The sequence below is a fragment of the Squalius cephalus genome (genome assembly GCF_949319135.1).
Source record: "Squalius cephalus genome assembly, chromosome: 12".
NCBI lineage: Eukaryota > Metazoa > Chordata > Actinopteri > Cypriniformes > Leuciscidae > Squalius > Squalius cephalus.
In genome coordinates this window covers 38,004,004-38,073,821 of record NC_137133.1, presented here as the reverse complement: position 1 = coordinate 38,073,821, position 69,818 = coordinate 38,004,004, and the positions used below count along the sequence as shown (strand labels likewise).

General features: G+C 40.2%; 3 protein-coding genes and 1 long non-coding RNA gene across 6 annotated transcripts in view; 3 read left to right on the top strand and 1 right to left on the bottom strand.

Moving 5' to 3' along the window:
• Positions 1–10,012, top strand: part of LOC307169027 (E3 ubiquitin-protein ligase pellino homolog 2) — a 14,922-nt gene extending 4,910 nt beyond the window's left edge. The window contains exons 2-6 of one of the 2 annotated variants that reach the window (XM_079889419.1): positions 1,607–1,736; positions 1,809–1,910; positions 2,236–2,433; positions 3,750–3,935; positions 8,773–10,012. In XM_079889419.1, the coding sequence (XP_079745545.1) occupies positions 1,607–1,736; positions 1,809–1,910; positions 2,236–2,433; positions 3,750–3,935; positions 8,773–9,360 (1,204 nt within the window). In that variant the 3' untranslated portion in view covers positions 9,361–10,012. Of the gene's footprint in view, positions 1–1,606; positions 1,911–2,235; positions 2,434–3,749; positions 3,936–8,772 lie in introns of both variants that reach the window. The other variant, XM_079889418.1, reaches the window with a different exon arrangement.
• Positions 10,013–29,853: 19,841 nt separating this feature from the next.
• Positions 29,854–42,443, bottom strand: armh4 (armadillo like helical domain containing 4). Of its 2 annotated transcripts, none has more exons than XM_079889422.1 (10): positions 42,298–42,443; positions 40,057–40,560; positions 38,188–38,448; positions 36,624–36,695; positions 36,409–36,552; positions 36,297–36,328; positions 34,169–34,303; positions 32,625–32,920; positions 31,836–32,426; positions 29,854–30,602 (listed from the first exon to the last, which is right to left on the bottom strand). In XM_079889422.1, the coding sequence occupies exons 2-8, from the start codon at positions 40,481–40,483 to the stop codon at positions 32,849–32,851; spliced, it is 1,143 nt and encodes a 380-aa protein (XP_079745548.1). In that variant the 5' UTR covers positions 40,484–40,560; positions 42,298–42,443; the 3' UTR covers positions 29,854–30,602; positions 31,836–32,426; positions 32,625–32,848. The 2 variants fall into 2 exon arrangements, with proteins under 2 accessions (XP_079745548.1, XP_079745547.1); XM_079889421.1 differs by having other exon boundaries at positions 40,057–40,599; positions 42,298–42,414.
• Positions 42,444–45,305: 2,862 nt separating this feature from the next.
• actr10 (actin related protein 10) lies at positions 45,306–61,617 on the top strand. Its single transcript, XM_079889420.1, has 13 exons — positions 45,306–45,492; positions 45,744–45,816; positions 46,241–46,323; positions 49,101–49,209; positions 50,260–50,367; positions 51,214–51,281; positions 51,397–51,473; positions 52,918–52,953; positions 53,112–53,191; positions 54,478–54,551; positions 54,751–54,832; positions 56,662–56,863; positions 60,151–61,617. Exons 1-13 carry the CDS (start codon positions 45,416–45,418, stop codon positions 60,330–60,332), a joined length of 1,251 nt encoding a protein of 416 aa, XP_079745546.1. The 5' UTR covers positions 45,306–45,415; the 3' UTR covers positions 60,333–61,617.
• Positions 61,618–68,355: 6,738 nt separating this feature from the next.
• On the top strand, positions 68,356–68,844 carry LOC307168753. The gene is made up of 3 exons (XR_013822969.1): positions 68,356–68,491; positions 68,579–68,651; positions 68,737–68,844. It is a non-coding gene; the product is annotated as an uncharacterized lncRNA (long non-coding RNA).
• The last annotated feature ends 974 nt before the right edge of the window (positions 68,845–69,818 follow it).

Genomic DNA, 69,818 nt, shown 5'->3' with positions numbered 1-69,818 from the left:
ATGTTATGAACATTATTTACCATCCTTAAATTAAATAATGTGATGTTACATATAGCCTACTGACTTTATATCAGCTGATATCAAAAAGCCCATATCGGTTGATCAATAAAAAATAGACATTTAAAGGAGTAGTTCACTTCAGTATTAAAATCTCCTGATAATTTACTCTTCCAAGATGTTCATGTCTTTCTCTCTTCAGTGGAAAAGAAATGAAGGTTTTTGAGGAAAACACTCCAGGATGTTCCTCCATATAGTGTCTTCAATGGGGTCCAACGGGTCGAAGGTCCAGATGTGAGTTTCAGTGCAGCTTCAAAGTCTCGACACGATCCAGCCGAGGAATAAGAGTCTCATCTAGACAAACCAGCGGACATTTTAGAACAAAATACACATTTATATACTTTTAACCAAAAATGCTCCTCTTGCACTCGCTGTGACGCGACACACATTACATAATAGCGTTGAAAGGTCAAGCGTGACCTAGGCGTAAGAACCGACCCAGTGTTTACAAAGAGAACGTGCAAAGACTGAGTCAAACGCCATTTACAAAAAAATAAAAAAATAAAAGGTAAACCACCGATGTTGGACGATTTTGAAGTTGGTGGAGAAAATCAGATGGAGTTATTCGCCCTACTCTACATTTCTGAACCGGAACACGCGTGACCTTTCAACCTTTCAACGAGCATATATGAATGTTTATTTTTTTTTAGGGCTGTCAAACGATTAATCGCATCCAAAATAAAAGTTTGTGTTTACATAATATATGTGTGTGTACGGTGTATAATTATTTTCTATATATAAATACACACACATGCATATATATTTAAGAAAAATGTGTTATTTATATATAAAATATTTATATATAATATAAATTATATATAATATAAAAATATATATATACACAGTATATACATGCAAATATTTCTTAAATATATACATGCATGTGTGTGCATTTATATATAGAAAATAATTATACACCGTACACACACATATATTATGTAAAAACAAACTTTTATTTTGGATGCGATTAATCGCGATTAATCGTTTGACAGCCCTATTTTTTTTATAAAAATACCGCTGGTTTGTCTAGATGAGACTCTTATTCTTCGGCTGGGATCGTGTAATCGTGCACTGAAACTGAAATGAATCCAATCCTGGAATGTTTTCCTAAAAAACCTTCATTTCTTTTACGGCTGAAGAAAGAAAGACATCTTGGATGACGAGGGGGAGAGTGAACTATCAGGAAATTCTGAAGTGAACTAATCCTTAAAATTCACATTAGAATGACTTGTGTTGACTTTACCAGTAAAATATCTTTTGATATAAGCAGTTATTGTAACCGTTACTCAGAATGTGATATAAGATTCAATTCACATTTATTTGTATAGCGCTTTTCACAATCCACATCATTGCGTAATGATGAGTCCACATTACAATCTACAGTGATCTGTTATCAGAGGAAACTGTCTAAGTTATGCATTTCAGAAATGTACATATACAAAATCACAGTTAGCGAAAAAGATATTAATTTAAACAATGTAATAATTGAATGCAGTAACAATGAGCTCACTGAAGTAATGAAGATGCTGAAGAACATGTGTTTCTGTAGGTATAATGGCTCTCTGCCAGGAGGAGACCGGGGTCGTAAGAGGAGCCGCTTTGCTCTTTACAGGCGAGCGAAGGCTAACGGCGTCAAGCCGAGCGCGGTGCACGTCCTCAGCAACCCTCACGACAGCAAGGTGCGTTTCATTCAGCACATCGCAGCAGCAGTGCATTGTGGGATAGTGAGAGTGCGTGACCTTTGTTTGCAGGCGGTGAACAGCAGGGGGCAGCACAGCATCTCCTTCACCCTCTCCAGGAGCCAGACCGTGGTGGTGGAGTACTGCCACGATAATGACACCGACATGTTCCAGGTGAGAACCTTTACTGAGTGTTTACTTGTCTTTATAAATGCTTGAAATGTATATTAGTTCGGCTAGTTGTTTTTCTATGGTATTTTTAAACCACAGGCAAACGTTCCTTGTGTAAGTGTTCTTTAGCTTGTTGAGTGTTCAGCTACAATTGAATGTTTTGCAATAAGACTAAATGTAAATGATATCTTTTTTAGTTTTTTAGTTTTTCACCTTATTTGAATCGATAAGAATCGTTAAAATTCAGACGATCCCCAACCCTAGTTGCGTCCTCGTTCTTGCTTGTGTTGGACTCTGAGACTGATGTGTCCCATAATGCCGTGTGCAGATCGGCCGCTCGACGGAGAGCCCTATTGACTTCGTGGTGACGGATACGCCGGGAGGGTCCAAGGAGAGCGAGGACTCGTCTTCGGCTCCCAGCACCATCTCACGCTTCGCCTGCAGGATCGTCTGCGACCGCAACCCGCCGTTCACCGCGCGCATCTACGCCGCCGGCTTCGACTCCTCCAAGAACATCTTCCTCGGGGTGGGTGCTTATCCTGGGAAACATTGCAGAATAACACTGTACAGGATCATCATTTTTAGTAGGAAATAAAATTTTTGGCCGATACCGATAACCGATAATTCTTTATAATCGAAAGCCGATAACCGATATATTGGCCGATTAATCTAAATCCCGATTTTTATGTAATTTTTGAGAGCCTGATTACAAAAACAAGTCTCACCATTAAAAGACATGCCTTAAGCACACAATTATAATGCTTTATTGTAATTTTATGATAGACTTACATGTTGCACTTTTTTAAAGTGATTTAAATCATATTTTAAGCAATTCAAAACCATCATGTTGAACAGTCGCATCTGAAGTTTCTCAGCTGAAGAAAATAATCCATTATTTATCGGCTTTAATATATCGGCCAAATCTTCTTATCGGGCCGATAACGATAACATTAAAAATGAAAATATATCAGCCGATACCAATATATTAGCTGATAAATCTAAATCCAAATTTTTATATAATTTTTGCCTGATTACAAAAACAAAAGTCTCAGCATTAAAAGCCACGTCCCAGACACACAATTACAATGTTTTTATTATAATTTTATGTAGCTTATATGACAGACTTGCCCTGCACATGTTGCACTGAACTGTATTTTCCTTTTTTTCAATCATATTTCAAACAATTCAAAACCATCCTGTTGAACAGTCGCATCTGAAGTGTCTCAGCTGAAGGAAATAATCTATTATTTATCGGCTTTAATATATCGGACAAATTTTCTTATCAGGCCGATAATGATAACATTAACATATATCGGTGGATTCAGATATCGTAACGATATAAATCGTTCATCCCTAGTCGCTACTTAAGTTTCATTGCGACTTTAAAAAAGTATTTTTAATATTAAATATTAGTGGCTACCATCCAACCCCTAAAAATTAGGGATGCACGATATATCGGCCACCATATCGGTATCAATGTTTTTCTACATTCATGCATTAGGCAGTGGCGCATTATGCTTTAATCCGTTTTTGCATTGCAAAGGTGGCACAGAAGCACTTTAAAAGTGGCATTTAAGTTAACCACTTTATTAATCCCACAAGAGGTTATTATATTAGGGCAGTGGCATCACATCTCAAACATACATTAAAAACAATCATATTCCACATACACTTCTACAAATTACAACATTCCAGTGTTGCATGGTGGCATGAATGCATGTACACTTTTACAGTTGTATACTTTGATTCCAGGGTCTGAGGCCTTAACTCAGCTGTGTAATGACGCAAAATTAATTTATCATTTCACATATCATTCCTAGTGTAAATGCATCTCTCATGCAGGAGAAAGCAACTAAATGGAAGAATCCGGATGGTCACATGGACGGCCTGACGACCAATGGCGTGCTGGTGATGCATCCGCTGGGTTTCCCAGAAGAGCCGAAGCAGGGCGCGTGGAGAGAGATCTCGGTGTGTGGAGACGTGTACGCCCTCAGAGAGACCCGATCCGGACCCATACGCGGACCTCTGGTGAATATCACACACATCCAGATTAGGATTGCTACGATAGTCAGTGTTGCTGGTCTTAGCAGTGTTCAGAATCAACACCGGTTACATCACTTGCCCACCGTGGCACCGCCCCCCACCGTCAATTTTAATTTTAATTTTTGTAATAAAGTCATTTGGTTCAATTAGAGAACAGACACTACAATTAAAAACTGAACGTGTGTGCTTAATGAATCGTGAGCTGAACGAGTCGCAGCACAGACCAGCAGCAGGAGTCCGATTTCATTAATCACGAGAGCGAGGAGCTGACTGACAAGATGGAGGAATATTTGGTGTCAAAGCACCTATTTAAGCAAATTTGTCATTGTACTGTATTGTTGTTGTGTTTTTCATTAAGAATAATAGGCTAATGAACTTACGATTCAAGCAGTCCGCCCCCCAATTGATGCTAATTTGAAAGCGAAACTAAAATGCGCACGGGCATTCATAATGGTGCGCGTCTACGGGCGCGGAGAGCCACCATTATGAATGCCTGTGCGCATTTTAGTTTCGCTTTCAAATTAGCGTCAATACTACCATACCTACCATAGAAATGAACTGAAAACGCTTGCTCTGCTCCACACCATTATGAATGCCTGTGTGGACGTGACGTGCATATTTTAGTTTCACTTTCAAATTAGCGATTTAAAAGCCCCGCCGGTGATACCAGTATTACAGAAAATATCCTCATCGTCACATCCCTAATCCAGATACAGGGGACATAATATGCTGTTTGCATCTTTAACTCTGTTGCTCTTCATGTGTCAGTCAAAAATTACCTTTTTATTTAAATGAAATTATAACTTAATAATAAAGTACTATATTTTAGTTCAATAATCATTTTTATTTCATATTTTGTATTTTTAGGGTATTTACGCTGTATTTATAATCCATTTATTCACTTTTTGAGCATAGACCTGAAAATAAAATTTCCAACTTAAACTGAGGTAAATCTTGAACGCTTTAGAGCGACAGACTGAAGTTTGATCTCTGTTCAAAGACGACACTTGGCAGATTATTGCTGAAGTGAAGAAAGTTTAAAAAAGTAAACTTAAAAAAAGTTACAGAATTTTACGTTTATTGTTATGAAAAATTAGCAAAAATACTATTTCAATTTTTATATGAAATATATATTTTCAGAAACATGTTTAACTCTAAAAACTGCAAGAAAATCAAAGCCATCAATCTAAACAAGTTGTGTTTCAAATTTGAGCTTGATATCTCAATGATCTTTCAGTGAGATGTTGTTCAGTCAGTCTAGCTTCCACTAGAGGAAATTCGTGTCCCATTAATTTCCAATGCGCTCATCAGTATTTCTTGATTTGTTTTTTAAGTCATATTTTCATTTAGTAGTAATAATAATAACTGTGTTGCCATATTGATATATAATCACTCATTTTGACACAAACAAGCAGAACAAACCTGTAGTGTTCTCCAGTGCGCACGCACACACTCACTCACTCTCACTCTCACACTCACGTACACACTCTCACTCACACTCACTCTCACTCTCACTCTCACACTCACACTCACACTCACACTCACTCACACTCACGTACACACTCTCACTCACACTCACTCTCACTCTCACACTCACACGCACACGCACACGCACACGCACACACACTCACTCTCACACTCTCACACTCACATGTACACACTCACTCACTCACTCTCACTCTCACACTCACACTCACACGCACACTCACACGCACACGCACACACACTCACTCTCACACTCTCACACTCACATGTACACACTCACTCACTCACTCTCACTCTCACACTCACACTCACTCACACACTCTCACACTCACACGCACACGCACACACACTCACTCACACTCACATGTACACACTCACTCACTCACTCTCACTCTCACACTCACACTCACTCTCACACTCTCACACTCACATGTACACACTCACTCACACACTCTCACTCTCACTCTCTCACTCTCACTCTCACACTCACACTCACACTCACACTCACTCACACTCACACACTCTCACTCACACTCACTCTCACTCTCACTCTCACACTCACTCTCACACTCACACGCACACGCACACACACTCACTCTCACACTCTCACACTCACATGTACACACTCACTCACTCACTCACACTCACACGCACACACACTCACTCTCACACTCTCACTCTCACTCTCACACTCACACTCACTCACACTCACACACTCTCACTCACACTCACACTCACACGCACACGCACACACACTCACTCTCACACTCTCACACTCACATGCACACACTCACTCACTCACTCTCACTCTCACACTCACACTCACTCTCACACTCTCACACTCACATGTACACACACTCACTCTCACACTCACACGCACACACACTCACTCTCACACTCTCACTCTCACTCTCACACTCACACTCACTCACACTCACACACTCTCACTCACACTCACACTCACACGCACACGCACACACTCACTCTCACACTCTCACACTCACATGCACACACTCACTCACTCACTCTCACTCTCACACTCACACTCACTCTCACACTCTCACACTCACACGCACACACACTCACTCTCACACTCTCACTCTCACTCTCACACTCACACTCACTCACACTCACACACTCTCACTCACACTCACACGCACACGCACACACACTCACTCTCACACTCTCACACTCACATGCACACACTCACTCACACACTCTCACTCTCACACTCACACTCACACTCACTCACACTCACACACTCTCACTCACACTCACTCTCACACTCACACTCACACGCACACGCACACACACTCACTCTCACACTCTCACACTCACATGTACACACTCACTCACTCTCACACTCTCACACTCACATGTACACACTCACTCACTCTCACTCACACTCACACTCACACGCACACACACTCACACTCACACTCACACTCACTCTCACTCACACACACACTCACTCTCACACTCACACTCACTCTCACTCTCACACTCACACTCACACGCACACGCACACACACTCACTCTCACACTCTCACACTCACATGTACACACTCACTCACTCTCACTCTCACACTCACACTCACATGTACACACTCACTCACTCTCACTCTCACTCTCACACTCTCACACGCACACGCACACGCACACGCACACGCACACGCACACTCACTCTCACTCACTCTCACTCACACTCACACTCACTCACACACTCTCACACTCACACTCACTCTCACACTCACTCTCACACTCACACTCACACTCACACGCACACGCACACACACTCACTCTCACACTCTCACACTCACATGTACACACTCACTCACTCACTCTCACACTCACACTCACTCTCACACTCTCACACTCACATGTACACACTCACTCACACACTCTCACTCTCACACTCACACTCACACTCACACTCACTCACACACTCTCACTCACACTCACTCTCACTCTCACACTCACACTCACACTCACACGCACACGCACACGCACACACACTCACTCACTCACTCTCACTCTCACTCTCACTCACACACACACTCACACTCACACTCACACTCACACTCACACGCACACACACTCACACTCACACTCACACTCACTCTCACTCTCACTCACACACACACTCACTCTCACACTCACACTCACTCTCACACTCACACTCACACGCACACACACTCACTCTCACACTCTCACACTCACATGTACACACTCACTCACTCTCACTCTCACACTCTCACACTCACATGTACACACTCACTCACTCTCACTCTCACACTCTCACACGCACACGCACACGCACACGCACACTCACTCTCACTCACTCTCACTCACACTCACACTCACTCACACACTCACTCACACACTCTCACACTCACACTCACTCTCACACTCACTCTCACACTCACACTCACACTCACACTCACACTCACACGCACACGCACACACACTCACTCTCACACTCTCACACTCACATGTACACACTCACTCACTCACTCTCACACTCACACTCACTCTCACACTCTCACACTCACATGTACACACTCACTCACACACTCTCACTCTCACACTCACACTCACACTCACACTCACTCACACACTCTCACTCACACTCACTCTCACTCTCACACTCACACTCACACTCACACTCACACGCACATGCACACACAATCACTCTCACACTCTCACACTCACATGTACACACTCACTCACTCACTCTCACTCTCACACTCACACTCACTCACACACACACTCACTCTCTCTCACACTCACACTCACTCTCTCACACTCTCTCTCTCTCTCTCACACTCTCACACTCTCACTCACTCACTCACTCACTCACTCACACTCACACACTCACTCACACTCACTCACACTCACTCACACTCACACACACACACACACACTCACTCTCTCTCACACTCACACTCACACTCACTCTCTCTCACACTCTCTCTCTCTCTCTCTCTCTCTCTCACACTCACTCTCACACTCTCACTCACTCTCACACTCTCTCTCTCTCTCTCTCACACTCACTCACTCACTCACACACACACACACACACACACTCACTCACTCACTCACTCACACACTCACTCACTCACACACTCACTCACTCACACACTCACTCTCTCTCACACACTCACTCTCTCTCACACTCTCACTCTCTCACTCACTCACTCACTCTCTCTCTCACACACTCACACTCTCACACACACTCTCTCTCACACACTCACACACTCTCTCTCACACTCACTCACTCTCACTCTCTCTCACACACACTCTCTCTCTCTCTCACTCTCTCTCTGTGTGTGTGCAGGCAGTGGGCGAGAGCAGTGCTCTACAGGACGGGTCTCTGGTGGATCTGTGCGGAGCGACTCTCCTGTGGCGTACGGCTGACGGCCTCCTCAAGTCTCCGTCTCTCCGGCACCTCGACACACTCCGCCTGGAGCTGAACGCGGGTCGCCCGCAGTGTCCCGTGGGCTTGAGCACGCTAGCGTTCCCGAGCCTCCCGCGCTCACACAGCCTGGAGGAGCGCCAGCCGTGGGCGTACCTCGCGTGTGGACACGTGCACGGCCGGCACGACTGGGGCCGGCGCCCCGAACGCCACCGCGAGGAGAGTGTGTGTGCTGGGAGCCACGGGGAGTGTCCCCTGTGCCGGACCGTCGGCCCGTACGTGCCGCTGTGGCTCGGGTGTGAACCGGGTTTATATGTGGACGCCGGCGCCCCGACGCACGCGTTCGTTCCCTGTGGACACGTGTGCTCGGAGAAGACGGGCCGGTACTGGGCCGAGACGCCTCTGCCTCACGGGACTCACGCCTTCAGACCCACGTGCCCGTTCTGCTCCGCCCCGCTCGCGCACACACACACACACACACGCCTCATCTTCCAGGGGCCCGTCGATTGATGAAGGGGCCGAATGGGGGACGAAACGGGTCGGGAGTCTCAACAACAGGTCGAATAAGTTTGAAAGTCTCTTCTGCTCACTAAGATGCGTTTATTTGATCAGAAAACAGTCAAAACCGTGTAAAACAGCTCAAACCGGTCGAATAATCGTGTTTTTAGAGTCTCTTCTCCTCACTAAGGCTGAAATATTTGATCGAAAATAATGCATTTGTGGATAAAAGTATATAAATGTTAATTTTGTTCTAAAATGTCCGCTGGTTTGTCTAGATGAGACTCTTATTCCTCGGCTGGATCGTGTCGAGACTTTGAAGCTGCACTGAAACTCACATCTGGACCCCATTGAAGACACTATATGGAGGAACATCCTGGAGTGTTTTCCTCAAAAACCTTAATATGAACTTTAACTACCGCGTAACCGCTTAGCTCTAATGCTTGCTTTTCCGATAAAAAGCTAATTTTGCCATAAAAGACGCAACAAAACGCACAAAAAAATCAGTCATTGTGATCAAAAATCACTGAAACTTCGTACATGAGCAGTTGAAGGCAGCACTGATTTCTTTAAACTAAATCCGAAGAGATTCCCGACCCTTTCCGACCCTCGACGGCCGAAACTCTCTCAGTACATCGACCGAACCTCAACATCACACACACACACACACCAGAAACAACAGAAACCTTTATTAAAACGCTTGTTTTCAGCAATAAGCTCAACTAGTAGATCCACCGTAGAGATGCAAGCGGTTTGATCCGTGTTTCCCTAAACCTCGAAGGGCTTTCCTCGTCTAGCCCTCACGTTTTCTTCTTCTTTTCCTTTATTTCTTCTTCTTTTCCTTTATTTTTAGGATGTTTTAGCATTAAATGACAGTTGTAGCTGCAGTGTACGCTGTAGTCGTTTGAAATTGTCAAGATGTCATATTTTTCTACATGACTGTGTTACTAAGCTTGTTTAGTAACTTGTTTTATATACAAGTGTTTCACATATAGCAGTATATAGATTATATATATATATAAATATGAATATATTATCTTCTGTGTATGATTTGAGTCCAGGAGAGTGTGTTGAAGAAGGAACGCCTCACTGTGCCGACGACACGCGTCCCGTATGATGAATGTAGGACTCCGGCGCTTCGTTACCGTCTACGATCTCCTGGTGCTAACGATGATTCTAACGATGATTCTAACGATGATTCTAACGATGATTCTAACGATGATTCTAACGATGATTCTAACGATGATTCTAACGAATGATTTCTTTCTTTCACGCTGAACTTCACTGATTGTTTCTCTTCAGAAAGGCGGCATCGCTTTATGATAACTTTCATCAATGTGTCATGAACAAACAGATAATTATAATCTAATTATATTAGTGGTTGTCAGTATCATTATGAACACTATTTTATATATTTTAAGATTTGTCAGTGGAAGTTGTGTTTTTAAAACGGCTCAAACTTGCATTTTAGTCTGAGAGTAGATTAAGCCTCGTCTGTGGAACCGGGGGCAAGAGTACAAAACACACACTATCACACACACACACACACACACTCACATATGCACTTACACACGCAATCACACATACAGACTCTCAAACACACACACACAAACTCTTAGACACACTATTATACACACACACACACACACACACACAAACACACACACACACTCATACACTATTATACACATACACACACACACACTCACACACGCACTCACATATGCACTTACACACGCAATCACACATACAGACTCTCAAACACACACACAAACTCTTAGACACACTATTATACACACACAAACACACACACACACTCTCATACACTATTATACACATACACACTCACACACACACAAACACACACACACACACACACACACACACACACACTCTCATACACTATTATACACATACACACACACACACACACTCACATATGCACTTACACACGCAATCACACATACAGACTCTCAAACACACACACAAACTCTTAGACACACTATTATACACACACACTCACACACACAAACACACACACACACACTCTCATACACTATTATACACATACACACACACACACACTCACACACGCACTCACATATGCACTTACACACGCAATCACACATACAGACTCTCAAACACACACACAAACTCTTAGACACACTATTATACACACACACACACACAAACACACACACACACACACACACACTCATACATTATTATACACACACACACTCACACACACACAAACACACACACACACACACACACACTCTCATACACTATTATACACATACACACACACACACACACACACTCACATATGCACTTACACACGCAATCACACATACAGACTCTCAAACACACACACAAACTCTTAGACACACTATTATACACACACACTCACACACACACACACACACACACACTCTCATACATTATTATACACACACACAAACACACACACACACACACACACACACACACACTCTCATACACTATTATACACATACACACACACACACACACACACTCACATATGCACTTACACACACAATCACACATACAGACTCTCAAACACACACACATACAGACTCTCAAACACACACACAAACTCTTAGACACACTATTATACACACACACTCACACACACACAAACACACACACACACACACACACACTCTCATACATTATTATACACATACTCACACACACACTCACATACGCACTTATCCTCGCAATCACACATACAGACACTCAAACACACACACACACACACTCTCATACACTATTATACACACACTCACACACACATATACACACACACACACTCACATACGCACTTACTCAATCACACATACAGACTCTCAAACACACACACACACTCTCATACACATACTCTCACAGACACACACACACACACACACAAACAAATGAACTAGTGTGGCTGTAACTATGGCCAGAATCGAGCCAGAAGACTAAAATAAGAGGCTGAAATCCAGAAGATTAATCTCGGATAAAGCATTCCTTTATTTTCTGTTACGTTTTTGTTGAATTTTGATATTATGTGTAACAAAATGTCTTTGTGTTCAGGTTTGACTAGTAAAATTAATGCAAAAACTGACACGTCAAATCAACATAAATATTGACAAACGTAGTCTTTGAGAATGTCTAAATTTTATCCAAAGCGACTTGCATTGCATTCAAGCTAGACATGTTTTTAAATTAGTAACTGCATTTTTACATGAGTTATTAGAGTGTGCCAAGATAACACACTAGACGCATGACATCTAATGCGTAAAATGTTATTGATGAAAGTTATTTTTATAAAGTGTTCCCAACAGTCGTCACACACATGCCTGCACACTCACACTGTGCATCTGAGCATTATAAGCTAAGCACTTGATAAAGCTTCGTACTGCAGGGTTTAGAGATTAAACTGCTCTACTTTACCTCACAAACTATAGAACAGACCTCAGTTTACGACCGACTTTAGTTTTTTAACCCTGCCGATAAAGCCGAATTCTCTAAAGCTCGTTTCCACCACACAATAAACATTTTTAAAAGATAATTGCGACTTTTTGTCTCCCAATTGTGAGTTTACATCTCGCAATTCTGACTTTATTTCTTAGTCTTGTGAGATATAAAGTCAGAATTGCATGATATAAAGTCGAAATTCAGACTTTATCTCGCAATTATGACTTTATATCACGCAATTGTGAGATAAAAAGTCGGAATTATCTTTGTTATTTTTCATTCTGTGGCGGAAACAAGCTTCCAGAATTGACCTAGATCGTGTCCCCTTGATATTATGAGATGGTTAAGCATGAATCAGGTTTATTTCTAGGACACTAGAATCGCTGCATATTAATGCAATAGTCGTTTGCTCAATCTGAACCTGTATGCACTTAGTTTTTCAGTGGAACAAAAATAAAAGGACACGTTTTGAAGAAACGCATCTTCTTGATGCAGCTCTTTTTTTTTTTTTTTTTTTTTTTTTTTAAATCCATATGCACAATAAAAGTTATATATGATGCTTTATGCACTGATTCATGTTAATATTAAAAATGCTGCATTGGTGCGTTGCACCACGTTTAACATCCTGAACACTAAAATGCTGCTGATTCTCAATGTCACGTGCAGAAAAGAGCTTCGTCAAGATGATTTAACCTTCATCCTTCTCTCACACTTTCTAACACATCTTTCCCTCGCGGGTTATAATGACCCGAAGCCCTAAAATTATACTTAACTTTTTTTTCTTTTTTTTTTTTTTTTGGTCCAGAAAGCTTATTTTATGTAATTTTGATATTTTTTCTATTTTTTAAAAATGCAAAAAAAAAATTTTTTACCTTTTAAATTACTAGATTTGATCAATAAATAATAAACACATAGTAATTTAATCACATTCCTCTCATTCTTTCAACTTAAATTCAAAATAACTAACAATTTCATGCATAACCCTTTTAACTCAGTTCTAAACATCTTACATTGAGTGTCTTTGTCGACCTCTTGTGGAAAATAAATAATATAAGATGATATTTCTTGACTCTAGATGGCCTTATAGCTCTAGATGGAGCAAATGAGCTGTTCCTCTGGGTCCTAAAGTCATTTCTCTTCAGTTTGCATTCAGAAACACATTTATAAAATATTTTTTTTTGTATTTTAAGTTTGTAAGATTTTCTATTTACTGAAGCATTCCATTCATTCCTAAAGGGGTCAAATTGACCCGCGAGGGAAGGATTTGTTACTTTTTAAAACTTTTTTGTGTGTGTGTGTGAGTGCATTCGTGGTTCAACTGCGACAAAAGTCCTGGGGTCTTGGACCCCTCTGATGAACACTCAATAAAAAAGAGTTTCGGGTCAAAATGACCCGAGGGAAGGATGATACGGGTTTGGATGGACATCACATTTTCTCTGGACTGTGTCTGTAATCTGGACATGTTTCTCCCCTGAGACTGAGGAACGAGTCTCCGTCATTAGACATCAGAATCTCTGCTGATCTCGTAGCTGTCAATCACCTGCGTTTCCACGTCTTCCGAACGACCTTCCACTCACATCCAGCTCAGGTTTACACTAGTCCAAGTTTACAAACGTTGGTTAGCAGGGTTAGGACTGTCGATCGTGTGCCTGCATCGGGTTTCCGTCTCAGAGGTCGACGGGAATGACATCTCCAGTGTTTGTTCAGTTCAGTGTGAGAAACGACAGACAGGATCGCTTGTGTTCGTTCCTTTTTGTATGACGTTCCTGAAGAACTCGTGATTGATCAACAGTGTTTTTGAGTGTTGTCTGTTTTGTTGCTTTCGAGTGAGATGTGAAGATACTGCACCTTGTGTTTGACCCACTGAATAAAAGCTCTATCTCAGACACGAATCCTGACCTTTGACCTTTTACACTGCCACAATGCGCTTAAACTTGTACGTACCAAACTGATGCTTAAACCCAAGGTGCACTGACAATCACAAATCATCATCACGTGAATAAAAGTGATCTTTTCAAAATGCATACAGGCTTTTTATGTTCAATTCTTTACATTTATAGTAGTTTCACTTATAAATGTGCATTTCTAGATTGAAGCAATTTAACCTGTTAACTGCCACCCCTTTATTCCCCGCATTGACTTATAAATGCACTATCCAAACTTAGATGTTTGTAATTCCAATGCTTTGGAATATAGACGTAAGGCTGGTCTTGTTTTAAAGAAGACACTTATTATTGTAGAAGTGAAATAAATTATGAAAATGAAAGGCACATTTTTTTATGAAAATGTCAAATGGAAGAATATAATATTTATATAAAATATATACCTATTTTACAAAACATGTTTTACTCTAAAACTGCAAGAAAATCAAAGCCATAAATCTGAACAAGTAGCGTTCCAAATTTGAGGTTGTTATCTTTATTTTGAAAATTCATCACCAAATATTAAATTGTACGCTTTCAAATGATATATAGTTTGTCAAGATTAGTTTAGGTTTAGTATAGAATATTGCAGTTTTAAATAGGCTATGCAATGGCTGTGGGCCCCAAAATGACATGCATTGAAGACTACCTTTAAAATATTTAGATTTTTGTATTGTGATCCTCCAGAGCTCTATAGGTTTGTGTTATGACAGACATCATAGACATATTTCTGCTGTAATATGGTGTTCACATAAACAATCAGCAAGTCTGGATAATAGGTGAGATTGCACGTGTCGACCAGTAGAGGCCGCTGTCGCTCTTCTAATCACGACGTGATGACGTCACGACGGCCGTTGGCTTCAGACTGTCGCCTCAGAACACAGGTGAGCAGTTTTAACTCTCTCAGGGCCTCAAAAGTTAGACTTTTGTGAATTATCCTATACAGTTAAAGTCCCCCGTGGTGAAAATCCAGCTTTTAATGTGTATATGTCTATGTGGTGTTTTTAATATGCTTTAAGACAAACCATGTGTAAATTCATAAGTCGACAGCATTGCTGAGTATTTCCTCCTTAAAACTGCAGTGAACCAAAGACAGAAATTGAAATCGCTGGTGTTTCTGACGTCCAAACTACCTTGTATCCAATCAGATCAACGTGTGATCGTCAACCAGTGGATCTCTGAGCTGAGTGAGTGAGTGGAGGCGGGGCTCATTTGCATATTCATAGAACCGCGCATACTAAATGAGGCAAGAGTGTTGAGTTACATTCAAGATATTTTAAGGCATTTTTCAAGGAAAAAACTTTAAATATGTCATTTTGGTGATCAGAGATGAGTTTTAAGGGATACAATTATTGACTACAGCAGGGGTACTTTAAATATTTAATTTAGTCAGAGAATTTATTTATTATTTTATTTTACCAGCCAACTGGTAAAATAATACAATACTGTTGGTGTCGAATTACTGTAAAATAGTTTTTTATTACGCTTAACTGATTAATTCTTGACTTGTGATAGATATTTTTGTCATTTGTCTAGCTGGAAATAATTTACACACAATAATGCAATAATGTCGAGTGACGGGCGTATTTTCTCTTGCCAGAAAATCGCAACTGTCTATTCCCGGTTTGTATGAATCAGTCGGTTCTTTTCCATGTATTGGTCAAATGAGTTCGCGCAGGTTTTTCCAAACTGGTGAAAAAGCTAATAAACTATTTTAATAATTAAAACCGTAAAATTAATAATAAATTAACAATTTTAAAATAATATTACAAATCTCAGGAGACCTTCAAGTAAATGTTTTAGTAAATGTATACGACCAGAGATACTGCTTTACGGCAATCCTTCAGTCACTTTGGTGCTTTCGCGCTCTGCACTTTCTTTTCTCTCGAGGCATCGACAACACAGCTGACACAGGCAAACACACAACACAGCTGACACAGGCAAACACACAACACAGCTGACACAGGCAAACACACAACACAGCTGACACAGGCAAACACACAACACAGCTGACACAGGCAAACACACAACACAGCTGACACAGGGAAACACACAACACAGCTGACACAGCTGACACACAACACAGCTGACACAGGCAAACACACAACACAGCTGACACAGGCAAACACACAACACAGCTGACACAGGCAAACACACGACACAGCTGACACAGGTAAACACACGACACAGCTGACACAGGTAAACACAACACAGCTGACACAGGTAAACACACGACACAGCTGACACAGGTAAACACAACACAGCTGACACAGGTAAACACACAACACAGCTGACACAGGGAAACACACAACACAGCTGACACAGGTAAACACACGACACAGCTGACACAGGTAAACACAACACAGCTGACACAGGTAAACACACAACACAGCTGACACAGGCAAACACACAACACAGCTGACACAGGCAAACACACAACACAGCTGACACAGGTAAACACACAACACAGCTGACACAGGTAAACACACGACACAGCTGACACAGGTAAACACAACACAGCTGACACAGGTAAACACACAACACAGCTGACACAGGCAAACACACAACACAGCTGACACAGGCAAACACACAACACAGCTGACACAGGTAAACACAACACAGCTGACACAGGTAAACACACAACACAGCTGACACAGGTAAACACACAACACAGCTGACACAGGCAAACACACAACACAGCTGACACAGGCAAACACACAACACAGCTGACACAGGTAAACACAACACAGCTGACACAGGTAAACACACAACACAGCTGACACAGGTAAACACACAACACAGCTGACACAGGCAAACACACAACACAGCTGACACAGGTAAACACACAACACAGCTGACACAGGTAAACACACGACACAGCTGACACAGGTAAACACAACACAGCTGACACAGGTAAACACACAACACAGCTGACACAGGCAAACACACAACACAGCTGACACAGGCAAACACACAACACAGCTGACACAGGTAAACACAACACAGCTGACACAGGTAAACACACAACACAGCTGACACAGGTAAACACACAACACAGCTGACACAGGCAAACACACAACACAGCTGACACAGGCAAACACACAACACAGCTGACACAGGTAAACACAACACAGCTGACACAGGTAAACACACAACACAGCTGACACAGGTAAACACAACACAGCTGACACAGGTAAACACACAACACAGCTGACACAGGCAAACACACAACACAGCTGACACAGGCAAACACACAACACAGCTGACACAGGCAAACACACAACACAGCTGACACAGGTAAACACACAACACAGCTGACACAGGCAAACACACAACACAGCTGACACAGGTAAACACACAACACAGCTGACACAGGCAAACACACGACACAGCTGACACAGGCAAACACACGACACAGCTGACACAGGCAAACACACAACACAGCTGACACAGGCAAACACACAACACAGCTGACACAGGTAAACACACAACACAGCTGACACAGGTAAACACACAACACAGCTGACACAGGTAAACACACAACACAGCTGACACAGGTAAACACACAACACAGCTGACACAGGTAAACACACGACACAGCCGACACAGGTAAACACACGACACAGCTGACACAGGTAAACACACGACACAGCTGACACAGGTAAACACACAACACAGCTGACACAGGCAAACACACAACACAGCTGACACAGGCAAACACACAACACAGCTGACACAGGGAAACACACAACACAGCTGACACAGGCAAACACACAACACAGCTGACACAGGCAAACACACAACACAGCTGACACAGGGAAACACACAACACAGCTGACACAGGTAAACACACAACACAGCTGACACAGGTAAACACACAACACAGCTGACACAGGTAAACACAACACAGCTGACACAGGTAAACACGCAACACAGCTGACACAGGCAAACACACAACACAGCTGACACAGGTAAACACACAACACAGCTGACACAGGCAAACACACAACACAGCCGACACAGGCAAACACACAACACACAACACAGCTGACACAGGCAAACACACAACACAGCTGACACAGGTAAACACAACACAGCTGACACAGGTAAACACGCAACACAGCTGACACAGGTAAACACACAACACAGTTGACACAGGTAAACACACGACACAGCTGACACAGGTAAACACACGACACAGCTGACACAGGTAAACACACAACACAGCTGACACAGGTAAACACACAACACAGCTGACACAGGCAAACACACAACACAGCTGACACAGGGAAACACACAACACAGCTGACACAGGTAAACACACAACACAGCTGACACAGGTAAACACAACACAGCTGACACAGGTAAACACGCAACACAGCTGACACAGGCAAACACACAACACAGCTGACACAGGTAAACACACAACACAGCTGACACAGGCAAACACACAACACAGCCGACACAGGCAAACACACAACACACAACACAGCTGACACAGGCAAACACACAACACAGCTGACACAGGTAAACACAACACAGCTGACACAGGTAAACACGCAACACAGCCGACGCAGTGAAACACACAACACAGCTGACACAGGTAAACACACAACACAGCTGACACAGGCAAACACACAACACAGCCGACACAGGCAAACACACAACACAGCTGACACAGGGAAACAGCCGACACAGGTAAACACGCAACACAGCTGACACAGGCAAACACACAACACAGCTGACACAGGCAAACACACAACACAGCTGACACAGGCAAACACACAACACAGCTGACACAGGTAAACACACAACACAGCTGACACAGGGAAACACACAACACAGCTGACACAGGCAAACACACAACACAGCTGACACGCGCAAACACACAACAGCGCTCGCAAAATCGCCTGCCCGACGTCCCGGGGCGTTGTGTTTTCCAGTCGGGCTACCAAAATGCATAACCGGCCTGCCCGACGGGCTATCTGAAATAGTGTTCGCTTCAGTCTTGTTATAATCAGATTCAGCGCGTTCTTCATCTTCAATCCGCAGCGGCGCGCACGTCAGAAAGAGAGAGAACAGGGTGTGTGTGTGTTCATCTGAGTCTCATTGGTCTGTCACTCATTGGTCGGTGGTGCTCGTCAATGTCAGAATATTTGAGATGACCAATCAAATCAAAGTAGGCGGGCTTTATGTTCACAAGAAGCTGCTGAGCGCGAATTTGAGCAGAGCGACTCGCTTCAGTTTACGGTCAAGTGCGAGATAAGATGTAAGTAGCTAAACTAAACAGTTCATATTTAACAGCTTTTTTAGGTCATAAATGTGAAACAAATGACAAAAATAATCAGGCAAATGAATATACTTTTGTCTAATTTCGCCATTTTGAACTGAAAATAGGCCTGTAATGTGACTAATAATTAGTTTACTGTCATTGTGAGGGGATATTAGCATTAACAAAGCCGTTTTCATCATAGGCACAAGAATAATAATGAATGTGTACATGTTGAGAATTAATATACAATTTGTAGCCTTCAGTAAATTAAAAAAGTTCAGCTTTAGGTGGGGAAGAACCAGGGCAAGATGAGGAGACTGAGAGAAAAAGAAAGAGTGATGGATAAGAAGTGAGAGCAGGTATCATCTACTGCCCGCTGACATGGTTTTAAAGCTATTTCTTATCCTTTTTGGGCCTTCAAACATCTTGAAATGGACATATCAGAGAAATAAAAAATTTGAACCCCCTAATAACTTTAAATGTAGGACCTCTTTGATTATAAAGCCCTGTCTACGGCCCTGTATTAAGAATAAGATCAATAATGAATGTGTACATATTGTGAATGAATTTAATAAACTTAGTTAGGCTACCTAGCTTTCCTAGTAGCTTTCAGTAAATTAACGTGTCTGAGAAAATGATTCATAAATCAACCTATCAGTTGACCCTTTGTTAACTTTCTTCACTGACAGACAAAAATGAAAAGCCTATATCAGTCAAAGCTCAGCTTTAGGAGGGGAAGAGACAGAGCAAGAGAAAAACAAAGAGAATAGGAGTGTGATGCGAAAAATAAGGAGAGAAAAATAATCAGCTGCCCACTTACATGGTTTTAAAGCTATTGTTATCCAATTTTTTTTGCCCTTCAAAACATCTTAAAATGCACATATGTAGATCAGAGGAATCAACATTTTCTCGGGGGAGCCCCCGAACCCCCCTAACTAGCATATCTCACATTCAGGACCTCAGTGATGAAAAAGCCCTGCCATCTCCATGTTAATGAAACTAGTTAATAGTGAGTATTAGACCCTAAACTAAAGAGTTACTTTTATTTTATTTTATCATACCCTCATTGGGGGCTGAGCCACAGACACAGACTGATTCATGTTCATACTGGTCACACACATTTCACTTCAGTTATTACCAGATGCATATTTGTTGATATTTGTGTTTTGAAAAAGTTTTTGATTCATTGTTTTGACTCATAACCAATATTCTACATTAAAAATTGTAGTCTTTTTATATGGGCTAGTAAAATTCATTTCGGGCTACCAAAATCTGAAGAGTGCCTGCCCGAAGGGCTACCAGCGATTTTGAAATTTTTCGAGCCCTGCACAACACAGCCGACACAGGCAAACACACAACACACAACACAGCTGACACAGGCAAACACACAACACAGCTGACACAGGGAAACACACAACACAGCCGACACAGGGAAACACACAACACAGCTGACACAGGTAAACACACAACACACAACACAGCTGACACAGGCAAACACACGACACAGCTGACACAGGTAAACACACGACACAGCTGAGCTGACACAGGTAAACACACAACACAGCTGACACAGGCAAACACACGACACAGCTGACACAGGCAAACACACAACACAGCTGACACAGGCAAACACACAACACAGCTGACACAGGGAAACACACAACACAGCCGACACAGGGAAACACACAACACAGCTGGCACAGGCAAACACACGACACAGCTGACACAGGGAAACACACAACACACAACACAGCTGACACAGGTAAACACACAACACAGCTGACACAGGTAAACACACGACACAGGTAAACACACAACACAGCTGACACAGGTAAACACAACACAGCTGACACAGGTAAACACACAACACAGCTGACACAGGTAAACACACAACACAGCTGACACAGATAAACACACAACACAGCTGACACAGGTAAACACACAACACAGCTGACACAGGTAAACACACAACACAGCTGACACAGGTAAACACACAACACAGCTGACACAGGTAAACACAACACAGCTGACACAGGTAAACACACAACACAGCCGACACAGGCAAACACACAACACAGCTGACACAGGGAAACACACAACACAGCCGACACAGGGAAACACACAACACAGCTGACACAGGGAAACACACAACACAGCTGAGCTGACACAGGTAAACACACAACACAGCTGACACAGGTAAACACACAACACAGCTGACACAGGTAAACACACAACACAGCTGACACAGGTAAACACACAACACAGCTGACACAGGTAAACACACAACACAGCTGACACAGGTAAACACACAACACAGCTGACACAGGTAAACACACGACACAGGTAAACACACAACACAGCTGACACAGGTAAACACACAACACAGCTGACACAGATAAACACACAACACAGCTGACACAGGTAAACACACAACACAGCTGACACAGGTAAACACACAACACAGCTGACACAGGTAAACACAACACAGCTGACACAGGTAAACACACAACACAGCTGACACAGGCAAACACACAACACAGCTGACACAGGTAAACACACAACACAACTAACACAGGGATACACACAACACAGCTGACAGGTAAACACACAACACAGCTGACACAGGTAAACACACAACACAGCTGACACAGGCAAACACACAACACAGCTGACACAGGTAAACACACAACACAGCTGACACAGGCAAACACACAACACAGCTGACACAGGCAAACACAACACAGCTGACACAGGTAAACACAACACAGCTGAGATGACACAGGTAAACACACAACACAGCTGACACAGGCAAACACACAACACAGCTGACACAGGCAAACACACAACACAGCTGACACAGGCAAACACACAACACAGCTGACACAGGTAAACACAACACAGCTGACACAGGCAAACACACAACACAGCTGACACAGGCAAACACACAACACAGCTGACACAGGTAAACACACAACACAGCTGACACAGGTAAACACAACACAGCTGACACAGGGAAACACACAACACAGCTGACACAGCGAAACACACAACACAGCTGACACAGGGAAACACAACACAGCTGACACAGGTAAACACACAACACAGCTGACACAGGGAAACACAACACAGCTGACACAGGTAAACACACAACACAGCTGACACAGGGAAACACACAACACAGCTGACACAGGTAAACACACAACACAGCTGACACAGGGAAACACACAACACAGCTGACACAGGTAAACACACAACACAGCTGACACAGGCAAACACACAACACAGCTGACACAGGCAAACACACAACACAGCTGAGCTGACACAGGTAAACACACAACACAGCTGACACAGGGATACACACAACACAGCTTACACAGGTAAACACACAACACAGCTGACACAGGCAAACACACAACACAGCTGACACAGGCAAACACACAACACAGCTGACACAGGCAAACACACAACACAGCTGACACAGGCAAACACAACACAGCCGACACAGGTAAACACAACACAGCCGACACAGGGAAACACACAACACAGCCGACACAGGGAAACACACAACACACCCGACACAGGGAAACACACAACACAGCCGACACAGGGAAACACACAACACAGCTGACACAGGCAAACACACAACACAGCTGACACAGGGAAACACACAACACAGCTGACACAGGGAAACACACAACACAGCTGACACAGGCAAACACACAACACAGCTGACACAGGGAAACACACAACACAGCTGACACAGGCAAACAAACAACACAGCTGACACAGGTAAACACACAACACAGCTGACACAGGCAAACACACAACACAGCTGACACAGGGAAACACACAACACAGCTGACACAGGGAAACACACAACACAGCTGACACAGGGAAACACACAACACAGCTGACACAGGCAAACACACAACACAGCTGACACAGGCAAACACACAACACAGCTGACACAGGGAAACACACAACACAGCTGACACAGGTAAACACACAACACAGCTGACACAGGCAAACACACAACACAGCTGACTCAGGTAAACACACAACACAGCTGACACAGGCAAACACACAACACAGCTGACACAGGGAAACACACAACACAGCTGACACAGGGAAACACACAACACAGCTGACACAGGTAAACACACAACACAGCTGACACAGGTAAACACACAACACAGCTGACACAGGTAAACACGCAACACAGCTGACACAGGCAAACACACAACACAGCCGACACGGGCAAACACACAACACAGCCGACACAGGCAAACACACAACACACAACACAGCTGACACAGGCAAACACACAACACAGCTGACACAGGGAAACACACAACACAGCCGACACAGGTAAACACGCAACACAGCTGACACAGGCAAACACACAACACAGCTGACACAGGTAAACACACAACACAGCTGACACAGGTAAACACACAACACAGCTGACACAGGCAAACACACAACACAGCTGACACGGGCAAACACACAACACAGCCGACACAGGCAAACACACAACACAGCTGACACAGGCAAACACACAACACAGCTGACACAGGGAAACACACAACACAGCCGACACAGGGAAACACACAACACAGCTGGCACAGGCAAACACACGACACAGCTGACACAGGGAAACACACAACACACAACACAGCTGACACAGGTAAACACACAACACAGCTGACACAGGTAAACACACGACACAGGTAAACACACAACACAGCTGACACAGGTAAACACAACACAGCTGACACAGGTAAACACACAACACAGCTGACACAGGTAAACACACAACACAGCTGACACAGATAAACACACAACACAGCTGACACAGGTAAACACACAACACAGCTGACACAGGTAAACACACAACACAGCTGACACAGGTAAACACAACACAGCTGACACAGGTAAACACACAACACAGCCGACACAGGCAAACACACAACACAGCTGACACAGGGAAACACACAACACAGCCGACACAGGGAAACACACAACACAGCTGACACAGGGAAACACACAACACAGCTGAGCTGACACAGGTAAACACACAACACAGCTGACACAGGTAAACACACAACACAGCTGACACAGGTAAACACACAACACAGCTGACACAGGTAAACACACAACACAGCTGACACAGGTAAACACACAACACAGCTGACACAGGTAAACACACAACACAGCTGACACAGGTAAACACACGACACAGCTGACACAGGTAAACACACGACACAGGTAAACACACAACACAGCTGACACAGGTAAACACACAACACAGCTGACACAGATAAACACACAACACAGCTGACACAGGTAAACACACAACACAGCTGACACAGGTAAACACACAACACAGCTGACACAGGTAAACACAACACAGCTGACACAGGTAAACACACAACACAGCTGACACAGGCAAACACACAACACAGCTGACACAGGTAAACACACAACACAACTAACACAGGGATACACACAACACAGCTGACAGGTAAACACACAACACAGCTGACACAGGTAAACACACAACACAGCTGACACAGGCAAACACACAACACAGCTGACACAGGTAAACACACAACACAGCTGACACAGGCAAACACACAACACAGCTGACACAGGCAAACACAACACAGCTGACACAGGTAAACACAACACAGCTGAGATGACACAGGTAAACACACAACACAGCTGACACAGGCAAACACACAACACAGCTGACACAGGCAAACACACAACACAGCTGACACAGGCAAACACACAACACAGCTGACACAGGTAAACACAACACAGCTGACACAGGCAAACACACAACACAGCTGACACAGGCAAACACACAACACAGCTGACACAGGTAAACACACAACACAGCTGACACAGGTAAACACAACACAGCTGACACAGGGAAACACACAACACAGCTGACACAGGGAAACACACAACACAGCTGACACAGGGAAACACAACACAGCTGACACAGGTAAACACACAACACAGCTGACACAGGCAAACACACAACACAGCTGACTCAGGTAAACACACAACACAGCTGACACAGGCAAACACACAACACAGCTGACACAGGGAAACACACAACACAGCTGACACAGGGAAACACACAACACAGCTGACACAGGTAAACACACAACACAGCTGACACAGGTAAACACACAACACAGCTGACACAGGTAAACACACAACACAGCCGACACAGGTAAACACACAACACAGCCGACACAGGTAAACACACAACACAGCCGACACAGGTAAACACACAACACAGCTGACACAGGTAAACACACAACACAGCTGACACAGGCAAACACACAACACAGCTGACACAGGGAAACACACAACACAGCCGACACAGGGAAACACACAACACAGCCGACACAGGGAAACACACAACACAGCCGACACAGGTAAACACACAACACAGCCGACACAGGGAAACACACAACACAGCAGACACAGGTAAACACACAACACAGCTGACACAGGTAAACACACAACACAGCCGACACAGGGAAACACACAACACAGCAGACACAGGTAAACACACAACACAGCTGACACAGGCAAGCACACAACACAGCTGACACAGGTAAACACACAACACAGCTGACACACAACACAGCTGACACAGGGAAACACACAACACAGCCGACACAGCTGACACACAACACAGCTGACACAGGTAAACACACAACACAGCTGACACACAACACAGCTGACACAGGCAAACACACAACACAGCCGACACAGCTGACACACAACACAGCTGACACAGGTAAACACACAACACAGCTGACACAGGTAAACACACAACACAGCTGACACAGCTGACACACAACACAGCTGACACAGGCAAACACACAACACAGCCAACACAGCTGACACACAACACAGCTGACACAGGTAAACACACAACACAGCTGACACAGGGAAACACACAACACAGCTGACACAGGTAAACACACAACACAGCTGACACAGGGAAACACACAACACAGCTGACACAGGCAAACACACAACACAGCTGACACAGGCAAACACACAACACAGCCGACACAGGGAAACACACAACACAGCTGACACAGGCAAACACACAACACAGCTGACACAGGGAAACACACAACACAGCTGACACAGGGAAACACACAACACAGCTGACACAGGTAAACACACAACACAGCTGACACAGGTAAACACACAACACAGCCAACACAGGTAAACACACAACACAGCTGACACAGCTGACACACAACACAGCCAACACAGGGAAACACACAACACAGCTGACACAGGTAAACACACAACACAGCTGACACAGGTAAACACACAACACAGCTGACACAGGTAAACACACAACACAGCCAACACAGGTAAACACACAACACAGCTGACACAGACAAACACACAACACAGCTGACACAGGTAAACACACAACACAGCTGACACAGGCAAACACACAACACAGCTGACACAGGTAAACACACAACACAGCTGACACAGCTGACACACAACACAGCTGACACAGGCAAACACACAACACAGCTGACACAGGGAAACACACAACACAGCTGACACAGGCAAACACACAACACTAGATGAGTTACAGCTAGGTGAGTTATTGTTTTGTTGTTTTAAAAGACCATTAAGCGGTATCTCTGGTCGTAATCAGTCCTTCACTGACCAATCAGCGCTCATTAGCAGAATGCTAGCGTGCTATGGGCAACAACAACTCAACCTGAAAGAAATTGAAAGGACATAAGTACTCGTTCATTCAACTTTCGACCTATAACCCATGTTGAACTTGCAAAACCTACAATCAAATCTGAGATTTCTCAACGGCAATCGGGTGAAAGAGACAAATTTAGCCATCTAGACCCATAGACTCCCATTCATTCTGCACTCATGGGCGATCGCCCCCAGTGGAGCTCTGGTGGAACTACAACCACAATTCGGTACAATAGGACTTAATAGGGAGTGGCCAGGCTCTCCGTAGACGGGCTCTGGTATAACACACCGTTGCCATGAAAAACAGAGCGTTGCTATGGACGCAGGATTCTAACCGTAGAGACGGAACGGACTATTTTCTTTAGCGGAAGCAATACAATCGTGTTTAAATCAATAAACTCCTTTTTTATTGATTTAAAAATTGATTTAAAATGATTGATTTATTTGGTGGGTAGCCATGTAATAAGCGGGATAATGTAGAGCGAGACGGTTGTTATAGCGAACACAACCCCTTCAGGCTCCGCTTCGCGTCGGGGTCCCGATCAGCCTGTCGGGGGTGTATTCGCTATAACAACCGCCTCGCTCTACACTATCCCTTAAATATATTATTTGCAGTTCAGAGTTAAAGTAACAATGGTGGTGGGGTAAAGTAACAGGGGTGGTGATGGCGCAGTGGATAAGACACAAGCCTTTGGTGTGAGAGACCCGGGTTCGAATCCACTGTGAGACACCAATGTGTCCCTGAGCAAGACACTTAACCCCTAGTTGCTCCAGAGGCGTGCGACCTCTGACATGTATAGCAATTGTAAGTCGCTTTGGATAAAAGCGTCAGCTAAATGAATAAAAAAAAAAAAAAAAAAAAAAAAAAAAAAAAGTAACAATAGTAGAAAATGTAAACATGCAAAATCACTAGAACTTGCTGTAATGTTTTAACTGTCATGTGCCCGTCAGAGTTTCACTATTACATTCATTGATCTCATACATCTGATTCATATGCATTGCAGAATTCATTGTTTTGTTTTTCTGTTTTGGAAGCGTCACATTAGAGTGAGTGTGTGTGAGAGAGAGACTGTGTGTGTGTGAGTGAGTGTGTGTGAGAGAGAGACTGTGTGTGTGTGAGTGAGTGTGTGTGAGAGAGAGAGACTGTGTGTGTGTGTGTGTGTGAGTGAGTGTGTGTAAGAGAGAGACTGTGTGTGTGTGTGTGAGTGAGTGTGTGTGAGAGAGAGTGTGTGAGTGTGTGTGTGTGAGAGAGAGACTGTGTGTGTGTGTGAATGCGTGTGTGTGTGTGTGAGAGAGAGTGTGTGTGTGTGTGTGTGTGTGTGTGTGTGTGTGTGAGTGAGTGTGTGTGAGAGAGACTGAGTGTGTGTGTGTGAGAGAGTGTGTGTGTGTGTGAGTGAGAGTGTGTGAGAGAGAGACTGTGTGTGTGTGTGTGTGTGTGTGTGTGTGTGTGTGTGTGTGTGAGAGACTGTGTGTCTGTGAGTGAGTGAGTGTGTGTGTGTGAGAGAGAGACTGTGTGAGTGAGTGTGTGTGTGTGAGAGAGTGTGTGTGTGTGTGTGTGTGTGTGTGTGTGTGTGTGTGTGTGTGTGTGTGAGAGTGTGTGTGTGTGAGAGAGACTGTGTGTGTGAGTGCGTGTGTGTGTGTGTGTGAGTGAGAGTGTGTGTGAGAGTGTGTGTGTGAGTGAGTGTGTGTGAGAGACTGTGTGTGAGTGAGTGTGTGTGTGTGTGTGTGAGAGAGAGAGTGTGAGTGTGTGTGTGTGTGTGTGAGAGTGTGTGAGTGTGTGTGTGTGTGTGTGTGTGTGTGTGAGAGAGAGAGAATGTGTGTGTGTGTGTGTGTGAGAGAGAGTGTGTGTGTGAGAGAGTGTGTGATAGAGAGAGAGTGTGTGTGTGTGTGTGTGAGAGAGACTGTGTTTGTGTGTGAGAGAGAGACTGTGTGTGTGTGTGTGTGTGTGTGTGTGTATGTGTGTGTGTGTGTGTGTGTGTGTGTAAAAGAGAGTGTGTGTGTGTGTGTGTGTGTATCTATGTTATGTATTGTATGTAAAATAATCGACTCCAAACGTAAATGATTTAATACTTTATTTTTGTCATATTTACAGTGATTAATTCTTCATGGCTCATGTACATCTCTAAGACACTGAACACCCGTTTACTGTAAAGATATTTCACAACTCTGACAAAAAAAATATCTTTAAGAAGCAATTAAGAAATAGCATAACAAGCCTGCAGTGAACTTATGATTCATGAACTGAGAGATTGTACACGACTTCATACAGATCTGATTGTCATTAAAACAACATTTGGCATCATAACAATCATATTTACAGTGAAAACAACTATATGTACAGTATTCCATGTCATGATGTAATGTGAATATAAGTTAGAAATAACCAATAACACCATTTAAAAGAAATACTTGAGGTCCATTTTACATTCATATAAAATATAGAAGTGTTATAATGTTGTAAATGCTGATTTCAATAAGAACTGAAGCACATGAGCGTAAGTTTAAACATGAGCAGATCTTTCACCCGACACACATTTATTAATTTTGATAACATTTTAATATGTAATATTTTCTAAATGAAACTATAATATGCCTGGTGATGTATTTTAGTTCATAGATACAGCTTGCAGAAATCTTGAGTTTGAATGAATGCACTATTATATCACAACACTGTTTTATTCATGATTCTGATGATTTTAAAGATGTTCAATAATATCTGATATGATTTCCACACGTTTCTGAACTAATGACGGTGTCTTACAGCAGAAACTTGAATGTGTCTTTCAATTAAAGGAACACGCCGACTTTTTTAGACTTTAGCTTATTCCCCGTATCCCCCAGAGTTAGATAAGTCCACACACACCCTTCTCATCTCTGTGTGTGCCGTAACTCTGTCTGACGCACACACCGCTAGCCTAGCTTAGCACAAACACTGGAGGTAAATGGCTCCAGCTAGCATACTGCTCCCAATAAGTGACAAAATGGCACAAACATGGCATTCGCGGTAAATCAAGGGTAACGCAGATATGACGTTATTAGCCCCTTTCACACATACCGTCTTTACTGGTAAATTACCGTTAAATTACCAGTAAAAGATCAGGTGTGAACAGGAAGTTTTCAAAAATACTGGTTAATTGGTTCCGGCAATTTGCTAGTAAGGGAAGTTGTAACATTACCGGTAAATTATGGTAAAGTGATCTGTGGGAACGCAGAGTGAAGATTATTAGATCGTGTTCTGCTGTTTTGTAACTGTATATTTGTATATGTATATGTGCTATGTGTGATGCATACTAATGTGTTTTTGTCATCTTCTTGTATAGTGACTTTGAGCTTGGGATAGGTGCTTTATAGATAAAACGTATTATTTAATAAATTAAAGTCGTAAGTTTACGGTAATTTACTGGGATTGCTGTGTGAAAGGGGCTATTGACAAGCGGCCGTTATACTGATTAAAATAGCAGATTTCTCTGGATTTAAACATTGTTGGAAACATTTGTGATAATGTAAATACACACGTCAACAAAATATATAGCATTGTTAGCCTAGCTTAGCACAAACACTGGAGGTAAATGGCTCCAGCTAGCATACTGTGACAATAAGTGACAAATACAAGAAATAACGCACTGCTATTCAGACGGAGTGATTTGCTCGCAGCGCCTGAGAAGCCCGTGGAGAGGAGCAGAGAATCACTCCGCAGAAGTAGCAGTGCTTCGCCTTCTGAGAATATAGTTCCCAGTGTGTGTACGGTTAGAAGATGGCTGTGTCTCATGTGACCTTGTTATTCGTGCACGCTGTGACTATACACATCACAACATGTAAATAGGAAAATGTTAGTGCCATTTTGTCACTTATTGGGAGCAGTATGCTAGCTGGAGCCATTTACCTCCAGTCTTTGTGCTAAGCTAGGCTAGCGGTGGGTGCGTCAGACAGAGTTACGGCACACACAGAGATGAGAAGGGTGTGTGTGGACTTATCTAACTCTGGGGGACAACGGGAATAAGATAAAGTCCCAAAAAGTCGGTGTGTTCCTTTAACACGTACGGTAAACATGAAACTGTTTTGAATGATTGATAGTGACGGTTCATCCGAGTGGCTTTTCTTAAAGGATTAGTTCACTTTAGAATTAAAATATCCTGATAATTTACTCATCCAAGATGTTCATGTCTTTCTTTCTTCAGTCGAAAAGAAATGAAGGTTTTTGAGGAAAACATTCCAGGATTATTCTCCATATAGTGACTTCAAAGGGATCCAACGGGTCGAAGTATTTCTTTGAAACACTTTAATAAAACACACGAGTCTGACCCCGTCTTCTTCCTTCCACACACTGAAATCATCACAATAGTTAAGTGTAATTTATTCCTGTGATCAAAGCTTTAAATTAATTAGCATGTTGTAGCAAGTTGCTAACATGAATTAGCATGTTGCTAACATGAATTAGCATGTTGTTAGCATGTTTTAACACATTGTTGACATGAATTAACATGTTTTAGCACGTTGCTTGTATGAATTAGCATGTTGCTAGCATGTTTTAACACATTGCTAGCATGAATTACAATTGCTCAACATTATCATGTTTTACCACGTTGATAGCATGAATTAGAATGAAATAACATTTTGTTAGCATTGTTCTAAAATGTCCGCTGGTTTGTCTAGATGAGACTCTTATTCCTCGGCTGGATCGTGTCGAGACTTTGAAGCTGCACTGAAACTCACATCTGGACCTTCGACCCGTTGGACCCCATTGAAGACACTATATGGAGAAACATCCTGTAGTGTTTTCCTCAAAAACCTTAATATTTTTCGACTGAAGAAAGAAAGACATGAACATCTTGGATGACGTGGGGGAGAGTAAATTATCAAGACATTTTAATTCTGAAGTGAACTAATCCTTTAAAACATAGACAGGGATTTTAAACTATTCATTAAATACTGATTAGTTCAAATGTTCATCTTACATACGGCTTCTCAAAAGAGTGTCGATGCTATTGACGAAACTTGTGTGAAATGCTGCTGTTTGCATCAGGACTGAAGCACAGATGCTTCCAGCGGGTCAGAACTCGTCCTCTGAACTGTCGGCCAGTAGCATGGCGTTGTCCGGGCCGCTACGCACTTCTCTGGGCGGCTGAAGAGGACGAACATTGAAGAAAAGTCACAAGATTAAAACCATCAGTACTCAAGCTAATCTGCTGAAGCTTTCAATGGGCTCAAATGATTGATGTTGCTAGCATGTTTTTAACAAGATGTTAACACGATTCGCATTTTGCTAGCATGATGCTAATATGATAACCATGTTGCTAGCATGATGCTAGCACATTTTTACTTGTTTTTATCATGTTTTAACCCTAAGCTAATTGCAATTAGCATGTGTAGCAAAGTCACAAGATTAAAACCATCACTTCTTAAGCTAATTTGCTGATTTGGTTTGTACATTATGTAACATTGAGACTTCATTCACTCTAGCCAATGTTTTGGCTCTGTTCAGAAATGGAGCGGCCTTTACCTTCCTCCTCTGGTGTTTGAAGCTGTCTCTCCTCTTACAGTTCCTGAAGAAAATGTGAATGGTGCTCGCTGTGTGCAACTACACTACCCCCTGCACTGCTAGCATGCTTTTAGCAAAATTCTAACATGATAAGCATGTTGCTAGCATGAATTTAACAAGATGCTAACATTATGAGCATGTTGTTAGCATGTTTTTAGCTAGATGCTAACATTATGAGCATGTTGTTAGCATGTTTTTAGCTAGATGCTAACATTATTAGCATGTTGCTAGCATGTTTTTAGCTAGATGCTAACATTATGAGCATGTTGTTAGCATGTTTTTAGCTAGATGCTAACATTATTAGCATGTTGCTAGCATGTTTTTAGCTAGATGCTAACATTATTAGCATGTTGTTAGCATGTTTTTAACAATATGCTAACACAATTAGCATGTTGCCAACATGATGGTAACACGATTAGCATGTTGTCAACATAATCTTAACATGATTCCCATGTTAGCATGGTTTCAACAAGATGTTAACACGATTAACATTTTGTTAGCATAATGTTAACATGAAAAGGATGTTGCTAACATTTTTTTTAGCAAGATGCTAACACAATTAGCCTGTTTCCAGCATGATGGTAGCTAGCAACAGTGCTAGCACATTTTGACTTGTTTTTATCATGTTTTAACCCTAAGCTAATTGCAATTAGCATGTAGCTATTCACTGCTAGCATGTGTAGCAAAGTCACAAGATTAAAACCACCACTACTCAAGCTAATCTGAAGCTTTCAAAGGGCTCGAGTGATAGAATTGGTGTCTACATTATGTAACATTGAGACGTCATGATTTGATGTTATGCTTGACTCTTGCCAGTGTTTTGCCGCATACCTTCCTCCTCTGGTGTTTGAAGCTGTCTCTCCTCTTGCGATGGATCAGTCTGATGCTGTAAAGAGCACCGACCAGCAGAAGAGCACCAGCTATCCCGATGCCAACAGGCGCCAACATCCCCGACACGTAACCAGCCTACCAGGGGGATAATCAACATGTTTTAATGTTTCTGAAAGAGTCTCTTCTGCTCACCAAAGCTGCAATTATTTGATCAAAAATACAGTAAAAACAGTGAAATATTATTACAATTTAAAATAGCTGTTGTCCATGTGAATATATAGTAAAATGTTTGTTCCTGTGATCAAAGCTTTAAATGAATTAGCATGTTTTAGCACGTTGCTAGCATGATTTAACATTTTGTTAAAATGTTGTAGCACATTGCTTACATGAATTAGCATGTTTTTAGCTGTTTTTAACACATTGCTAGTATAAATTAACATGTTTTAATATTTTGCTAACATGTTTTAACACATTGCAAGCACAAATTAGAATGAATTAACATATTGTTAACATATTGTTTAACATACATTAACATGTTTTAACATGTTTCTAGCTTGAATTAACATGTTTATAGCATGTTTTAACATACTGCTAACATGAATTAACAAGTTTTAGCATGTTGCATGTATGTATTAGAATGTTGCTACCATGTCTTAGCACATTGTTAATATGAATTATCTTGTTGCTTCCATGAATTAGCACATTGCCAGCATGTTTTAAAATATTGCTAGTATGAATTAGTATGTTACTAGCATTACAATAAGCTTGTTGTTAACATGAAAATTAATAAGCATATTACTAACATATTGTTAGTATGTTTTAACACATTGTTAGTATGAATTAGCATGTTGCTAACATGTTTTAACACACTGCCAGCACAAATTAGAATGAATTAGCATATTGTTAGCTAATTTTAATACATTGTCAACAAATTAACATATTTTAGTATTTATGTCACTAGCATGAATTAACATGTTTATAGCATGTTTGTACCTTTTGCTAACATGAATTAACGTTTTAGCATGTTGCGTGCATGAATTAGCATTTTGCTAACATGTTTGAGCATATTACTAGCATTAATTAGCATGTTGCAAACATGTTTAAACACATTGCTAGCATGAATTACAATTACTTAATATTGTTATAATGTTTTACCATGTTGTTAACATAAATTAGAATGAAATAACATTTTTGACATGTTTAGTACATTTCTAACATTAATAAACATGTTGCTACCATGTTTTAGCACATTGTTTATATGAATTATCTTGTTGCTAACATGAATTAGCACATTGCCAACATGTTTCAAAGATGAATAAACATGTTTTAGAACTTTGCTAGCATGAATTAGTATGTTTCTAGCATGAATAAGCATGTTTGTTAATCATGATGAATTAGCATATTGCTAACATTGTTGGCATGTTTTAACACATTGTTAGTATGAATTAGCATGTCGTTAACATTTCATATTGTTAAAACTGATAACATGAATTAACATTTAGCTGACATGCTTTAACACATTACTAGCATGACTTAGTGTGTTTCTAGCATAAATTAGCATGTTGCTAGCATGTTGTTAACATAAATCAGAATGAATTAGCATATTGTTAACATTTTTTAACATGTTGCTAGTATTAATCAGCATGTAGCTATCATGTTTTAACACACTGCTAACATGAATTAGCATGTTGTCAGCATGTTTTAAAACATCGCTAGCTTGAATTAGGATGTTGATATCATGTTTTAACACATTGCTAACATGACTTAGCATTTTGGTTACATGTTTTAGCACACTGTTTACATAAATTAGAATTAATTTGCATGTTGTTAACATGTTTTAACACATTGCCAACATGAATTAACATGTAGCTAGCATGTTTGAACGCTGCTAACATGAATTACCACATTGCTAACATGTTTTAACACATTGCTAACATGAATTAGCATGTAGCTAGCATCTTTTAGCACGCTGTTAACATGAATTAACAGGAAATTACACTTTACTATAAATTCATATAGAAACAGCTATTTTAAATTGTTATAATATTTCACTGTTTTAACTGTATTTTCGATCAAGGTGAGTAGAATGGACTCTTTCAGAAACGTGAACTAGTGTGAATATGCGCACCTTCTCTCGGATCAGCTCCACCCAGCTCCGCACTGCACACAGCAAACACAGAACGTTAGTAGTGAAGCTCCTGACGAGACTCACGCTAGCATGGCTGTGTGTGTGTTCTCACCGAGGCCCTGGTTCCGCTGCACCCAGACGGGGGGAGGGGGGATCAGGCTGTAGGGCGGCCGCGTGTGTGGAGCCAGGGTGCTCTCCATCAGGTCCTCTTCACTCTCCTCCTCAGACTCCTCCTCCTCGTCTTCATCGGGCTCATCTGTTAGACAGAGACGTCAGTTCAGCTCGCGGCGTGTCAGGAACTAGCGCTTTAAACGCACACGCACCAACCTTTAGATTCCAGATGTTCGTGAACGACCGCCAGAGTCTGATGGGTAACTGAGCTCTGTGTGATGTCATCGTCTGCAGGACCAATCAGAATGCTTTACAAAAATACATTCGTTCATCTTGTAGAAGCTGATATGATGTTAAGGTGTTTCTAATCTAATTAGCTTTTATTTAATTATGTTGGCTTGACCTTCAGACTGTTCTATATCTTTTCTAACCGATCCGACTTACGGTTTTCCTAAAAATGCTACAGACTTACATTGAGGGCATCAAAACTTAAATTCAATAACTCTATTAGTATTTAAGCTACATCCACGACGTATATCTATCACTGGGAAAGCCTAGCAAATAGCTTAGGACATGCTAACAACAAGCTAAATCATGCTAGCTACATGTTAATTCATGCCAGCAAAGTTTAATTTCCTGTTAAAGTGTTAATTCCTACTAGCAGTGTGCTAAATCATGTAGCAACATGTTAATTCATGCTAGCAACATGCTAAGTCATGCTAGCAACATGCTTAGTCATGTTATCAATGTGTTAAAACGTTAGAAACATGTTAATTCATGAAAGCACCGCGTTAAATCATGTTAGCAACATGCTAAAACATGCTAGAAGTGTGCTAAATCATGTTAGCAACATGTTAAAACATGTTAACAATCTGTTAAATCATGTTAGCAATGTGTTAAATCATGTTAACAACATGATAAATCATGTTAGCAAAATGTTAAAAAAGCTAACAATGTGTTAAATAATGCTAGCAACATGCTAATCATGATAACCACAAGCAAAATCATGTTAGCAACATGCTAACAATATAATAAAACATGTTAACAATCTGTTAAATCATGCTAGCAGCATGCTAAAACATGCTAGAAGTGTGCTAAATCATGTTAGCAACATGTTAAAACATGTTAACAATCTGTTAAATCATGTTAGCAATGTGTTAAATCATGTTAACAACATGATAAATCATGTTAGCAAAATGTTAAAAAAGCTAACAATGTGTTAAATAATGCTAGCAACATGCTAATCATGATAACCACAAGCAAAATCATGTTAGCAACATGCTAACAATATAATAAAACATGTTAACAATCTGTTAAATCATGTTAGCAACATGCTAAAACATGCTAGAAGTGTGCTAAATCATGTTAGCAACATGTTAAAACATGTTAACAATCTGTTAAATCATGTTAGCAATGTGTTAAATCATGTTAACAACATGATAAATCATGTTAGCAAAATGTTAAAAAAGCTAACAATGTGTTAAATAATGCTAGCAACATGCTAATCATGATAACCACAAGCAAAATCATGTTAGCAACATGCTAACAATATAATAAAACATGTTAACAATCTGTTAAATCATGCTAGCAGCATGCTAAAACATGCTAGTAACATTTTTTACTGTCTCTGAGTAAAACCTTTAAACCTTCAAGCTCTTCAAAGTTATTTTAAACTTTCAGACCTGGCTCTTTTTTTTTAAAGTTTGTCATCAACCTTTACTCATCTAGTTATTATTATTATTATTATTATTATTATAATATGATTTGTAAGCATTCTCACTTCGCTCCAGTGACGCATCAGGTTCTGTGATGGAGGCTCTCGCTCCAGACGTCTGCCAGTCCAGCGTTCCTGAGAGAAGGACATCAGAGGAAGTGTGCACCGTATCCATGGACACCATTCGCTCCGTGTCTCCCATCGTCACGGCAGCCGGCGCCACGGTGACGGACACTACGGATGGCGATGCGACGTCCTCGAAGATCAGAGGCAGGTCTTCGGATGGCATGGTGGCATCGGTGCCCAGGTCCAGCACGCTCACTTCTTCTGGAAAAGGGAAATGCAAAGCCAAGAACATCAAACACAGAGCTGTTAACATTAATAATGAACGTGCAGACGCCTCTTTTAGCAGTCAGCTCTACTTTCCTCCAGTACAACTCAAAATAGAACGTAATTAGGCTGCCGTCGGCGTCCGCTGGGGTTCAGAGTGCCACTCTACTCAGAACCTCTACTAATGCAAATGTTTTCAGCCCAGAACCAGAACTCGTACTTTACTACAACTATTGGCTCTGTTCTTTGACGAAAGTACTTCATGGACAGATACACTGTTCCTTTGGGTCGTTTAACGTTAAAATCATAGACTGTAAAAAATATGGGCGTAGTGTGCGTGATGTCACCCGTAGTGTTTCTGAAGAGCGTTTTCGAAGCTCAAAGTGGGCGGAGCCAACCATCGCCATCTTGGCAGCGTCACTCCCGGATAAACGTAAATGTGCAGGCAGCGAGGCGGATTAGCTGAGGTGACGTGATGCTAACACACAGCAGACAAACGGCTAGTAGTGACATCAGCGGCAATCCACCTGTCACTCAAGTGGCCACGCCCTAAATTATGCACAACTTTAAGGCTTAATATAATTTATACGGATGAGTTATAAAAATATTCCTCCCGCTCACAGTCGTCATGAAGGGCAACATTAGCGATATAGACCAAAACCACTTTTTGCACCAGACTCTAAACATGTTTTATTCTGCTGTAAAGTTGGGCATTTTAACATGCGGCTCTATGGGATTGAGTCTCTTCTGCAGCCGGCCTCTAGTGGCCAGTCGATGAATCTGGTGCTCTTCGCGTGTCGGTCAAAAATGACCGAAATTAATTATTTTATTTAAATTAAATGAATGTACTATATTTTAGATCGATTATGTTTTTTATTTAATATTTTGTATTTTTAGGGGATTTTATGGTACTAAATTATATTTACGCTGTATTTATAATCCATTTATTCACTTTTTGAGAATAGACCTGAAAATAAATTTCCAACTTAAACTGTGGTAAACCTTGAATGCTTTAGAGCGACAGACTGAAGTTAGATCTCTGTTCAAAGACAACACTTGGCAGATTATTGCTGAAGTGAAAAAAGTTTTACAAAGTCAACTTAAAAAAGGTACAGAATTTTATGTGTATTGTTATGAAAAATGTGTAAAAATAACATTTTCAATTTCTATATGAAATATATATTTTCAAAAACATGTTTCACTCAAAAACTGAGAAAATCAAAGCCATAAATCTAAACAAGTTGTGTTCAAAATTTTATCTTGATTTCTCAAAAAATGATCTTTCAGTGAGAGTGTGTTCGGCTGCAGTACCAAACGCTTCCACTAGAGGAAATTCGTCTCCATTCATTTCCAATGCGCTCATTTTAGACCGCGAGGAGCACAAGTGTGACTATTTTTTTTAGGACCATTAAACCTGTTCGAATCATGCTCATGATTTTTCATACAGCAAGTGCCAAAACCTTTACCAAGTTTCGTACCATTCCAATGAAGAAAACAATTCTACAAAAAAAAAAATAATTCGGTCAAAAATGATCATAGAGCACCAGAGGGTTAGAGAGAGATCGGAAGGTTGCAGCTTGCTTAAAATGCGTGTCGATCACTGACCTGCCCGCAGATGAACCGGTTCCGTCCAGGTATCGGCCGCGTCCAGCAGTTTCGGTCCAGACGAGTCTCCGCTGGGAACGCCGGTCAGAGAGTCCGAGGGAGTCTGAAGTGTGTCGGTTCTCGGAGAACACGTCGTCTGAGAACACGGGAGAGAGTCCGTTGTGTCGCTCGCTCGCTCGTCTCCATCCGCCGTCGCTCTGCCAAACTCCTCATGACTCCCGTCGGATTCCCCGTGCGTAACTCTCGGAGCAGACGTTTGAGATGCCTTGGGATTTTGTGAGCTGTTGGTCAACCAGGATGAGTTGGAGAACGAGTCGAGTGAGTGAGTCCTGGTGTCTTTATCATCCCCTTTATCCATCGACTCCTCGAGCGTCTCCCGGATGGAGAGACACACCGCGACCAACAGGAGACTTCGCAAAGTCATCATAGCGGATCCGTCACTCGAGCACGAAGTCCGAAGGCGAAGTTAGACGTGAGCGGGTCCGAAACACTCAAGCACACTTCCTAGAAACAGGAGCAAGTGGAAGGAAGGAATCCAATGTGCTGTGACATAAATGACAGATTTTCATATACTGTATACAGTCGAACCAAAAATTAATCAGACACCAGATATAATTTTTTATATTTTTTTTACTAGTGTGTGCAGGAGACTATAGTTCATTTACGTAGCCTGATAGCAAAATAAAGTAAACTGTGACATATTATACCCAAACTTTCTTCATGCAGTGACTACTTTTATAAAAATTTTGGAGCAAAACTGATTGGGACACTTTGAGCTGATCATGTTCTGCTGAAGTGTGTTGTCTTTAATTGCTAATGCTCTTTTTACACACAGACTGAACACAATGAAGCATTGCTTGGTGATTGGTTGAGCTAAACTGGTATTATCTAATTGTGTAGTTAAATTTAACAGCTGACAGATATTCAACATAATTCATGTGTGAGACAGTCTAACAGAAGGACGGACAAAACCAGTCAAATATCAACTGAGTTCTGCTCACATTTTATTACCATTTTCTAAGCTAGAACAAGAATGAGTCTCATGCATTGGTTTTAGACAGACTGACTGAATTGGCTTTACTATTTCTTCATCAGATATTGAACATTATTGAACTGATCTGAATCAATATTGATCTGAATAATGACACTATTTAAGGGTACTTTTTAAGCATTTTTAAGGGTATATTATTTAAAGTCCCCCTGTTGTCAATAATTTTATCCCTTAAAACTCATCTTTGATCACAAAAATGACATATTTTTTTTAAAAATGCCTTATAATAGCTTGAATGTAACTCGACACCCTTGCCTCATTTAGTATAAGCGGTTCTATGAATATGCAAATGAGCCCCGCCTCCACTCACTCACAGCAGCTCAGAGATCCACTCGTTGACCTGATTGGTTTATAAGACTTTAAAAGAATCTGCCATGTCTATAATGGTGCTTTTATGAAGAATAGAATTTATAAAGAAACAGCATTTCACTAGGAAACAACAGGCGAATAATTAATGTGCAATTTGCTCAAATAGTTTTAATTGCATCCATTTATGCTATAATAAATTATTCAAATTGAATGCATTCATAATGCATATGTTTCACTGACGTATTCCAATGATTATTTATTTATTGTATTAAAGAATAAAATATTTTTAAACATTGGTTCTGTATATTGGTATATCACACTTAAAACTGATCAGTATTGGCTGTAATAAACAACAACAACCATATTAATCTCTAGAATTGTTGGATGTATATTCAAGATTTGATTGTTTTGTGCTGCTAGTTTAACCACCCATTTTGTCCTGGTCTACATTTCCTCGCTCTTTCTGCAGCAGTAACTTGACACACACACACACACACACACTACTGCAATTCTCTGCCAGTGTCTAAAAATAGCACGGAGACAATGCGTCCTACTGTATCATCCATAGGTTTCCATGCAGTTATGTTTATTGATCATAAATCAAATGCGTGAATGTATATAATATGCTATAACATGCGTACTGTAATTGCATGCATTAATGCATTACATTGTCTCTGTCACTGAGCACTGTCACTGAGTCAGGCACTATTATAATATGCTGCGTAATTTCTCTCCATATGTGAATGCGCAATGGTCAGATTCTGGTTCTCCCGCGTCACGTGCATTACAGCATGCGAACACCGACTGCTCTTCTGGACAACTTTAATATGAAGTAAACAAACACAATGGCACATCATCACAGTAATGACGCAGATCCTCACCTGCTGTGTGTGAACGCGGATCAGGCTCATGTCCAGTGCACGCGCAGTGTTCCAGTCACCCGTTCCCGCTCTTAAGAGGCATTATAAGCGCTCGTTGCCGTTGTTCCTCTGTCTGCGTCAGCTCATGCCACACTGAAGTTTCCTCTGAATCTCGTCTGCATCTGCGCAGTCGACTGAAGCCAGCTCACTGACAGCGCGGGAAACTTCAATAATTAACGCTCTAGTTATTTTTTAAAGGTGCATTGTGTAATATTTAGGAGGATCTGTTGACAGAAATGCAATATCATATATCTATGTTTTCAGTGGTGTATAAAGAGCTTACATAATGAACCGTTATGTGTTTATTAGCTTAGAAAGAGGCATTTCTCTCCACACACACTGCGGGTCCGCTTACATCCACATGTTTCTACAGGAGCCCTGAACGGACACAGGCGTTTCATCACTATGTTGTTCTTCATGCAAAAAAGCTAGCTAAAGTCAGCGAATAAAATTATAGACAGTAAAAGAAATGGACACAGCGACCCCATTGGATTCAATGGAGAAAAGTGAAGTCAATTAGAAGCACTCACTTCCTGATGGCTGAGCGACTGCGCAGACTCAAACTGAGCTTGACGACGTAGATGTGACGTGAGCAACCCGTCTGTCTTCTAGTAGCTGTGCCGAGAGAAATCTGAATCATTCCCTTCCGAATCTTGCAGAGACGGAGAGTGTGAGTAGGAGGTGTCTACTCCTTCTCCTCCTGTCCATACGGTAATCTCTCTACTGTGCGACAGAGAGTCGCGTGGTTATGACGCAATCGTTAGCCTATTTTTTACAAAAACTGCTTCTACGGGGCCATAACATAATGGAGCCTTTTATACATTTTCGTGTTTCTTTAGAAATAAATAATGGACAAATGGAGTCTTTAAACACCTCAGATGTTAAATTATTCGCTGTCAAAGTGACGCCAAAATGAATGGGAGTCAATGGAATGCTAACAGCAGGTGATGGTCCGCTAATCAATGGCGGCGCCCGGGGAAGCTTCAGTTTTTTATGAAACATTACCCCCCTGAATAAAACACTGACATAATGATGACAATAATATAAAGTAACAATAATATTCACAATAACATATCGTTTTACTTAATGATTAAGTAAACCTAATTTCTTAATTTATCTTTGTAAAGAAACCTCATTGTTGAACTGCTGCTCTCTGCTGTCTCAGACGACGACATCACTTCCTGTTGGCCACCTAGATGCCGCTAATAATTACACACTGCACCTTTAAATAGTCTATAGGCAAGTATTTGTTTAACAACATTTGATACATTGATACAACTATTTGACATGTTTCCCTCTCAAAAACGAACTTTATTTGCATTAGTACGATAAACAATAAAAAAGGTACTTGCGACTTTTTATCTCACAATTCTGAATTGCGTGATATAAAGTCGCAATTGCTAGCCTGAGAAAACCCAGACAACTTCCGGCAAATTTAGATTTGCTCTGCAAGTAGTCTGGCAAAGAGCTCATTCAAGCCCATTTCTAATCCGTCCAAATCGAGGCACCAATCAGAAACGTTGAGGCGGGCTTTACACGATGACGATCGCTCTGATTGGTTTTAGGTCTATCCAATTGCGCCCAGAGGCATTTGAGCGACGTCCGGTCAACTTTTAAATGCATTATTATATTCAAATTGCAAACACATGAGGACAGTCTCCATGAAAGACCCACTGGCAGATGAACGTGCTACTACATTTCTCTCCGAAACGGTAGGAAATTAAATTAGATTTAATAGAGGATTTTAACTGTGACACGATGATTGACAGGGCAGTTTACGTGACAGGACGCACGTACGCGACAGATCCGTCCGATAAAGATGACGAAGTAGTATGTCCCAAAGCTTGCCTACTTTTTTGCTAAGTAAATACCTTTTCTTCACAAAAAGAGTACATACTTTTATGGCGTATAGTGTAACTTAGGCGAATTGGGACGCAGCATATGGCTTTACACGATGACGATCGCTCTGATTGGTTTTAGGTCTATCCAACTGCGCCCAGAGGCATTTGAGCGACGTCCGTTGGTGACGCCCCTTTGGAAATGAGTTATTAATGAAGCTTTGCCAGACCATAACTCAGTTACTACTGAGAATGGTCTGGTTTTAACCAGGCTACGCAATTGCGTGTTATTAAGTCAGAATTGTGAGATATAAATGTGCAATAAACCCGCAATTCTGACTTTTTTCTCAGAATTGCATGTTTGTATCTCACAATTCTGACTTTATAACATGCAATTGTGTGTTAAAAAGTCAGAATTCCATGATATAAACTCGCAATTGCAAGAAAAAAAGTCAGAATTGCGTGTTTATTTCTAGCAATTGTGAGTTTATCTTGCAATTCTGACTTTATAACATGCATTTGCGACTTTGTATCACGCAATTCTGACTTTATATCTTGCAATTCTGAGAAATAAAGTCAGAATTGAGAGATGTAAACTTGCAATTGTGAGATAAAAAGTTGCAATTATCTTTTAAAATGTTTTATTCTCTGGGGGCAGAAACAAGCTTCCATAAAATGGTGCAGCACAACTGTTTGGTTACAATACAAACATTCTTCAAAATATCTTCCATTGTGTTCAGCAGAACAAATAAACTCATACAGGTCTGGAACAACTTGAGGGTGTTTAAATGATGACAGAATTTTCATTTTTGGGTGAATTATCCCTTTAAAAGTAGTGATTCGTCAAATTAATTTCTGAAGGCGCCTTGGCTCAAAGTGTCCACGGAGAGCTGATCTGGGTTCAGCTTCACCCGCCCAAATCCCACGCATTCAAACGGACAGTAAACTGTGAAAAACTGTTCTCAGATCAGTTCATGCAGAACGCTTTTCATTAAACACATACATATGTCGGCACACATAAAAATTGTACAACAGAATGATCATGTAAACGTTTAGAAAATGTTTGGGTGTTCGATTATTTGGTTTATTTACTGTTGCCGACAATATTTTTATTCAGGCGAATGCAAGGCAGCCATTGCGAAGGACCCCGCCCTTCTCTGTGATGCTATGAGTGTCAGCGTTGTGTTTACACAATATTAATCTCATTTTTTCTCTATTGCTAAATTATTTCTATTGATAAAATGCCCTTGTTTGAAGGCCTGGGCAGTGGAGGGGAGAAGACAGCCGTAGTCATTGATTTAGGAGCGGCGTACACAAAGTAAGTGACTGTTATTAGTGCGTCGCGTTCATAGAATGTAAATAAAGTCGATGTTTTAGTCAAATTATACGATATGAGACCCGCATGAGTTAAACGTCCCGATTAATCAGTGCGTTATTAAATTGCTGATAATTAATCACTAACAAAAGTATTATATAGAATCAATGACGCAAACTTCATCACATATGAGACACACGGAAATATGTGTTTGTGCTGATCTGGTTTTGTTCTCTTGTGTTTGTAATGTGTAGATGTGGCTTTGCTGGCGAGACTGGGCCGAGATTCATCATTCCCAGTGAAATTAAACACCCTGGATCTCAAGAGGTCTCATAATCTCCTCTTCTCTTTATAATCATAATTAATAAACATAATCATATTTACCAGACAACATTTGCTGTAACAAATGCTTTAAAATGTAATATTATCTATGTCTATATTATCTAAGTCAACATGAAATGGAAGTTATGCACCTTTCTTTCCTATTGTGTGTGCCGAAACGCGTCTCAAACAAGAACAAATGTGGGCGGGGCTTGATTGTGTCTGTGGGGAATTGATTGGATGGTTGTGGTTTGCTATTGGCTGATCTCATGTGAGTGACAGGTTGCCCCGCCCTCGTCATCAGAGAAGAGATGCTGCAAGAGGAACTTGTTCTGATTCAAGATTATTAAAACAATAATGATGTGCACCCTTATCAACATAACGATGCAATATTCCAATTTCATGCGTCTTTACATGATCGTGTCTCCAGGCCGTTCGAGTCGTCCAGTACAACATCAACACTGAGGAGCTGTACACCATCCTGAAGGAGTTTGTCCACCTGCTGTACTTCAGGTATGAGAGTCAGTATGAGAGTCAGTCATCAGGGACCAAATGGTTGCATTTTGTGATCTTTTTTCTTGCTGGTTGACTAAATTTTGCTTGAGGTCGCACTGGTGCCACCACCACGTTTCCCAACGGATAAGAGCTGCCTTTTATGTTGCATATGACTTGGGAAATCTGGAAAAACACTGAGTCATGAAGTTAAAGTAGGCTTTTCACTCCACAAATCACCAGCATTCACCATTGATTTAATGTAGTAACGATAAGTGTAACCATGGTATTGTGGCAGAATGCTTTTTTTTTTTTTTCATTATTCATCTCAGGGTTCATGCAACCGTTTGAGAGTGAAATTCAAGCACTTTCCAATGGCTTTCAAGTGCATCACATACTTTTTGGCAACTTTGTGGCAAACAAATAATTTGATTTAAAGTCCCCCTGTGGTGTAAATCCAGCTTTTAATGTTGTTTATGTGTCTATGTGGTGTTTTTAATCTGCTTTAAGACAAAGCATGTGTAAGTTCATAAGTCGACAGCATTGCTGAGTATTTCCTCCTTAAAACTGCAGTGAACCAAAGACAGTCTCAAAAACACGCTTTGAAATCGCTGGTGTTTCTGACGTCACAAACTACCTTGTAGTGATCGACCGATATTGATTTTTTATAACCGATACCGATTATTTGCATGTTTATGTGCCGATTACCGATATGCAGAACCGATATTTATTTACTGTTATACTTCTGTTTTTGACACAATTATTACAACACAAATGAACAGAACAAACAATTTTATTTATAACAATCACTCCCTCCTTGCATACATAAAAAAACTTTATATTTATACACAAATAAATAGAGGGGTCTGAGTCCAAAAAATAAAGTGCACTGTTACTAAGTGTCTTTGTTTAAAAATAAAAGCTTTGATGAGGTAAAAAATAAAGCACAAAAATTATTCTAACATATATTCAAAGATAGTTGAGTGATGTATCTTTAAGTGGTTCCACATGTTGGAGGTATTTTTTGTATTGTATTTTGTATTGAAATGTAATTCATTTTAAAACAGTTTTAGAAGGTTTATGTGCCGTTTAATAGGTTTAAAGAGTGAGGAATAATTCACTGGGTAATATTAATTCACTGAATAATATTAGCTGGAATATAACATTGTCAGGAAAGTAACAAACAAAACAGCATATTTGCATTTTCCAACTAGTACGTTATTAATGAAATCCTTTCTGACAAAGTGCTGTTTATCTATGCATTTACACAGAACTATAACTTAGGCTACTCAACCGCGATCGCGCGTGGAGATAATAAATAATTAATTTCCACAGAGCGGTATTTATTTAGATTTGTATTAGCGAAATAATGGTTATGTAGTAAATGATAATACAATTTAGGGTGTTTAAACGAGATAATCTTGTCAAAAGTTTCATGCAGTCGCCGTGCTTGAGCATTCCTGGTCATCAACCCAGTGAGTGCTCAGCAATATGGACGAACTTTTTTCTCGAGACTAATGGTGAGCAAATACAACAGATAGAGAATTAAAATTCAGCGCTTTTATTTTCAACATGCACTCATTCATGTCTGTTTTATTTAATCCATGTAAATTTACGTCTTTATTGGGGCAGGACATGACGGATTTCGCTACGTGACTCCATGAGTTCGTCTCAATATTTTAGAACCAAGCTGCATAAATAAACTATATCAGGCATTCATGTCTCAAATCTCATTTCTGCATGTCTGCTATGTTAAATAAAGTTGAATAATTAAAGCAAAGCAAGCAGAACATGTTTTACCTGTGCACAGAGTTGTTGTTGACTGATCTCCTCAGACGCGGGCTGCAATGGCGGAATTCTCAAAACGGCCACAAGATGGCGCCGTTTATCGGCGAATCCGATATTACAAAACCGATACCCGATTATGTGAAAATGCTTAAATATCGGTAAAAATATCGGTAAACCGATACATCGGTCGATCACTACTACCTTGTAGCCAATCAGATCAACGTGTGATCGTCAACCAGTGGATCTCTGAGCTGAGGGAGTGAGTGGAGACGGGGCTCATTTGCATATTCATAGAACCGCGCATACTAAATGAGGCAAGGGTGTCGAGTTACAGTCAAGATATTTTAAGGCATGAAGAATTTTTTTCCAAGGAAAAAACTCTTAAATGTGTAATTTTGGTGATCAAAGATGAGTTTTACGGAATACAATTATTGACTACAGGGGGACTTTAAAAAAAAGACTGACCGGAAGATGGCGGCATAGGCACTTATTGACTTACGTTAGCCTTTTCCACTCCCTAATATATGGAGAAAAAAGTAGGAAATCACAAATTCTCATGAAAAACTAAAACTTTTCTTCAAATTGTGACTGAATTACACAGAAAGCAAGTATAAAGCGCTCCTTTTATAATCGCGGAAGCTGTCGGTCAGTCCAGGATGATACTATAGAAAAACAACGGCACAAGTAATAGGAGTATATTTACATTATCCCTATAAAAATTTGTTTTTTGCACAACACTGTTGTTAATAAAAGTTAATTTAAAGCTTAGTGCTTTACTGTCAAATTTCCAATAAACAAACAAGTAATATTATTAGTAACCGCGATTATTAATGCAAAACAATAGTAGTTTTATAATTGAATTAACTGTATGATTAAAAATCCCCCCAGAGCTGCCAAATCAAGTCAACTTAGTTGTGTTGCTACTGCCCTCAAATGTTGTTCTGGAGCCCTGAGATAGCTCAGTGTATTCCTCGCTCATGATCTGAACACATGATGCTGTTTCTCCTCAGGCATCTGCTGGTGAACCCTCGAGACCGGCGCGTGGTCATCATCGAATCCCTCCTCTGCCCCTCACACTTCAGAGAGACGCTCTCCAGAGTCTTCTTCAAGCACTTCGAGGTAAAGTCATCCTCGGCTCGCAGCGGTTTCTGTTTTCATCAACATTCCACTGTGGATTCAGCTAAAACTGGCTGAACTCAAATCAAAAGATCAGGTGATTCGCATCGAACAGACGAATCAGTCTGACGTACAGATTCGCATTATGAAACTCAAAACAGATTGTTTAGACTCTGATCTGGGATTCCACACCCAGTTGAAACTTGGAGAACACAGATTCTCGCAGTGGAATTTTTTGTTGTTAAAATAGACTCAGTTTGAATGCTTTAAAAAAAACAACTTCAGTACTGTGCTTTACTGTATTTCAGCCATCCAGTGATCTGTTAATATAGTGTTAATTCATATTAACAACATGTTTAAACATTCTAGCAATGTGCTAAATAATGTAAGCAACATGCTATTTTTGTGGAAACTGTAACATTTTGTAACATTATTTATAATGTTAAAAAAGATTCTATGTGAAGTAAATGCTGTTCTTTTGAACTTACTATTCATCAAAGAATCCTGAAAAATAAAATGTATGAGTGTTTCCACAAACATATGACTGTTTTCAACACTGATAATAATCATAAATGTTTCTTGAGCATCAAATCCTCATATTAGAGTGATTTCTGAAGGATCATGTGACACTGAAGGCTGGAGTAATGATGCTGAAATTCAGCTTTGATCACAGGAATAAATTACACTTTACTATATATTCACATAGACAACAGATGATTTACATTGGAATAATATTTCACTGTTTTTACTGTATTTTTGATCAAATAAATGCAGCCTTGAGCAGAAGAAATCTTACTGATTCCAATCTTTTGTCTGTGGCTGTGGAACAGCTTTCCGGTTTACATCAGATCGGCAGTCTTTAACTGTTTTTAAATCTTCTCTTAAAACCTACTGTTTTACTTTAGCTTTTAATTCATTGTGAGCTTCTGTCATGAATGTGTGGTTGCCCTCGTCTCTTTATCTTGTGTTTAGTTCAGCACTTTGGTCAGCCATGTTTGCTGTTTAAATGTGCTATATAAATAAAAACAAACTTGAAACTCATCTGTATTGCAGGTCCCGTCGGTCCTGTTTGCTCCCGGTCACCTGATGTCTCTCATGTCTCTGGGAATCCAGTCGGCTCTCGTCATGGATTGTGGATACACTGAGACGCTGGTCTTACCAGGATCCTTTGACAGCAAATACGCTTTGAAACTTCTTTGACTCTGTTTACTGTCGTCCTGGGGTGTGTTTCCCGAAAGCATGTTCACAAGTTCTGTCGCTTCAGCACAGCAGTTTAACGAGTCTGTGTTTCCCGAAACCATCGTTCCAATGAACATTCGCAAACACCATCGCGAAGTTGTGTGTTTGAACAACGCTCTCGACCTGTGGTTAGAAGCAGTTTCTTGTTATCATGACATGTGGACTCAATAAATCCTGATCTTGAGCAAAATAAGCAAGCTGACATTCAGTGTAATCTATATCTTTTATTTAGAATACATACAAATGTCATTTACGTCTTTTAGTTTGTTCAGAGATTTAAAGCGCAGTTTTTGAAGAGTGCACATGTGTGAACGAGCTCTAGTGTAAGAACGAGTCTATGATTGAATCTGGAAATAAAGCAAAATAACTGAGAAAAATGAGAAATAGTCCTCAGATGCATGTCTGTAGTTTATAGCAAAACATCTAGCGTTAATTCGATCTCAAACAGATTCATTAAAATTAGTTATCACTTCAACACCTGCGTGACGTCATTAACCAACGTGGTTGAACGACCAATTTGCGGCAATATGGTTTCGGGAAACAGTTGTGACTCGCTAGTTGATTTCTTCAACGATGCATCGCACTATAGTAGTTAACCAGCGAGTTACGGTGTTGTACGGGAAACACACTCCTGATCATATTGTGAATGATTCATCAGTGCTGTTGTTCAAGTCAAGTCAGGATTATTTCAATAGTGCTTTATACAATACAGATTGTTTCAAAGCAGTTTTATCATTATCAGGTTACATGACTTTAACAGTGCACTAGATCTATGAGGGCATCCCGATCCTGTCCGCATGGGAGGCTCTGCCAATGGCTGGAAAAGCCATTCATAAGTAAGTCCAGCGTGGCATGAATCAAGGCTGTGTGTAAGATAAAGCTGCTGGTGTTCTCAGTGTGTGTGTGTGTGTGTGTGTGTGTGTGTGTGTGTGTTGTGTGTGTGGTCTTTAGGGAGCTGCACACACTGCTGAGTGAGCAATGCATGCTGGACACCGACTCCGGCACCGGCCTCAACCCCGCCGTCATCAGTAAGACACACTGTTGTTACATATAAGCAGTGTTACCTATTAGTTACATATAAGTGTTACATATCCGCAGTGTTACATATAAGCAGTGTTACATATCCGCAGTGTTACATATAAGCAGTGTTACATATAAGCAGTGTTACATATACGCAGTGTTACATATAAGCAGTGTTACATATAAGCAGTGTTACATATAAGCAGTGTTACATATACGCAGTGTTACATATACGCAGTGTTACATATAAGCAGTGTTACATATACGCAGTGTTACATATCCGCAGTGTTACATATCCGCAGTGTTACATATCCGCAGTGTTACATATAAGCAGTGTTACATATAAGCAGTGTTACATATTCGCAGTGTTACATATTCGCAGTGTTACATATTCGCAGTGTTACATATCCGCAGTGTTACATATCCGCAGTGTTACATATCCGCAGTGTTACATATCCGCAGTGTTACATATCCGCAGTGTTACATATCCGCAGTGTTACATATCCGCAGTGTTACATATAAGCAGTGTTACATAATTTTTGATATTTTTTTACTAGTGGGTGCAGGACACAAATAAAGTAAACCGTGACATATTATACCCATAAATGCTTCCTACCAGTAAAATTTATACAAATTTGGGAGCAAAAATGATTCATAACTTTGAGCTGATCATGTTTTGCTGAAGTGTGTTTTCTTTAATTGCTAATGCTCTTTTTACACACAGACTGAACACAATGAAGCATTGCTTGGTGATTGGTTGAGCTAAACTGGTATTATCTAATTGTGTAGTTAAATTTAACAGCTGACAGATATTCAACATAATTCATGTGTGAGACAGTCTAACAGAAGGACGGACAAAACCAGTCAAATATCAACTGAGTTCATAACTCATATTTTATCACCATTTTCTAAACTATAGCGAATAAACTGATAATGTGAGAAATGTTGAGGGTGTCTGAATAAATTTAGGTTTGACTGTATATAATTACACGTATGTATGTAATGTACACTATATGTAAATATCACAAATATGCAGATTTAAATGTCAAAGCTGATAGAACACTGATGGGAATATTGCTTCAGAATAAATCATATTTACATCACCAAAAATCTAATTTTTTCCAGATGAAGTGAATGACCGGTTTACTTGTCTAAAGGACAAGCACAGTTCAAGTTATTCTTGCGTTTACTTGATAAAATCAGTCCAGATTTGACACAGAAAGACTCGTGAAGCACGAGCTGAGGAAGGACGTTTGTACAATTATACTAAAAGACTTTTACTTGATAAAAGAGTCTAAACTATCAATCAGAGACAGAAGGACTGAGGAGATTGAGTGTGACAGCAAGTTTTGATCATTTAGAGGCCTATGAAATATGATCCAGTAGCTTTATAGGGTTAATACCGTGTTTGTTCTGGTTTGCGGTCTGATTATCTGTTGGTGTTTGTTACAGGCACTATTCCAGAAGATGTAGTGGAGGATATCAAAGGTTTGTCATATAGAGATGCTTTTCACTAACATTCCCCATGCATAAAATCAAGACCTGCATAACATTTGTTCTTGTAAAAGCTGTAAAGTAAAATGGGTTTCAAACACTGTGTTATGTTGACTTTAAGGACTAACCGTGTTGTTGTCTTGTCTGTTTAGTGCGCACGTGTTTTGTCAGTGACCTGCAGAGAGGAATGAAGATCCAGGAGGCCAAGTTCAACATGGATGGATCAGCTGAGGTCAGAGAACACGCTTTAAACTCTGTTAAAACTGTCAGTCGATTTACATGTGTAACTGATATAAATATTAGCAAACATACTCTCAAACATTCACTCTTCAACACAACACAACCTCCATCATGCTTTCTTGTCAAACTAAGGACTTTTTAATGTAAATAGACAAGATTTTATACTTATTTTATTGTTTAACTGATGTATTAAAAAAAGATTCAGCTGAACATTTTTTTATTCATTTTGTCATGTATTTAATCTTAAATGGTTTATATAGTTTGTTAATTGTGGGACTTTTGTTATTCACGTTCTTCTCTATAAATAAATATAGAAATGAAATGTTTAAATTAATAAAAAAAAAAATAAAAAAAAAAATATATATATATAAGTTAAAAATCATAAAAATTAATTTTAAAATAGTATACATTTTGGAAAAAAAATACAGATACATTCAGTATTAAATTTAATTAAAAAAATGAATTTTAATTTGTTTTATTGAGTCAGTTATTTCTTTATTTTCCTATTGTTACATTTATTTATTTATGTTTAATTTCTGCAGGTTTGGGTCTGCAATGGTTCTTGCCATGATTGTTTAAAAATGAATAAATAAATCAAGATAACATTTTTAGCGAAACATAAAATCCCTTATCAAACTAAAAGAATAATACTTTTGTGAAATGTTCCGTCTTTATTTGATATTTTTTATATATGGTGTATTAATCACACAAGTTGATACATTATATATATATATATATATATATATATATATATATATATATATATATATATATACACATTCACTTTCTTCTCCTCTATAAATAAATATAGAAATGAAAGAATGCATACATTATTTATTATATTATTTAAAAATATATATATATTTTTTAAATATATATATATATATATATATATATATATATATATATATATATATATATATATATATATATATATATTAAAAAATACATTTTTCTTTTTTAATATATATATATATATATATATATATATATATATATATATATATATATATATATATAATATTAAAAAAGAAAAATTAATTTTAAATAAATACAAAAAAATAAATGAAGGAATAGATACAGAAACATTCAGGATTAAATTGAATTAAAAATGAATTATATTTGTTTTATCAAGTCAGTTATTAAGGCGTCACACAAGCTGATACATTAACTTTGACTGTCCTGCTTGTTTGACCTGCTTTGCGTTCTCAATGTAAGAATGGAAGTGGAATTATTAGACGTCAGAATACTCACAGTTGGTTCTCATTGGTCCGCCAGAGACCGGCTCCTCCTCCAGATGTGGAATATCCACTGGATGGGCAGAAGATTCTGCATGTCAAGGGTTTCATCAGGTAAAAACCTTCAAACCAGATGCGATGATCTGCTTTTTCCCCCCAATTCATATCACTCAAGGTCACATATTTGATCTGAGATTAATGAGCTGCAAGTGAAGTGACACGTTCTCACCATTGTCTCCGAGCTCTGTCCTGTTAACCGGGACGCTCTCGGTTATTGTTTGTTAATCTGACCCACATTCTGCCGGTTTTCCAGAGACTCTGTGGCTGAGATGCTGTTCGAGCAGGATAATGAGGAGAAGTCCATCGCCACGCTAATGCTGGACACTCTGGTTAAGGTATAACATGTGAGATCTTTAGATCAGCCTGTTGTGTGCCGTGGCAAAGTCTTGGAAAAGTCTCTGAAGCGAATGGCAAGTCGGATGAATGGGAGAAAAAGTCCTAAAGAAAAGTTCCTTCTAATGACAAGTACAATTGAAAAATCGTATATGTTGATTGTTTGTAGTGATGCATCGAAATGAAATTTTTACTGAAACACTGAAACTTAAAGTTTTTATTTAGCTAAAAACTGAAAATTAATCTTCATATTTATTTAATAATCAAACTGAGTTGCTTTATTAACGTTTAAATTACACTTAATGAAACTTTTTATGATGTAATTGTTTCTACTCCGATTTGTTGTTGAAATATAAACATTTAAACGATGGCTGTAATAACATGACGGATTTATTCGAACATACAGTAACACTTTATTTTACAGTGTCCTTGTTACATATGTTACATCATAGTAATAACAGTAAATTATGCATAATTACATGCAACTAACCCTCAACCAAATCTTAATCATACCCTAAACCTATAGTAAGTACATGTAGTTAAATAATATTACATACTTCTTAAATATATAATTACACTGTAACAATGACACCTTAAAATAAAGTGTAACCAAACATACATTAAATAATGAAGACAACAGATTAAATAAAAATATATGTAATCTAGTGCATGTCTGTATCAGAACGGTCCTCTCTAGAGTTATTTTTCTATGGAGTTTATGGACACTGAAAGGTTTTCTGAGGTAAATGTGACGTTACGTGTAAATGTGTCGTTTTGTGTTTCTTTTCCCAGCATTCACCTTGTTTATTTACTTATTTAGAATGAGAAATTGCTGTTATGATGTGCACAAGTGACTAGATAATGTGGAGGTTGAACAAGTAGTTTTGAGAATGTCAGTTGTGATCTGAGAAATGTCCCAAAGCCACTGAGAAAAACTGGAAACATCAACGATTTTGGTCAAAAAAATTCATTGGCCCGAATTTCGGTGCATCGTTAATTGTTTAGTTTGTTTATATAGCCAAAACCATATGCGTTACTTATGTACACTACCAGTCAAAAGTTTTGGATTGGTAAAATGTTCAATGTTTTTTTATTTGTTCATTTATTTGCTAAAAAAAAAAAAAAAAAACGTAAAATTTGGAAATATTATTATAATGTAAATCAGCTGTTGTCTATGTGAATATATAGTAAAGTGTAATTTATTCCTGTGATCAAAGCTGAACTTTCAGCATTACTCCAGTCTTCAGTGTCACATGATCCTTCAGAAATCATGTTGAAAACAGTTATTTGCTTTTTTTTTTCACCAAGGATGAAATAAATTGATCAAAAGTGGCAGTAAAGACATTTTATAATGTTACAAAAGATTCTATTTCAAATAAATGCTGTTCTTTTGAACTTTCTATTCATCAAAGAATCCTGAAAAATAAAATGTTCCCAGAAATATGACTGTTTTCAACACTGATAATAATCATAAATGTTTCTTGATCATCAAATCATCATATTAGAGTGATTTCTGAAGGATCATGTGACACTGAAGACTGGAGTAATGATGCTGAACATTCAGCTTTGATCACAGGAATAAATTACACTTTACTATATATTCACATAGAAAACTGTTATTTAAATTTGTCATAATATTTAACAATATTACTGCAGCCTTGGTGAGCAGAAGAGACTTCTTTTAAAAATCTTACCAATCCAAAACCTTTGACTGGCAGTGTGTATATAATCACAAAGGAACACCCTAGTAATCATCCACCCTGCGTCTTTGCAATTCTCACTTTTCCCAGCATTCACCTTGTTTATTTGTGTTTCGTTTGTACCACACTAGTGTCCCATCGACACTCGCAAGGTTCTGTCAGAGAACTTGGTGATCATCGGTGGTACGGCCATGCTTCCCGGATTCCTGCACCGACTCCTGGCTGAGATCCGCTCGCTGGTGGAGAAACCCAAGTACCATGATGCTCTCGCGACCAAGAGCTTCCGAATCCACAGCCCGCCCGCTAAACCCAACTGCACCGCCTGGCTAGGAGGTGAGCGCGGACACGCATGGCTTTAGAGACTCCTGACCTCTCCATGGGACGAGAAATGATGAATACAGTTTTCGGTTTCACTTTTTTTTGATGGTCCCTTTAAAGGTGCAGTCTGTAAGAATGACAACTAGTGGTGGAAATAGGAACTGCACTCCAAATTCAAAATATCAGAGATCGTCGTTTCTCCCGCCTCCTCAGACTCGACACTCACACGGGTCGCCCGTTTGAGACACGCAACAGGAACCAGCGCAATGGACAATGAAAACATGCGGTATCACAGACCAAAACAATAACACACATTCCAGCCTGGAAACACACATTTCAAAGTAAAATAACTGGCAGTAGAAGTGTTTTACAGAGAAACGAGTGTGTGAACTTAGCATGTTTCCTCAATATATGCAAACATATTATGGTATTTTTATGCTTTAGTAGAGTGAAAAACTTACATACTGCACCTTTAAAGTGGAAATGAAGCAGTCAGTCAAGTTTACCGTATTTTCCGGACTATAAGTCGCTCCCGAGTATAAGTCGCATCAGTCAAAAAATGCGTCATGAAGAGGAAAAAAACATATATAAGTCGCACTGGACTATAAGTCGCATTTATTTAGAAATTTTTTTCAGAAAATCCAAGACCAAGAACAGACATTTAATCTGGAAAGGCAAGTTATTCAACTACACAGTAGCACACAGAACAACAGGCTGAGTAACGTTAGGTGTCCGGTATGTTAACGCAACACATTAACAGTTATTCAGCTACACAATAGCATAAAGAACATATACCTGGGAGGCTGAATAGGCTAAATTAACATAAGCCAGCGAGTCCAACAAGCAAGTTACCAGTAAACAAGTTCACCAAGCTCCCGCGATCTCATTCCACATCATTTTCTTCATCCTTGGTGTCGCTTCTGAACAACTCCGCCAACTAGAGCGCCCTCTCGCGGCTGTAGACGGTAATGTTTTCTTTTGGTTCAGCTCAGTCTGAATTAATTTTGATATATAAGTCGCACCTGAATATAAGTCGCAGGACCAGCCAAACTATGAAAAAAAGTGTGACTTATAGTCCGGAAAATACGGTACATAATTTAGTAGTAAACACTTTAATAAAGAAAATAACAAAAACGATTAATGTAACCATTTTAAAGAAAAAGGGGATGTTTTGTTATAGCTTTTGGAGCAAGGGTGCCGCCGTCTGTGACGTCACGTTGTCTTAGCTGAGGTAAATAGATATAGTACGTTTCTCCGAGTGTGTGCGCTCAGCGTAATGTAAGCATTTCTTTACTTTTTGAACACATATTGTTCTCAAATGGAGGAAGACGAACTTGAAAGGAGCCCATAATAAGTCCAATTGCTTATTTGAGCCGATATGTCAATTAGCCAGTTCTATCATTCAAAGTGACATCAAAAACCACAAATCCCTTTACTCTAAGGCTATAAATGTCACAATCAGCTGCTGGGTCATTATTTAGTAGAACAAAATGTTTGTTTGTTATAAAAAAAAAAAAATTTTATTAAAGTGGAAATCAGTTTACTAAATTATGTAAATTAGACTGACTGCTTAATTTCCACTTTAAAGGTGCAGTGTGTGATTTTTAGCGCATCTAGTGGTGAGGTTGTGAATTGCACCCAACAGAAGTTACGGTGGCCGACAGGAAGTGATGTCGTCGTCTCAGACAGCAGAGAGTAGCCAGTTAAAAAGGTTTCTTTACAAAGATAAAGTAAGAAATTAGGTTTACTTAATTAATCAGTAAAACGATGTTATTTCGAATATTATATTTAATTGTTCATCATTGTGTCAGTGTTTTATTCGCTGACTTTAGCTAGCGTGAAGAACAACAGTGACGAAAAGCGTTCGTCCATTCAGGGCTCCTGTAGAAACATGTGGATGTAAGCGGTGTGTGTAGAGAGAAACGCCTCATTCTAAGCTAATAAACACATAACGGTTCATTATGTAAGCTCTTTATACACCACTGAAAACATAGATACATGATATTGCATTCCTGTCAACAGATCCTCCTAAATATTACACAGTGCACCTTTAACGCATTCTGTTGATGGAGTAACGTTGCACCTACATGCCTACTAACTCTCATTAGAGTGTTAGTAGAGTATTTGTAGACTGGTAGGGTTAGGGTTATAATAAGTTGACAAGTAGTTGCAAAGTTACCAATAGTCAGTAGAAAGTCTGTTGAAGGACCATCACAAGAAAGAGTTATCAGATATTAAGCAGACAGTCTACTAATACTCTAATGAGAGTTAGATGACGTGTAGATGCAAAGTTACTTATAGTCAACAGAATGTTCAAAAGGGACCATCAAAATAAAGGGCCCTATTTTAAGGATCTAAGCGCATGGCCTATAGCGCACTTAGGGCGTCTGAATCCACTTTTGCTAGTTTAACGATGGGGAAAATGGTTGACACTCCCGGCGCATGATCTAAAAGGGTCATCTCTATTCTCTTAATGAGTAAGGGGTGTGTTTAGGGCGTAACGTGCAATAAACCAATCAGAGTCTCATCTCACATTCCCTTTAAAAGCCTGTTGCGCTCGTGTGTGTGTGTGTGAGAGAGTGTGAGAGTGTGTGTGAGTGTGTGTGTGTGTGTGTGTGTGTGTAATAAGCAGACTGTGTGTGTGTGTGTGTGTGAGAGAGTGTGAGAGTGTGTGTGTGTGTGAGTGTGTGTGTGTGTGTGTGTGTAATAAGCAGACTGTGTGTGTGTGTGTGTGAGTGTGTGTGTGTAATAAGCAGACTGTGTGTGTGTGTGAGTGTGTGTGTGTGTGTGTGTGTGTAATAAGCAGACTGTGTGTGTGTGTGTGTGTGTGAGAGAGTGTGAGAGTGTGTGTGTGTGTGTGTGTGTAATAAGCAGACTGTGTGTGTGTGTGTGTGTGTGTGTGTGTGTGTAATAAGCAGACTGTGTGTGTGTGTGAGTGTGTGTGTGTGTGTGTGTGTGTGTGTGTGTGAGAGAGTGTGAGAGTGTGTGTGTGTGTGTGTGTGTAATAAGCAGACTGTGTGTGTGTGTGTGTTTCAGTTCCTCAATAGCAACGCTCATCAATGCTCCTGAACACACACTCGTTCTCAGACCAGCAGGCCATGGGCCACAGATGAGCACAAATACATTTGCTATTTAAACAACGTGTCGCAGGACTTGAAAAATGAAAACTGCGTTGGCCTGAAACTAGCAAAACACACTTGCGTCGCGCCTGGCGCTGCATTGCGCTCGGTGTATGATAGGGTCCAGTGTGTTACCCAGTTTACTGCCATTTACTCAAGGATGCTTTGTTTCTTCCCATGTAGGTGCTATATTTGGAGCATTGCAGGACATTTTAGGGAGTCGCTCGGTGTCCAGAGATTACTATAACCAGACGGGCCGCGTCCCAGACTGGTGCTGTCTCAGCGCTCCTCCACCGGACTCCGTCTACGAGGCGGGCAAGACGCCTCCACCGCTCATGAAGAGGGCCTTCTCCACTGAGAAATGAACTCAGAAACTCTGGACAGTTCACTTATAACCTCCTGTAAATCCTGTGTCTGCTTAGAGCGATTTCTGTCGGTAAAATGCTGTAAAGTTTACAAATGTTTTGGATCGGTGAGATTTTTACTGTTTTTAAAAGAAGTCTCTTCTGCTCACCAAGGCTGCAATTATTTGATAAAAAAAAACTGTTATAGTGTTAAATATTATGAAAATTTTATGTAACTTTTCTATTTTAATATATATTAAAATGTAATTTATTCCTGTGATCAAAGCTGAATGTTCAGCATCATTACTCCAGTCTTCAGTGTCACATGATCCTTCAGAAATCACTCTAATATGATGATTTGATGATCAAGAAACATTTATGATTATTATCAATGTTGAAAACAGTTGTTCATTTTTATTTCAGGATTCTTTGATGAATAGAAAGTTCAAAAGAACAGCATTTATCTGAAATAGAAGCTTTCTATTCATCAAAGAATCCTGAAATAAAAATGTACACAACTGTTTTCAACATTGATAATAATCATAAATGTTTCTTGATCATCAGATCATCATATGATAATGATTTCTGAAGGATCATGTGACACTGAAGACTGGAGTAATGATGCTGAAAATTCAGCGTTGATCAGGATTAAATTACATTTTACTATATATTCACATAGATTTTTTTGTATTTTTAATCTAATAAATGGAGCCTTGGTGAGCAGAAGAGACTTATTTTAAGAACATTAAAAATCTTACAGATCCAAAACTTTTGAACGGCAGTGCATCTGATTGAGTCCTGGTCTGTAATTGTCTAAAGCAGGGATTCTCAACACTGGCCTTCGAGATCCACTCCAACCTTGACCAACTCGCCTGTCTGTTACTTCCTAGTAATCCTGAAGACCTTGAGTAGCCTTTACATGTTTGATCACAGATGGAGCAAAAATCTGCTGGAAAGTGGGCCAGAGTTGAGAACCACTGGTGTAAAGTCGGTCATATTATTTCAGCTTTACTTGATTTTTAATAGTAGATGAAACTAAAACCACCACAAGCTTCTGCTTCACTCATGAAATAACTTCATAAACTGTTTCCAGAGCATGACATTTATCCAACCTAAACCATGTCAGTCCTTTGTCAGTAGTGACAAAAAGCTACTTTTTTATTATTATTTAAATGTCTGCTTGTTCCTGCACCATCAAGAAAATGCATCCCATTTCAATTATATTTAACAACCAGTTTGAAGAGCTGAATATGTTGAAAATGTTGGCGTATTTATTAGGTTTGTGAAATAAACATTTCAAAATGGGGTCTTCTCTTATATTTGTACATTTAAGTGTTATGTATCATTAACTTAAAGGAGAACTCCGGTCAATTTTAACATTGAGCTCATTTTTTTGTACATTTGGAGTGCTGTCAATACAGAGAACAACGACAAAAATCGGTGTTGCCTACACCAAGTTATTCTATTTTTAAAATTTGCACCCTGTTGACTTCAATGGGGCAAGTACTAAACCTGCTTTTAGCCTCTTAACATCCTTGATGTGTCATTACAAGTGCACAGAAAATGTGAGTGATTCCTTCTGAGTGAACACGAGTGAGTCTGACTGCAGTAGATGTGAAAGATATGTATAAAAATGATGTTATTTAAGCCAGCGCAAATACCTTTGTTTACATCCTGTTTTTCGGTTGAAGTCCAAAGTAGTCGATTGCAGAGTTCACACGCATAGGTTTAATACCTATGATCACGCGCGTGAACTCGGCAATCGACTACTTTGGACTTCAACCGAAAAACAGGATGTAAACAAAGGTATTTGCGCTGGCTTAAATAACATCATTTTTATACATATCTTTCACATCTACTGCAGTCAGACTCACTCGTGTTCACTCAGAAGGAATCACTCACATTTTCTGTGCACTTGTAATGACACATCAAGGATGTTAAGAGGCTAAAAGCAGGTTTAGTACTTGCCCCATTGAAGTCAACAGGGTGCAAATTTTAAAAATAGAATAACTCGGTGTAGGCAACACCGATTTTTGTCGTTGTTCTCTGTATTGACAGCACTCCAAATGTACAAAAAAATGAGCTCAATGTTAAAATTGACCGGAGTTCTCCTTTAAGACTTAGTCATGTTAACTCTAATTGCTTGTTGTATCAATCATTTTTCCTAGAGAAATTTTGTGTATTTTTTATTTATTTAAATTTTTTTTGAGAAAATGTAGAACGGTGGCCAGTTGCATAAACTGCTTAGACTAGTTCTTAACGTCACCCAGTAGTCACTCATTGAATCCCTTAAATGAACTCAGAATTAAATTTTTCCTTGATCTTTTGACAGATAAGAGTTTGTCATATTATAAAAAATACCCTGTAAGTTTCAAAACTCAAAGCTTCCTTGTGATTCCAAAAACTGCTTTTATTGAATCCAAGTCTGTAAACCGACAGGATCTGAGAAGTGGAGACTTTGCAGAAGAATATCAACGCCTATGTCTACGTCGCCGCGTCTTTGGCCCCGCCCACTGGAGCGTTAGTGAATAATGACATAAGAACGAGAAAAGATCGACACAGGAGCACAGGATCAATACCATTACCTTCCAAACCATCCTAATGCTAGGATAGTGGGGATTCTTTTTCAACAATGTGAATGTCTCAGGAGTGCATTATTAGTTTTCGGTGCATTTCACGGTGGATTATTTGGTAAATCAGTCATAGTTTCGGCGCAGGCTTTGCAAACAGACTTTTATGGATCTGCCAGCAACACCACAAACATGTTCGTAGTCATGTTTATTCTATTGCCTGATCTGTGATCAGTGATTTCTGATGTGTAATTATTCAAGTTCAGACAGATTTTCTTTCTCAAAATCGTTGAATACTGTTTATGCATCAGTAAATCAAGCCAGTGACTAAAAGATCAACTTCACATCGTTTCTCTTAGTAGGATGAAAATAATCTTATTTAAACTGTGATTAAATTATAGAAAGCTATCAAAGAATGCTCCCTTTCCAATCGCTCAGCTGTCAATCAAACAGCGCGAGTTTATCTGGACACTTGCCAAAACTCGTTATGAAATCAATGACGCTGTTACACTGCACAACGAAGCTCTTACTGTACTTACATCGTGTTTGCATTGTTATTTGGTGAAAGCATTCTTGAGAGTGCAGAAATTGTATTGCAATGATAAGATCTTTTCATACGCGATCAACAGACTGTCTTTCATCTGCTCAATGCTCATCACTGCAACCTTTCATATGATGGAAATAGATCTAAATATATGATCAATACTTTTCACGATTCGTTATTCTCGATAGATGTAAAAGTAAAAACGTAGTAAAAGATTTTGAGAGATTTCCACATATAATTCTAGCTATTTCATATGCAAACATTTCAGCCAATCACAGCAGTGGGCGTTTACACTCACAGCCAATCACAGCAGTGGGCGTTTACACTGAAGTCTCACAGCCAATCACAGCAGTGGGCGTTTACACTGAAGTCTCACACCCAATCACAGCAGTGGGCGTTTACACTGAAGTCTCACACAGACACGCCCCTTAAAACTGAGCATTCAAATCAGAGGCTAAAATCAGGCTTGGAAAAATTCTAAATTATGACAATTCTTGATGTAAAACATTATAAGGGCACCCCAGGAAACATTATTAAATAATAAATGAATCCAGTTCATGACCCCTTTAAATCTCATCTTTGATCAACAACATGACATATTTAAATGTTTTTTCTTTGAAAAAAATGGCAGCATGCCTTAAATAGCTTGAATACAACTTTACACCCTTGCCTCATTTTGCAAGGTTTTCTATGAATATGCAAATGAGCCCCGCCTCCACTCACTCACAGCAGCTCGGAGATCCACTCGTTGACGATCACACATTGATCAGGGGTGCGTTTCCCGAAAGCATCGTTAGCCAACTATGGTCGCAAGTTCTGTCGTTATCAGTTTAGTTCAACGAGTCTGTGTTTCCCGAAACCATCGTTCTAACGAATATTCGCAAAACAGCATCGCAGAGTTGTGTGGTTGGAACGACAGCTCTCGACCTGTGGTTTCATGCATAGTTTCTAGTTTGCATGACGTGGACTCAATAAATCCTTATCTTGAACAAAATAAGCAAGATGACATTCAGTACAACCTGTGTCTTTTATTTTTAAATACATACAAATGTCATTTACGTCTTTTAGTTTGTCAAGAGATTTAAAGCACCGTTGTTGAAGAGTGCGCGTGTGTGAACGAGCTCTAGTGTAAGAACGAGTCTATGATTGAATCTGGAAATAAAGCAAAATAACTGAGAAAAATGAGAAATAGTCCTCAGATGCCATGTCTGTAATTTATAGCAAAACATCTAGCGTTAATTCGTTCTCAATCAGATTCATTAAAAGTTATTACTCCACCACCTGCGTAACGTCATAAACCAATGTGGTTGAACTACCACTTTGCGACAATATGGTTTTGGGAAACAGTCGTGACTAGCTAGTTGATTTCTTCAACGATGCAGAGTTACGTCGTTGTTTGGGAAACGCACCCCTGATTGGTTACAAGGTAGTTTGGGACATCAGAAACACCAGCGATTTCAAACCGTGTTTTTGAGACTGTTTTTGGTTCACTCCATGTTTCTCTTTGGTATTCATTTCTGTCTGGAGTTGGATGTTTCATGACTGTTCTCAGTTTGACTTCTGCACTACTAAACCTTTTTCTTTTGTGCATTGAGATTCTTGACTTGAGCTAAACAAGCCAAGTTTCTGCTTAAGCCTTTAAACTTTACTATTTGCCAAGTTCTAGTCGTTAACTTGGGCCCCTGTTCATGTTTCACATATCAAATTAAGGTTTTAGCTTCTGTCTGTTTGAGGCTTTACATACGACTTTATGGCTGGACTAGCATAACTGCATATATTGATGCCCAAACCCCTCTGAGGTCACTCGTTGGCTTTTTGTAATGCTTTTTTAGTCACGCAAGTATAGAATCATATCTTAGGATAAAGGATGAGTGCAGGTTGATACTGATTTTATTCCACTTTTTGAAGTACTTTTTTACCAGGCTAGTCCCAGTAATGTTTATTGAAAAGTAGACTGCTTTCATTTAAGCATTAATCCCTTAAATGCTGTATCCCAACTAGGTAGCTGTCCAAGGCCTTGTTTACACCTGGTACTAAGAAGCATTTTTGTAAATCGGATCACAAGTGGACTGTGGTAAATGAAGATGTAAAAAGGGGCTAATATTTTTTGAGCTTTTCTATTTTTGGCCACTTCCAGAGGTAGTCCAACACATTCGAACAAATTGCTTTCATAGAGTAGATGCTCATGTGGTTGAATGTGTTCGAACAGCCACAAAACATAGTGAACTCTACCGCCTACTGACCAAGTAAGTAAACATTTTAAGAAGTGTGCTAGCAGGTGTGATTTAAACTTTCTCTGCTTAGCCGTTTTTCTGTAGTTGCTCAACCATTTCTGTAGGCGGCGCTCGAGCATCCATGGCATCGGTGCATGTTCGTTGGAAATATTTGCCATCAGGATGGATGATTTCATGCTTTAAATTATCAATTTGAGCTGCTCTTAAGGTTCTTATCCAGAATGTGAGATGAAATTCTTGCTGGTATAGCTGTGTTTACAGACTTTGATGAGGCCTGCACTTTTCTTTGAGCTGTCCATTTAGTTGTCATCAGCGGGAAAACCTCTCTCCAGGTTTGCGTATGTTGTTTGGTTATTTCTACAACTAGAACATGACAGCTGCACAAATAGATTTTTAAATGCCAGGCACAGTTTTTATTATATTTCTTACTGTGCTATTGTAATTTTAGGGATGAAAAAAAATAAAATAATACAGACATAACTGAAATGCTGGACAATATTTATGTCTTGTGGGACAAAACACACAATTTCGGGACTGTCCCGCAGAATGACTGTCCCGCGTTTTTTAGTACATCGTTGTTGTTTAATCATACCCTGAATACAGGCCTGCTGCCATGATGTGTTTCAAAGAAAAAGACAATACAGAATAGCTAAAACATCTAATATAATATTCAGCTACTGAAGGATAAAAAAGGCTTAATTCAGAATGGCAGAAATAGTACTAGCATACTATTCTGAATTCAGCTCAATGTGGTTTTATGTATGTTCAAAAGGGAAAATTTTACTTTTAAGAAACAATAGAATCACCCAGTTGCATAAACTCCCACTCGTGCAAGTCTGGAGAATCATGACTGTTAATGAAGAGGGAGGGATTATCATTAATTAGCCAAGGTCTGTAGAGTACAAAAGGACCAAAGGGCAGCACCTCAGCAGTGTGACTAGCTGTTGAACAATGGCAGGAAGTTGGTGTGCTGTTCAGTCTCTGGCACTTTGTGTTTGGTTCTGTGCTTTCAGTCATGCTGTTCCAAAGTGGAGTGATCTGCCCCAGAATCCTCAAGCTCTGATGTTCCAGCAAACTGACCAGCGGTTTCAAAAGCCACTTCAACAGCAAGCTAGTCAACAGTTTCCTCAACAGGTTCAACAGCTGGTTCAACAGCAAGCTAGTCAACGGTTTCCTCAGCAGGTTCAAAAGCTGGTTCAACAGCAAGCTAGTCAACGGTTTCCTCAGCAGGTTCAAAAGCTGGTTCAACAGCAAGCTAGTCAATGGTCTCCTCAGCAGGTTCAACAGCAAGCTAGTCAATGGTCTCCTCAGTCAGTTCAACAGCAAGCTAGTCAACAGTTTCCTCAGTCAGGTCAACAGTTTGCTCAGTCAGGTCAACAGCAAGCTAGTCAACAGTTTCCTCCGTCAGGTCAACAGTTTGCTCAGTCAGGTCAACAGCAAGCTAGTCAACAGTTTCCTCAGTCAGGTCAACAGTTTGCTCAGTCAGGTCAACAGCAAGCTAGTCAACTGTATCCTCAGCAGTTTCAGCCTAAGCAGCCAGTGGCACAGGCAGAGCCCCTTGACAAATGTACTGTAGCTGATTATGAGCAGATTCAATGTGGACCACCTGGTATCAGTGGTGCTGAGTGTGCTGCTATCAACTGCTGCTTTAATGGACAGCAGTGTTATTATGGGAAGGCAGGTAAGAGTGTAGAGTCATTGTAGAGGCATTCATGTTAAACTGTTCCTCCGCAATAACCTGCTCTTGTAACTCGTTCCAGTGACTGTCCAGTGTATAAGAGATGGTCAGTTTGTGGTAGTGGTGGCTAGAGATGTTACGCTGCCTCGATTGAGCTTGGATTCAGTCCGTCTCCTGGATGGAAGTGATCCAACTTGCAGTCCTGTGGGATCCACACCTTTCTTTGCTATATACCAGTTCCCTGTCACTGCGTGTGGCACAAGCATGATGGTGAGTAACTGCTTGTGGTTTTGTTCTGCATGGCTTAGAATGGATTGGATGCTAACAATGTTACTATTTGCAGGAGGACAGTGGGTATGTGGTGTATGAAAACAGAATGACGTCCTCATATGAAGTGGGTATCGGACCACTTGGTTCCATTACAAGGGACAGCCATTTTGAGTAAGTGATGTATGCTTTATCATAAATGTGAATCATTGACAAATGCTACAAGCTCATTGTTTGTCTAGTCTTCTCTTTCAGTGCAGGTACTCTGGTACCTCTGTGGAAGCTCTGGTTGTGGAGGTCAACACCGTTCCTCCACCTCCACCAGTAGCTGCTCCTGGACCCCTCAGGGTGGAGCTTAGACTGGCAAATGGTCAATGTGTCACCAAAGGCTGTGCAGAAGGTAAGTGTTGGTCCCCAACTTTGCCTGAAGCCTTTCTAAAACTCCAGTTTCTAGTTAAACACTGCATTCTTCCTCAGGGGACGAGGCGTACACGTCCTACTACAGTGATGCTGATTATCCAGTTACAAAAGTCCTGCGGGAGCCTGTGTATGTTGAGGTGCACATTTTGGAGAGGACCGACCCCAACATTGTCCTGATGCTGGGACATTGCTGGGCGACATCAACCCCCAGTCCACTCCGTCTACCCCAATGGGATCTTCTGGTTGATGGGTGAGTATGGCCAGTCTTTATCCATCTAGTGTGCTGTAAGGCATTTCTGACTGCCTCTTTGCCTTTCAGATGCCCTTACCAGGACGATCGTTACCTGACCACATTGGTTCCAGTGGCTGGATCATCTGGTCTTCAGTTCCCGACCCACTACAAGCGCTTTATTGTCAAGATGTTCACATTTGTTGATCCAGCATCACTGGCTCCTCTGCAGGAAACCGTATGCTCTGCAGCCTTACCTCAACCCTTAATATTAGTGCTTTTTTTAGTTAATATTATGGCTAAACCCTTTTTCCGCCTCTGTTAGATCTTCATCCACTGTAGTACAGCGGTGTGCCATCCCTCTTCTGGCTCCTGTGAGCAAAGCTGCACTAGGAAAAGTGAGTACTTGCTGTAAACTGACTTCAGGAAACATGCGACTTTGGTATTTAAATGCTCCTCATGCTTCTACAAATTCTTTTACAGGAAGAGACACTCCCATCAAGACCATCTCTAGTGGGCAAACTGTGGTGTCTAGTGGAGAGGTTAAACTGGTCATGTGAATTTCGATTGAATAAATTGCATGAAACCCAACAGGGTCTCTTTGGTATTGATTTTCAACTGGAGTTGGAACTTTCTTGACTGTTCAGTTTATTTATTGGGCCACACCACTAAAGTGAAATTCCATTTTTTTTCCTCTACCAATGTTCATTCTGACTGGGGTGCTTGACTTGAATTAAACAAGCCAAGTTTCTGCCCAAGCCATTTTACAAGCTCCAGTTGTTAACCTGGGCCGCTATGCTTCTGTATAGCTCAATATTTTGTTGCAGATTTGTTTCCTTGCTTTTTTTTTTCTCCAACCATTTAATTCTGCCAAGGAATAAAATATATAAAGGTAACTGGGTTTTTTTTAATTTTTTCACAATTCTTTTCTTGCAATTCTGAGTTTACATTAGTCAACTTATCTGGCAAATAAACCCTGCATATGAGTTGACTTTCTCTTGGTCAAATGAAAGTGCAATAATTCTGATGAACTGTAAAAATGTCAAATTAGAATAATCATGATTATCAGTTTAACCATTATTGTGGAGCCCTACCCCCCTTTTATGTGAAGGGCTTTTAAATCCTTTATGCAGGTAATTAGCTCAGTTGGCCTGTGATGGCCGAACCTGTGGCCACACATTGATAAGGGTAACAGACACGCATTCATTTGCGATACATACATTCACATACTGATAGTTATTTTCTTCCTCTTTATCATTCATTTATATTTGAGTTTAGTATAGGATTTAAGGTTCATGTATAATAAAATCACTACACAGATTTGGTTTGACAAATTTGCAAAGCTTTATTTATACATGTTAGTACTTCGTTCGTTGGTTTGGAGTGCACACTTACTGGCTTGCGTTGTACTATGTCTGTTTCCTTATCCTTGTTTCTATTTGAGTTTAAGTTACCGTGGCATGGAGGTTGGATGAATGATGTTGGCTGCAGGTGTGCGTCTTTCCGTCATCGCGGTCTGGACTGACAAAAGGCTGAGGCGCGTGCGGCAGTAAATATTTATGGTC

Coding starts and splice junctions, on each gene's coding strand:
- actr10 (XM_079889420.1), top strand. CDS start 45,416: ATGCCCTTGTTTGAAGGCCTGGGCAGTGGAGGGGAGAAGACAGCCGTA. Junction 52,954..53,111: donor TGTAGTGGAGGATATCAAAG/GTTTGTCATATA, acceptor TTGTCTGTTTAG/TGCGCACGTGTTTTGTCAGT. Junction 54,833..56,661: donor TGCTGGACACTCTGGTTAAG/GTATAACATGTG, acceptor GTACCACACTAG/TGTCCCATCGACACTCGCAA.
- armh4 (XM_079889422.1), bottom strand. CDS start 40,483: ATGATGACTTTGCGAAGTCTCCTGTTGGTCGCGGTGTGTCTCTCCATC. Junction 36,696..38,187: donor TGATGCGTCACTGGAGCGAA/GTGAGAATGCTT, acceptor TTGGTCCTGCAG/ACGATGACATCACACAGAGC. Junction 36,553..36,623: donor CGAACATCTGGAATCTAAAG/GTTGGTGCGTGT, acceptor TCTGTCTAACAG/ATGAGCCCGATGAAGACGAG.